This window comes from Thamnophis elegans, chromosome Z, assembly GCF_009769535.1.
Source record: "Thamnophis elegans isolate rThaEle1 chromosome Z, rThaEle1.pri, whole genome shotgun sequence".
Lineage (NCBI taxonomy): Eukaryota > Metazoa > Chordata > Lepidosauria > Squamata > Colubridae > Thamnophis > Thamnophis elegans.
In genome coordinates, this window is record NC_045558.1 from 143,955,356 (window position 1) to 144,018,139 (window position 62,784).

The window sequence follows — 62,784 nt, forward strand, 5'->3', positions numbered from 1 at the left end:
CCCTTCCAACTCTGACATTCGGTTCATTGTGGTCGTAAATCGAGGACTAACTGTACCTATGTGGGGTCACAGCCGTCGCTCAAAGTTATGACCTACTTGAAAAAGGGGACTTACCGACTACCTCTGAATTTCTGATGGTCAGCCCCCCCGTACACGGAGTCCTCGACTTACGTCCACAATTGAGCTAAGTGAGACATTTCTTAAGTAGGTTTCCCCCCCCCTTTACGACTTTTCTTGCCTTGGCTGCAGTCGCTAAGTTAGTCACACAGTCTTTAAGCGAATCCTCACTGCTTGTCGGAAGGTCGCCAAAGGGGGAATCGTTGATGCGGCGACCGTCATAAGTACGAGTCAGTTGCCAAGCCTCTGAATTTGGATCACGTGACCACAGGTGATGTTGCAACGGTCATTAAGTGTGAGCCACGGTCCTAAATCACTTTTTTCCCCACTGCCGTCGTGACTTTGAACAGTCACTAAACGGACCGTTGTAAGTTGAGGACTGAACCAGTGGTGTTTTTTTTTTTTAAGGCTGCCTGGGGAATTCTGGGAGTCGAAGTCCACACCTCTTCAAGTCGCCAAAGTTGAAACAACGCAGAATTAGCTAATCCACCCCTTTAGAAATTTGGAAATGAGGAATTAGCTAGTCCGACCGAAGTCTGCCAAAGTCTTTCGGGATAAACTTACTCTCCCTTGAAATTCGGCCAAAGACCCAATCGGCAATTAGCTTTGCAAAGTCTTCTTTTTTGCATTTGTCGTTCTTATACATTTATTGTTCCACTTACAGGGTTATAATATATACCATTTCGGTTGCTTTCTTTACCATCCCTCGCCTGTTTTGACTCCACCTTCTTTTCTCTTTCTTTTCTCCCTCCCTCCCTTCTCTACTTCCTCCCTTCCACCTCTCCTTCTTTCTTCCCTCCCCTCTCTCCTCCTCCTCTCTTCCTCTTCCCTTCCTGCCCTCTCTCCTTCCATCTTCTTCTCCTCACCTCTATCTTCCCTCCTCTCTTCCTCGCCTCTCCTCCGCCTCTCTTCCTTTCTTTTTCTATTGTTCTAGATCCTTTCTTTTCTCCTTCCCTCCCTTCTCTAATTTCTTCCTCCTCTCCTTCCCCTTCCTTCTTCCCTCACCTCTCCCCTCCTCCTCTTCCTCTTCCCCTTCCTGCCCTCTCTCCTTCTCTCCTCCCTTCCATCTTCCTCTCCTCACCTCTTCCTTCCCTCCCTCTCCTCCCCCCCTCTCTTTCTTTCTTTTTCTATTGTTGTCTTCCAGCTCTTAATTTTTTATTTTCTTGGGGTGGTATTTCCACAGACCCAAAAATAGTTAAATATCATTTCTTGTTCCCTTTACTTCTCAAATCTATCAATCTATCTATCTCTATCATCTCCATCTCTATCACTCTATTTCTATCATCTCTATCTCTCTCTATCTCTATCTCTCTATTTCTATCTCTATCTCTCTATTTCTATCATCTCTATCTCTCTATTTCTATCATTTCTATCTCTCTATTTCTATCACCTCTATCTCTCTCTATCTCTCTATTTCTATCTCTATCTATTTCTATCTCTATCTCTCTCTATTTCTATCATCTCTATCTCTCTCTATCTCTATTTCTATCATCTCTATCTCTCTATTTCTATCATCTCTATCTCTTTCTATCTCTCTCTATCTCTCTATTTCTATCATCTCTATCTCTCTCTATCTCTCTATTTCTATCATCTCTCTATCTCTCTCTCTATCTCTATTTCTATCATCTCTCTCTATTTCTATCATCTCTCTCTATATATATATTTCTATCATCTCTATCTCTCTCTATCTCTCTATTTCTATCATACTGCCAATTACCTCCACTAGACCGATACGATCGCATAGATTAGGCCTCCTCCGAATTCCATCAACCAGCCAGTGTAGACTGGCAACTACCCGGAGGAGAGCCTTCTCGGAGGCTGCTCCGACCCTCTGGAACGAACTCCCCGTGGAGATCCGGACCCTCACCACCCTCCAGACCTTCTGCACCGCCCTTAAAATCTGGCTATCCCGGCAGGCCTGGGGTTAAAGACTCTAACCCCTACTCGAATTGTATGACTGTTGAGTTCTTAAATGATGTTGTGTCTTTATGTTGTAAATTGTTTGTCCTTCCCCCACCCCCTTTGAACTGTGAGCCGCCCTGAGTCCCCCCAGGGAAAAGGGCGGCATACAAATAAAGTGAAAACTGAAACTGAAACTGAAAATCTCTCTCTCTATCTCTCTCTCTATATATATTTCTATCATCTCTATCTCTCTCTATCTCTCTATTTCTATCATCTCTATATCTATCTATCTATCTATCTATCTATCTATCTATCTATCTATCTATCTATCTATCTATCTATCTATCTATCTACCTACCTACCTACCTACCTACCTACCTACCTACCTACCTACCTACCTGTATTACATTTTTTTGCTGATAAATAAATGAAGGGAGACTAGTATAGAGCTATTTCATGCTATTTAGCTCTCAGCAGCTAGCCATACCCTTCCTGGGATTCAAACCTGGGCTGCTTTAACATATTAGGCAGTTATATTAACCTCTAAGCCACAAGCTCTCCTCCCTTATTAGCTGAGCCAGGGGAATGATTAGATGTTTTGTCAAGGCAATGCCCCATAAATGGGAGGGAGCATACTGCCTATTATATATTTTTGGCTTTTGAAAGCATTTCCCCCCCTGTCTATTCGCCCGAACCGGCAGGGAAAAAATGCTTTCAAAAGTGTTTGTGTGTGGGGGGGGGGAGGACCCTCCCACCACCGAGCCATGCCCACGCTTTTGAGCTCACCTGGCAATACAGGTAATACAGCCCCCTTTTGATGACGGTGAACTCTCCGCGGCTGCTGTCGTAGCGCAGGGGGTTGGTGGCATTCAGCTTGGCTTCCGCCCACCCGCGGATGGTCCCGTTGGCATCTGGAGGGCGAGAGAGACGGGCGAGGGAGGGAGGGGGGGAATGAACATGTGGGCCCCAGCCCCTCGGCAGTGGGGAGGCCTCGGCTCTCCCCTCCCACCCCACAAGGCAGAGATGATGGGGAAAACTGGCCAAGATGCCCTTCCGATGGACAATCTCGCCCACTTTGAGGGCGCAGGTTGGCGCAAGGAGGTGGGGGAGAAGCGGCTGGGGCGGGGGCCCGGGCTCAGCCCACGTTTCCCACCGGCCTTCCCAACACCCACCCACCCCAGCCCTCCCGAACCCTAGAAGTGTTACCTGCCTGCATCCCAGCTCGTCCTACGGTGGCTTGCACTGAAAGAGAGAGCGGGAAAAAGAGAGAGAGAAAGAGAGAGAGAAAGGAAGGAAGAAAGGAAGGGAGGGAGGAAGAAAAGAAGAGGAAGGAAGGAAGAAGGAAGGAGAGGAGGGAGAGAGAGAGACAGAAAGGAAGGCAGGGAGGAAGAAACAAAGGGAAGAATAGGGGAGATGAGGAGGGAAAGAAAGAAAGGGATGGAGGAAGGATGGAGAGAGAAAGAGAGAGAGGAAGGAAGGAAGGCGGGAGGAAATAAGAGGGAGGATGGAAAGCAGGGAGGGAGAGCGAACGGAAGGGAGGGAGGGGGAGGGAGGGAAGGAGGGAATAAGGAAAGAGACAGGAAGGGAGGGAGGGAGGAAGAAAAGGTGAGGAAGGAAGAAGGTAGGAAAGGAAGGAGGGAGAGAGGGGGAAAAGGAGGGAGGGAGGAAGGGAAGAATATGGGAGATGAGAAGGAGGGAAAGAAAGAGATGGATGGGGATGGAGAGAGAGAAAGAAAGAAGGGAGGGAGGGAGGAAATAAGAGGGAGGGAGGGAAAAAAGGAGGAAGGGAGGGATGGGAAGGAAGAAAGGGAGGGTGGGAATAAGAAATGAGATAGGGAGGAAGAGGGAGAGGAAGGAAGGAGAGATGAGGAGGGAAAGAAATAAGGGGATGGAGGGAGGAAAGATGAGGAAAAGAGAGAAAGAAAGAAAGAACGAAAGAAGGATGAAAGAGAAAGAAAGAAAGAAGAAAGAAAGAAGGGAGGTAGGGAGGAAATAAGATGGAGGGAGGGAAGAAAGGAGGAAGGGAAGGAGGTGAAGGAAGGAAGGGAGGGAATAAGGAAAGAGATAGGAAGGGAGGAAGAAGGAGAAGAAGGAAGGACGGAAGGAAGGAAGGGGAGATGATGAGGAGGGAAAGAAATCAGGGGATGGAGGGAGGAAGGATGGAGAAAGAGAGAGAGAAGAAAGAAAGAAAGAAAGAAAGAAAGAAAGAAAGAAAGAAAGAAAGAAAGAAAGAAAGAAAGAAAGAAAAAGAATCAGTTTGACGGAAGGACGGGACTTTGTGCTGTCTGGAGAGAGAGGCTCCAAATAAAATCCAGGCCTGGGAGCCCCCCCCTCCATCCCCCTCCCCATCTCTCCTCTTGGGGGGGGGGCGGGGGGGCTGAAGAGACCCTCCCTCACCTTCATAGTGGGCAGCGCAGATGTTTCCCGCCCGGCACGGCCGTAATCTCTTCCCTTTCTCAGCTGAAAAAGAGGGGGGGGGGGTAACCCCAGAGAATAAGGTCCCAGCAGCCGACAATCTTCCCGCCCATCCCAGTACAGCCAGTCCTCGACTTACAACGCTGCATTTAGTGACCATTTAAAGTTACAACGGCACTGGGGGGGGGAAAAGTGACTTAGGACATTTTTCACACTTACGACCGTCGACGCACCCCCGGTGTCACGTGAGCCAAATTCAAACACTCGGCCACTTGACTCGTATTTACGACGGTCGCAGCGTCCCAAGGTTACGCGATCCCCTTTTGCGACCTTCGGACCGGCAAGATCCGCTTAACAACAGGGGCGGGAAAGGCCATAAAACGGGACAAAACTCCCTGAACCCATGTCTCGCTTAGCAACGGAAATAATGGGCTCAATTGTGGTCGTATGTCGAGGACTCCCCGTAGAAGACCAAGAGAAAGCAACTGCTCTCCCCTCCATAAGTCCATAAGTCCTCGAATTATGACCACAATAGGGACAGGTTTCATCTCGAGGCAAGTTGTTAAGCGAATCGTGCTCGCTTTTGCAACTTTTGCCCCAGTTGTTAAGCAAATCACCGCAGCTCTTAAGTGAATCGTACGGTCGCTAAGCGAATCCATTGACTCTGCTCGCCGGAAGCCCTGCTGGGAAGGTCACAATGGGCAATCACGCGACTGCAACGGTCATAAGTGCGAGGACTGGCCGTAACTCCCTTTTTTTCTGTGCCGCTGTAACTTTAAGCCGGCGCTAAATGAATAACGGGCGTAAGTTGAGGACCATCCGTATTATTACGTCCCCCTCTTAGAAGGCACCACTCACCTTGCCTTCGATGCCGCAGCGCCCCCTCCTGGGCAAAATGGTGCAGGAACTTGCCTTGGTGGCTCCAGCTGGAGGAGAGCACCACCTAGAGGGGAAGAGAGGTACTGCAGGTGATACAAAGTTTTGCCAAAAATGGTTCGCTTTTTAGCTTATTCCAATCGGCAGCTTTGCAGCCACTACAAAGCCCATCGTCCCCAAAGGCGTGACACACCCCGCGAACGCCTCGAAGCAGCGAGCCAAGCCGTGGGCTCCAGGAAAAAGATAACCGGCTTCGTCAGCCGGTAGAAGCCAAGAAGGAATCAGCCAATCCTTCCACCGGTCCGCTTAATTCTCCTTCAATTTGTCCTTAATTTCCCACAACGGGGACCCACAACCACAACGGAAATACGGCTGCGCGTTTCTGGCTTCGATCTCTTCAAATCATTTACCAAAATCTTTTTAAAAAAGGAAAATTTAGTCTACTCTAAGAGTCCTTCTGAACGAGATTTTCCAGATTTTACTAATGGAGCCTCCCTGTTCAGAGGCAGTCTACCCACCGGATACCAATCGCTTGTGAGGGCGAGCAGGGGAGGGGCAAGGAGGAAAATCTCCTTATTCATCATCTTCTTTTAATGACCCTGTAATCCCTTGTGGGGTGGAGTCTGGGCAACTGAATGGTGTTTTAGTGGCCGGACGCCTGTCCCTGTCGCCAGGGCGGAGTTTTCTTCAGCAGATATATTCTCATGGTGCCCAGAGAGAGAAATATTTGCCTCTACCCAGGATCGAACTCATCTCACAACTCACTCTAGGAGAACCTCCAAATTATTCATTTATTAATTTGTTCTTATTGATTGGTGGAAAGAGAATGGTAGTCTAGATCGGCAGAATATTTTATCTCCCCATGCTGGTTTCATCCTGGCTTGTTCAGGAACAGGCAAGCTTATTTCCCCGAGGGTGGGCTATATAATTTTTTCCCCCTGGTTTTGGGGTGGTTGGGCGATGATTAGATTACTTTACATTAACAAAGTTGGAAGGGGCCTTGTAGGTCATCTAGTCCACCCCCCCTACACCATTTCTGGTTTAAAGGCAACCCACAGCCTTAAAGCTGTGTGGTTGTATAGACTCAGGAGCGACAAAGAGAGAAGCATTTACCATCAAAAGCAGTTTTCCCTCTCTGCGGTATACTGGCAGTCCTCGATTTACGACCAAAATTGAGAGCGACTTTTCCGTTGCCAAGCGAGAAAGCGGTGGAGCGAGTTGTCCCCCCTTTTTGCGACCTGACGCTAAACGAGACATTGGTTAAGGGAGTTCTGTCCCGTTTCGCAACTGTTCTTGCTGCCGTCGTGAAGTGAGTCACTGCAGTTGTTAAGTGAGTCCCACAGTTGTTAAGCGAATCCGGATTCCCCATTGGGGAAGGTCAAATCGTCGTAAATTTTGCCCTCAATTGAGCCCAAAATATCTGCCGTTAAGTAAAATATTTGCTCAGTCAATTTTGCTCCCTTTTACGACTACCACCACTGTGGTTATTAAGTGAGTCTTGTGGCCATTAAACGAATCTGGCTTCCCGGTTGACTTTGTTGGTCAGAAGGTTGCAAATGGGGATCGCGTGACTCCGGGGCTATTTTAACCGTCATAAATATGAGACACTGCAACCGTCATAACTACGAGCCGACCACCAAGCGCCTGAATTTTGATCCTGTGTTCGTGGGGGAGATGCCACAACGGTCGTAAGTGTGGAAAACTGCCCGAAGTCCCTTTTTTTCCAGGGCCGTTGTCACTTAAAATGGTCGCTAAACAAAACGGTCGTAAGTCGAGGACCACCTCTATAGAGGGTTCCCATTTTCGTGCAAGGCAACAAAAGAAATGTTCGCTTACCGGCTCCATTTCCTCCGACAGCAGTTTCTGAGGACCAGAAAGAAAAGCCCAAATCAAACCACCGGACTACGCAAACCATCCTCCCCAGCCACCGTCTCTCTTTGCGAAGAAGGGAGAGGCCAATTGGAATGTGATACTCGACTTTTCCGTGTAAGATTTTGGCTAAAAGAACTAGGAACGAATCAAAAATGCCAGGATTTTTAAAAAAAAATAATAATTCTAAAAATCTCTATTCTATTCTATTTTCTATTCTAGTCTTAATGCTATTTAATTCTATTTTCTATTCTATTCTATTCTCTATTCTCTATTCTATTCCATCCTATTCTCTCTTCTCTTCTCTTCCATCCTATTCCATCCTATTCTCTATTCTTTATTCTATTCTATTCTCTATTCTATTCCATCCTATTCTCTATTCTCTATTCTATTTTATTCTATTCTATTCTCTATTCTATTCCATCCTATTCTCTCTTCTCTTCTCTTCTATTCCATCCTATTCCATCCTATTCTCTATTCTCTATTCTCTATTCTATTCTATATTCTATTTCATCCTATTCTCTATTCTCCATTCTATTCCATTCCATTCCATTCTCTATTCTATTCTCTATTCTCTATTCTATTCTATTCTCTATTCTATTCCATCCTATTCTCTATTCTCTTCTATTCTATTCCATCCTATTCCATCCTATTCCAACCTATTCCATCCTATTCCATCCTATTCTCTATTCTCTATTCTATTCTCTATTCTATTCCATCCTATTCTCTATTCTCCATTCTATTCCATTCCATTCTCTATTCTATTCTCTATTCTCTATTCTATTCTATTCTATTCCATCCTATTCCAACCTATTCCATCCTATTCCATCCTATTCTCTATTCTCTATTCTATTCTCTATTCTATTCCATCCTATTCTCTATTCTCCATTCTATTCCATTCCATTCCATTCTCTATTCTATTCTCTATTCTATTCTATTCTATTCCATCCTATTCCAACCTATTCCATCCTATTCCATCCTATTCTCTATTCTCTATTCTATTCTCTATTCTATTCCATCCTATTCTCTATTCTCCATTCTATTCCATTCCATTCCATTCTCTATTCTATTCTCTATTCTCTATTCTATTCTATTCTATTCTATTCTCTATTCTATTCCATCCTATTCTCTATTCTCTTCTATTCTATTCCATCCTATTCCATCCTATTCCATCCTATTCTCTATTCTATTCTATTCTCTATTTTATTTCATCCTATTCTCTATTCTATTCTATTCTATTCTCTATTCTATTCCATCCTATTCTCTATTCTCTATTCTATTCTATTCTATTCTATTCTCCATTCTATTCTCCATCCTATTCCGTCCTCTCCTATCCATGGGAAAAATCCATTTCAAATTTACAAGAGGGGGTTGAAGGCTCTAGGCCGGAGCTGGGGGTTGCTATGGCAACATAGCAAAACAGATGTCCCAGTTCCCCAGCTGTTTGGGCCTTGCAAAGGAAAAAAAGAAAAAAGAATTTTTTTGTTTTGTTTTTTTTTTTAAAAAAGGCCAAGTCGCTGTTTGTTTTGCGCTCGGCTGGTGGCGAGGCTTTTTTTTTAAATTTAAAAATAATAATAATGATATGTGCAGCTTGGACGGATGCCAAACTCATCTCAGTTTAGTCCCAGCAGCGGAACAGGCCTCTCCAACCCCCCCCCAACAAAAAATCACGAGTTTATTTTATTTATTTTTATCCGCTGGCCTCTTCCTATGCAAGTGGGGTTGGGGAGGGTCGTGGTCTCCAGATGTGGGGGCCCTCTGGAGGGCTGCCACATCTGGGGACACCTGTTTGGGGAGGGGGGGGTGGCGCATGGGTTGGGCCGGGGCCTGAAACCGGATCCGGGATTTGTTTAATAACCTCTTTCTCTGCTCCGGCACGACGAGTCCAAATCCAAAACAAACAAAAAAAAATATGTTTTTCTGGGATCCAAAATATTTATTTATATATATATATATTTTCTCCCCCCCCCCCCGCAAACCGGTTGTAAGCAAGAGAAAAATAACAGAGGTTATGTGAGCAGAAAGAGTTTGAAGAGGAAAAGTTCTCGCAAACAAGAACTTTGGGCTACGCATTTTGATCAGGGGGTGGGGGTGGGGAGAATGGAGGGTGCAACTCCCCCAAGCCCTCTGCACATGCTCCGTGGTTCTCTCTTTCAGTCTGTTTATTTATTCGTTTTGTTTTTAATTGATTGAATGCTTTGTATCCTGCCTTTTGTTTTTGCAAACCAGCCAAGGAGGGAGGGGACACATATGAAATAGGTCTCCCTCCTCCTATTAACCCACTACTACAAGCCTGTGGAGGGAGGTGTGCTGAGAGGGGGGGGGGAGAGAGAGAGAGCAAGAGATGAGAGAGAGAGAGATGAGGGAGAGGGGGAGAGAGAGAAACAGACAGAGAGAAAGATAAAAGAGATGAGAGAGAGACACACACACAGAGAGAGGGGGGAGAGACAGAGAGAGGAGAGAGACAGACAGAGAAAGAGCAAGAGATGAGAGAGAGAAACAGAGAAAAAGACAGAGAGAGAGAGATGAGAGAGAGATGAGAGAGAGATGAGGAAGAAAGAGAGAGAGAAGGAAGAGAGAGAGAAAGAGAGAGATGAGGAAGAGAAAGAGAGATATAAGAGAGAGACAGATGAGGAAGACAGAGAAAGAGAGAGGTGAGGAAGAGAGAGAGAGACATGCACAGAAAGAGGAGAGAGATGAGAGAGAGATGAGGAAGAGAGAAAGAAAGAGAGAGAGAGAAAGAGAGGAGGAAGAGAGAGAGAAAGAGAGAGAGATGAGGAAGAGAGAGAGAAAGAGAGATGAGGAAGAGAGAAAGAAAGAGAGATGAGGAAGAGAGAGAGAAAGAGAGGGAAAGATGAGGAAGAGAGAGATACAGAGAGATGAGGAAGAGAGAGATGAGGAAGAGAGAGAAAGAGAGAGAGATGAGGAAGAGAGAGAAAGAAAGAGAGATGAGGAAGAGAGAGAGATGAAAGAAAGATGAGGAAGAGAGAGATACCGAGAGAGATGAGGAAGAGAGAGAGATGAAGAGAGAGAGAGGGAGATGAGGAAAAGAAAGAGAGAGAGATGAGGAACAGAGAGATGAGGAAGAGAGAGAAAGAGAGAGAGATGAGGAAGAGAGAGATACAGAGAGAGATGAGGAAGAGAAAGAGGGAGAGATGAGGAAGAGAGAGAAAGAGAGAGAGGAGGAAGAGAGAGAGAGATGAGGAAGAGAGAGAGAGAGAGAGATGGGGAAGAGAGAGAGAGAGAAAGAGAGAAGAGGAAGAGAGAGAGAAAGAGAGAAGAGGAAGAGACAGAGAGAGAGAGAGAGTGGGCAACTGGCCTCCCAAAGTCACCCAGCTGGCTTTCATAGCTAAGGCGGCACTCGAACTCACCGTCTCCTGGTGGTTGGTTGGCTCAAAGTCACCCACTTGCTTTTCATACCTAATTGGACTAGAACTCACAACCGCCTGGGCATTGGCCCAAAGTCACCCATCCGGCTTTCGTGCCTAAGTAAGGCAGGACTAGAACTCACCGTCCCCCAGTTTCTCGCCTGGTGCCTTAAACCACTAGACCAAATTGGGCCCCCGAACTGCCCAATTGCCCAAAACTCGTTTCTTTTTCTCATGCCATCCCAGACTTCGGGGAAAACTTCAACCAGCCGGTTCTGGAATCGAATGCCGCTGTGGCGGAGACTCCTCCAGGCCCTCTAAAGCCCCACCAAACAGCTGCTGGGCTTCCCCCCCACCCCTCGGCTGCAGGACCCCAGCCAGCCTAGGCAGCTGGCCAGCCTCCCAAGGCCAGGCCAGGCCAGGCCAGCTGTTGGGTGTGGGGTCCAAGGGGGGGGGGTGTGTGGGAAGCCCAAAGGGGGAGCCGTGCCCCTCACCTCCGACCCACACGCCCAAAACCTCCCACTCGGAGGTCTCGCGGGGGCACCAGGGAGGCATTGCAACCCCCCCTCCCAAAAGGGCTCTTGACTTGTGGCTGGCCCCACCCTCCCCTTTTAAAGCACGCAACCCCCCCCCAACTCTCCTGGCAACAGGCGTTCTCACCCCCCCCCTCCCCACCCTGAAAAGTCGAGCGGGCATCTCATCCAGTGGTTGTGCCCCACACGGGGAAAGGAAGGAAGGGGAGGGAAACCAGGCATGGCCGAGGGGGGGGCCTTGAGGTCGAGTTAGGGCAAGGGAGCGTCTTCCAACCTCCACCACCACCCCCCCACGCTCACCGCAGCGGTGGGCCAAGCCCTTTTCCCACGGAGGGGGGCGGCCCAGAAGGAAGGGGGAAATTTTTATTTTGATAGTTTTGAAAGTTCTTTAAGGAACTTCGCCCACCAGCTTCGCCGGGGTTCCCACGCCACGGGGCAGGTGGGGGCTGTCCCTGTGGCCCAGAGGGGGGGGGGCTAAGGGGCAGACCCTATTTTGCTACCCGCCAAGGAGGGGCGATCTCCCTGGATGCCAAGCTGTTGACACCCCCTCCTCGCTCTCTGTGCACCTGTGGGAGTGCCACTTCCCCCTACCTCCTAACCACTTAGAGGAATAGGGTGTGTGTGTAGAAAGACACCGTCCTTAACACCCACCCCTTATCTGCAGTGGGGAGCGATGAGGAGTGTGGGGGGGTCCCGTGTCCTGCCCCCCACTCACCTATCCACTCAGAGTTAAGTAAGCAAGGTCCCTTCGCCTGGAGACCCTCCCCCAGTGCAGGAGAGGGGAATGAGAGTGTGGGGGGGTTCCTGTCTCCTTCCCCCCAGCCCCAACCACTGGGGGGGGGGGCAAGAAGAGATACCCTCCCCAGGGCCAAGCCCCTTTCGCCTTCACACACACACACACACACACACACACACACACACACACACACACCGAACAGGTGAATGAGATGAGAGTGGGGGTCTCGTGGCCTGTCCCACACTCCAGGGGAAGGGGGCAAAGAGACCCCCCTCCTCTTTGCCCCCCAGCAGATGAGAGGGCTGGGGGTGCCAACTGTGCCACCCCGCACTCACCAGGCGAAGAGGGAAAGAAGAGACCCCTCCCCAGTTTCTGAGACCCCTCACCGTCCTAGAAGAGGTGAGCGAGGTGGGGGGGGCTGTCCCGCCCACCCATCAGGGAAAGGGGGCAAGGATCCCCCCCCCTCTGCTAGGCCTCCCTCCTCCCAGTAGATGAGCAGAGGGGGGATCCCATCTCTTGCCCTGGGACAAGAAGAGACCCCTCCCCAGCTGCCGAGACCCCTTGGGGCAGGTGAAGGGGTTAAGAGGGGGGGTCTCGCTGCCTGGGCCACCCACCCAATGGGTAAAGGGGGCAAGGAGCCCCCCTCTTTGGCCTCCAAGCCCCCTCCTCCCAGATGAGCAGGGGGGGGGTCTCACATCCTGCCCTGGGACAGCAAGAGACCCCTCCCCAACAGCGGGGCAGGTGAAAGGGATAAGAGGGGGGGTCTCGCTGCAAGGACCACCCCCCCTTTGGCCTCCAAGCCCCCTCCTCCCAGATGAACAGGGGAGGGGTCTCACATCCTGCCCTGGGACAACAAGAGACCCCTCCCCAACAGCGGGGCAGGTGAAAGGGATAAGAGGGGGGGTCTCACTGCAAGGACCACCCCTCTTTGGCCTCCAAGCCCCCTCCTCCCAGATGAGCAGGGGAGGGGTCTCACATCCTGCCCTGGGACAACAAGAGACCCCTCCCCAACAGCGGGGCAGGTGAAAGGGATAAGAGGGGGGGTCTCACTGCAAGGACCACCCCTCTTTGGCCTCCAAGCCCCCTCCTCCCAGATGAGCAGGGGAGGGGTCTCACATCCTGCCCTGGGACACCAAGAGACCCCTCCCCAACAGCGGGGCAGGTGAAAGGGATAAGAGGGGGGGTCTCACTGCAAGGACCACCCCTCTTTGGCCTCCAAGCCCCCTCCTCCCAGATGAGCAGGGGAGGGGTCTCACATCCTGCCCTGGGACACCAAGAGACCCCTCCCCAACAGCGGGGCAGGTGAAAGGGATAAGAGGGGAGGTCTCACTGCAAGGACCACCCCTCTTTGGCCTCCAAGCCCCCTCCTCCCAGATGAGCAGGGGAGGGGTCTCACATCCTGCCCTGGGACACCAAGAGACCCCTCCCCAACAGCGGGGCAGGTGAAAGGGATAAGAGGGGGGGTCTCGCTGCAAGGACCACCCCCCCTTTGGCCTCCAAGCCCCCTCCTCCCAGATGAGCAGGGGAGGGGTCTCACATCCTGCCCTGGGACAGCAAGAGACCCCTCCCCAACAGCGGGGCAGGTGAAGGGCATAAGAGGGGAGGTCTCACTGCAAGGACCACCCCTCTTTGGCCTCCAAGCCCCCTCCTCCCAGATGAGCAGGGGAGGGGTCTCACATCCTGCCCTGGGACACCAAGAGACCCCTCCCCAACAGCGGGGCAGGTGAAGGGGATAAGAGGGGGGGTCTCGCTGCCTGGGCCACCCACCCAACAGGTAAAGGGGGCAAGGACCCCCCCTCTTTGGCCCCCAAGCCCCCAGCAGATGAGCAGGGGAGGGGTCTCACATCCTGCCCTGGGACACCAAGAGACCCCTCCCCAACTGCGGGGCAGGTGAAGGGCATAAGAGGGGGGGTCTCGCTTTCTTGCCCCCCTCCCCACCAAGCCAGGGGGGTCAAGGGGTCCCCTCCCAAGCCGCCCCCCCCTCACCTGCGGCGGGGCATCGGCGGGGCTCTGCGGGCGGGCGTGGCGGGGCCAGGCGGCCAGCAGGAGGCTGAGCGAGGCCAGGAGCAGCGCGGAGAACGAGGCCAGCGCCAGCAGCGCCAGCAGCGCCAACCGGCCGGGCGGCTCCCGTGCCCGGCGGCGCTTGCCCATGGCCGGCCCCGAGCGACCGAGGCCAGGCGCTCCGCAGCCAGCCGGAGGTGGCCGGAGGAGGAGGCGGCGGAGGCGGGGGCGGAGGAGGAAGCGGGGCCGCCCAAGGGAAGCCGAGCTCGGCCGGCCGCCAGCAGAAGCAGCAGCGCCCGGTGCCGCGAAGAGGCTCAGCCCGGGAACTGCGGGGCAGGGAACGCCCGCCGGAGGGGGACGGCCCGAGAGCCTCCCCGGATAGGAGCAGTCTAACTTAGGCCAAAGTTTGGGGGTCTTGTGGTTTCCAGCTCCAGAACCCATCATCCCCAGCCCGCATCAGCTTGGGGAAACGATGAGAGTCAGTGAGAAGCAGAGCCTCCCCGGATAGGAGCAGTCTAACTTAGGCCAAAGTTTGGGGGTCTTGTGGTTTCCTGCTTCTGGAGCTCCAGAACCCATCATCCCCAGGCCGCATCAGCTTGGGGAAGCTATGAGAGTCAGTGAGAAGCAGAGCCGCCCCGGACAGTCGCAGTCTACCTTGGCCAAAGGTTTAGGCGTCTCGGAGAGATGGAACTCCAACTCCCATCATCCCCAGCCCGCATCAGCTTGGGGAAACGATGAGAGTCAGTGAGAAGCAGAGCCTCCCTGGACAGTCGCAGTCTACCTTGGCCAAAGGTTTAAGGGTCTTTCCCTGCTTCCCGGCTGGGTGGAGCTCCAGAACCCATCATCCCCAGCCCGCGTCAACTTGGGGAAACGATGAGAGAGTCAGTGAGAAGCAGAGCCTCCCCGGACAGTCGCAGTCTACCTTGGCCAAAGGTTTAAGGGTCTTTTCCTGCTTCCCGGCGGGGTGGAGCTCCAGAACCCATCATCCCCAGCCCGCGTCAGCTTGGGGAAGCTATGAGAGTCAGTGAGAAGCAGAGCCTCCCCGGACAGTCGCAGTCTACCTTGGCCAAAGGTTTTGGGGTCTTTTCCTGCTTCCCGGCGGGGTGGAGCTCCAGAACCCATCACCCCCAGCCCGCATCAGCTTGGGGAAACGATGAGAGAGTCAGTGGGAAGCAGAGCCTCCCTGGATAAGCGCAGTCTACCTTCTCCCTGCCCCCCCCCACCGGGAGAATTGCGATTTGCTCACATTTGACCCGCCGGCTTTCTGGAAGAGGTGGTACTCCAAGCCCCATCATCCCCACCCCCCCAGGTTGATTCTGAGTGGGGGGGGGGAAACAACGCTGGGCTGAGATCCGGGGATTCCCGGCAGTCCAACTCCCCCACCCCCCCGAGAGAGCAGCTATACCCCACTTTTCCCACACTGGCGTCTCGGAGAGATGGGACTCCAACTCCCATCATTCCAGCCGGCACGATTGGGTAATAAGCTGAAGGCTTCAAGGCTCCGGGGTCCTGGGCAGAGATTCCCGGGGTCGAGGGGGCGGGGGGAGGCTAGGGGAGTGGGGGGGGGTCTCCAAAGGGGCTGTTCCCCCTTTTGCTTGGCTGATTTCCGGACGGGTGGGACTCCAAGCCCCATCGTTCCCGGCCAGCATGCAGGCTGCACTCCAGGAAAGCTGCGCTGGGCGGAGATCTGTGCATTGGGGAGGAGCTGGGGAGGTGGAGGTGGAGCTAAGTTGGGAAGGAGGGTCCTCGCCCCCTCCCCACTTTCAATTACGCCCCTCCCCACTTGCAATCACGCCCCCTTCCCATTTAGCAATTATCCCCCTCGCCCCCTCCCCACTTTCAATTACGCCCCTTCCCCACTTGCAATTACCCCCCTCGCCCCCTCCCCACTTTCAATTACGCCCCTCTCCCCCTCCTCACTGGCAATCACGCCCTTTCCCCATTTGCAATTATCCCCCTCGCCCCCTCCCCACTTGCAATTACGCCCCTTCCCCACTTGCAATTACCCCCCTCGCCCCCTCCCCACTTTCAATTACGCCCCTCTCCCCCTCCTCACTGGCAATCACGCCCTTTCCCCATTTGCAATTATCCCCCTCGCCCCCTCCCCACTTGCAATTACGCCCCTCCCCACTTGCAAATCACGCCCCCTCCCCATTTGCAATTACCCCCCTCGCCCCCTCCCCACTTTCAATTACGCCCCTCTCCCCCTCCTCACTGGCAATCACACCCTTTCCCCATTTGCAATTATCCCCCTCACCCCCTCCCCACTTGCAATTACGCCCCCTCCCCACTTGCAATCACGCCCCCTTCCCATTTAGCAATTATCCCCCTCGCCCCCTCCCCACTTTCAATTACGCCCCTTCCCCACTTGCAATTACCCCCCTCGCCCCCTCCCCACTTTCAATTACGCCCCTCTCCCCCTCCTCACTGGTAATCACGCCCTTTCCCCATTTGCAATTATCCCCCTCGCCCCCTCCCCACTTGCAATTACGCCCCTCCCCACTTGCAAATCACGCCCCCTCCCCATTTGCAATTACCCCCCTCGCCCCCTCCCCACTTTCAATTACGCCCCTCTCCCCCTCCTCACTGGCAATCACGCCCTTTCCCCATTTGCAATTATCCCCCTCACCCCCTCCCCACTTGCAATTACGCCCCCTCCCCACTTGCAATTACGCCCCCTCCCCACTTGCAATTACGCCCCCTCCCCACTTGCAATCACGCCCCCTTCCCATTTAGCAATTATCCCCCTCGCCCCCTCCCCACTTGCAATTACGCCCCCTCCCCACTTGCAATTACGCCCCCTCCCCACTTGCAATCACGCCCCCTTCCCATTTAGCAATTATCCCCCTCGCCCCCTCCCCACTTTCAATTACGCCCCTTCCCCACTTGCAATTACCCCCCTCGCCCCCTCCCCACTTTCAATTACGCCCCTCTCCCCCTCCTCACTGGCAATCACGCCCTTTCCCCATTTGCAATTATCCCCCTCGCCCCCTCCCCACTTGCAATTACGCCCCTCCCCACTTGCAAATCACGCCCCCTCCCCATTTGCAATTACCCCCCTCGCCCCCTCCCCACTTTCAATTACGCCCCTCTCCCCCTCCTCACTGGCAATCACGCCCTTTCCCCATTTGCAATTATCCCCCTCACCCCCTCCCCACTTGCAATTACGCCCCCTCCCCACTTGCAATTACGCCCCCTCCCCACTTGCAATCACGCCCCCTTCCCATTTAGCAATTATCCCCCTCGCCCCCTCCCCACTTTCAATTACGCCCCTTCCCCACTTGCAATTACCCCCCTCGCCCCCTCCCCACTTTCAATTACGCCCCTCTCCCCCTCCTCACTGGTAATCACGCCCTTTCCCCATTTGCAATTATCCCCCTCGCCCCCTCCCCACTTGCAATTACGCCCCCTCCCCACTTGCAATCACGCCCCCTCCCCATTTGCAATTATCCCCCTCGCCCCCTCCCCACTTTCAATTACGCCCCTCCCCACTTTCAATTACCCCCCTCGCCCCCTCCCCACTTTCAATTACCCCCCTCGCCCCCTCCCCACTTGCAATTACCCCCCTCCCCACTTGCAATCACGCCCCCTCTCCATTTACAATCACCACCTCTCCCTCTCCCCACTGTCATTTAAGCCCCTCCCCCTCCCCACTTGCAATCACGCCCCCTCCCCACTTGCAATTATCCCCCTCTCCCCCTCCCCACTTGCAATCACGCCCCCCATACTTAGGGGGCTAACCTCGACCCCCTTAATTGGAGGACTGAACCCCCCCTGTTGAACCCCCCGCTGCACATCCGGGGAAAGACCCAGGCCCATGGGGGGGTGTCCCCCAACCTTCTTTCCCCCCCCCTCCCTGCCTGTGCCTCCCTCCCTTTCCCCCCCCCCCCACTCCGCCTCGCCAGACTTAAAAATGTTTGTGCCTCGCTTCCCGCTGGCCCCCATCGGAGGTAGCGTGGCCGAGCGGTCTAAGGCGCTGGATTTAGGCTCCAGTCCCTCCGGGGGCGTGGGTTCGAATCCCACCGCTGCCAGATGGTTTTCTTTCCCCGAGGCTTTTTTGTCGGAAGGGGGGGGGGGACACGCGGCAGGAAGAAGCGCGTCGCTTTCCACGCGCGTCGAGACGGTTTGCGCGTTTCTTTTAATCACGCGAGTCCCGGCGTGTAAAATCGCCTTTATGTAGACCTTTTCGCCTCCCATTTTCGCAACCGGCGTTGGTGGTATAGTGGTGAGCATAGCTGCCTTCCAAGCAGTTGACCCGGGTTCGATTCCCGGCCAACGCAGTTAATTTTTTTTTTTCCCTCTCCTTCTTGCAAATTCATTTTTCTTTGGAGAAAGTCAATTACATATTTCTGTGCAAGAGGCGTTTTTTGGTCCCCCCGCCCCAATTTGTAAGAAGCTCCCCGGGCAGGACAACAAACGCCCCCTGCTGGCCTGTTGAACCCAAGCCAAAATAAATAAATAAATGTTTTCCAGGAAGCCAGATTTGCAAGGCCAGGAAAAGGGGGAATGCAAACGCCCAAGAAATGGAAACAATTCTAATGATTCCTCGGCTTCTAGAAGCCAGCTGTTTGCAGGGCGTGCAAGAAGGTGGGGGGAAAGCGTGCAAACCGCCTTGGGAAGAGGGATTTTCGGTTTCTCGTGCGGCTGGTCTACCTCGCAGGGGGGTTGTGCCACAGGATTTGCTGCAGGATGGGAAAGGGAGGACTCCACTGGAAAGACTTGTGGACTTCAACTCCCAGAATTCCACAGCCAGGCATGCTCAGTTCCGATCTAAAGCGACAGCATTTGTTGTTCTCCTTTGCTAAATAAGTTTCCTTCTTTCTTTTTCTTCTCCCTCCCCCTCCTTCCTCCCTCTCTCCCTCCCCCCCTCTCTCAAACAGACACACGCACACAGAGAAGTTGGATCCCTCTCTCACTCACTCTCAAACAAACACAAACACAGAAGTTGGATTGGATATATTTTCCAATGGCTTGAAAGCAGCTCCTCTGCCATAACCCTCCCCCCATTCCCCTGCTGCCTTCCGATCCGAGCCTTTGATTGCAGGTGGAGCCACGTTGCCTTTTCAAACTTGTAATCAGTGAAGCTGAGCTTATATACTTTTATCCAGGTGTCTGTATCTGTGTGTGTGTGTGTGTGTGTGTGTGTGTGTTTGAAAAGACAACGTGGCTCTGCCTGCAATCAAACTACACTTGGGGAGGGAGAGCGCTTCCCTCCAGCCTTTGCCCAAAGCCCCGCGCACCAGGAGGATGAAGTTTGAATTCCTCCCCCTCCCTCCGACCCACACGTACCTTTTCCAGCTGTTTCAGAGAGGATTTCAACTCTGCTCTTGCCTGCCATCATGAAAAGAAACAAAAAAATGTAAAAGGAAAAAGGCTGAGGTCGCTCAGCTAACAGAGCGTTTTTTTTACTGGCCGGATGCTCTATCCTGTTGCCAATGCGGAGTTTTGTTCAGCAGATAAATTCTCATTGTGCCCAGACAGAGAAATATCTACCTACCTCACGTTAATCATTTTAAGGACCGTTCAAAATTCCGGCACTGTTAACCGTGACCGAAGACCCTTTTTCACACTTAGTGACCGTTGCCGCATCCACGTGATCAAGTCACGTGATCAAAATTAGGGTACTTGGCAACGGGTTCATAATTAGGATGGTCACAGCATCAGGCAATCCCCCCCCTTCTGCGAGCAAAGTCAGGGAGGGAGCCAAGATTCGCTTAACAACCTCATCGCAAACTGAACCAAACGGTGCGGGTTCGTTTAACAACCACGGTGGCAAGAGAGGTCTTAAAATGAGGCAAAATTGGAAAAAAAATGCGCTTCAACAAAGGTCTCGCTTAGTAACAAAAGCGTTGGGCTCAATTCTGGTCGTAAGTCGAGGCCTACCTGTACTTTGGGGGGTGGGGTCAACGGCGCCTGCCTCTGGAGGTTTGATCTTCTCAGCCCTTGCCAAAGTTGCTTCTCTGTGTAGTAGACAAACCATTTGCACACAGGCCCACAATCTTCTGTAGTGTTTTTCAACAACTTGAAGATGGGTGGACTTCAACTCCCAGAATCCCCCATGCTGGGGGAAAGGGGCGGGGTTAGGGAGGGACTTCCTTTTTCTTTGCCTATTGGGACACAGTGATCTTAAAAGTACAGGAAGTCCTTAACAGGATTCGCTCAGCGACGGTTCAAAGTTATAACAACACTGAAAAATGTGACTTGCGATGGGTCCTCATGCTTATGACCGTCACAGCTTTTCCTGTGGTTGCAATTTGGGTGTTTAGCAACATGTCCCGGGGATCACATGGTCACTATTAGCAACCCCAGCTGGCTTCCGATGAGCAAAGTCAATGGATAAGGTGGCAGGTCAGGGTTACATGATGCCTCACTTAATGACCGTGGCAAAAAAGGTTGTAAAATCAGGTCATGTGATACATCACTTAATTACCATCCTGCTTAATAATAAATTTCCCAGTATTGGGGTTTGAGGCAGCCTGATTTGCACCCGTGACAGATGTTTTAATGAGCCTGGCGGGCTTCCAGCCTCAATTTTACGCCTCTGGGAATGACCCCAGGAAGTGAAACTGACCACAAAGCATGCCAAAATGATGAACATTGAGCCGAAAGGGAAATGAAAATAAGAGGTGTTCTTCACTCATGACAACTCTTAAAACGGGGTGGGGAACAATGGGCCTTTTATGACTTGTGGACTCCCAGAATTCCAGAGCCAACATGGGGAACGGTGGCCCATTTATGACCCATGGACTTCGACTCCCAGAATTCCAGAGCCAACATGGGGAATGGTGGCCCTTTTATGACCCGTGGCCTTCAACTCCCAGAATTCCTGAGCCAACATGGGGAATGGTGGCCCCTTTATGACCCGTGGACTTCAATTCCCAGAATTCCCGAGCCAACATGGGGAATAATGGCCCCTTTATGACTCGTGGCCTTCAACTCCCAGAATTCCTGAGCCAACATGGGGAATGGGCCTGTTATGACTCCTGGCCTTCAACTCCCAGAATTCCAGAGCCAACATGGGGAATGGTGGCCCCTTTATGACTCGTGGCCTTCAACTCCCAGAATTCCTGAGCCAATATGGGGAATGGGCCTTTTATGACTCCTGGCCTTCAACTCCCAGAATTCCCGAGCCAACATGGGGAACGGTGGCCCCTTTATGACCCGTGGACTTCAACTCCCAGAATTCCCAAGCCAACATGGGGAATAGTGGCCCCTTTATAACTTGTGGACTTCAGCTCCCAGAATTCCAGAGTCAACATGAGGAATGTTGGTGGCCCCTTATAGACTTCAATTCCCAGAATTCCTGAGCCAACATGGGGAATGGGCCTGTTATGACTCCTGGCCTTCAACTCCCAGAATTCCTGAGCCAATATGGGGAATGGGCCTGTTATGACTTGTGGCCTTCAACTCCCAGAATTCCAGAGCCAACATGGGGAATGGGCCTTTTATGACTCCTGGCCTTCAACTCCCAGAATTCCCGAGCCAACATGGGGAACGGTGGCCCCTTTATGACCCGTGGACTTCAACTCCCAGAATTCCCAAGCCAACATGGGGAATAGTGGCCCCTTTATAACTTGTGGACTTCAGCTCCCAGAATTCCAGAGTCAACATGAGGAATGTTGGTGGCCCCTTATAGACTTCAATTCCCAGAATTCCTGAGCCAATATCGGGAATGGGCCTTTTATAACTTGTGGACTTACCAATATGGGGAACAATGGCTTATTTATGACTTGTGGACTTCAACTCCCAGAATTCCTGAGCCAATATGGGGAATGGGCCTTTTATAACTTGTGGACTTCAACTCCCAGAATTCCTGAGCCAATATGGGGAATGGGCCTTTTATGACTTGTGGACTTCAAGTCCCAGAATTCCTGAGCCAGCTAGCTTTTGTGATCCCTAGTAGAGATAATTCCGGCCTCCACTCCGTCCTTTTTGATTGAGCATCTCTTCCAAATACTTTATTCTCAGCTGGCGCCAAAAAGCCCGAACTTTCGGGCACTCCCACCACATGTGGCAGAAGGTCCCTCGGGCAGCATTACGTTTCCCAACATCGTGGCGATACGTTTTTTGTTCATTTTAGCTCATCTTGTGGGTGGGATGTGCCACTTATAGGACACCACAAGGACACACACCCACACCCGGTTGGAATTTCGGCTCTGGATTGTTCTCAAGTCTCCTTTTTGTGAAGTTCGGTCGTAACTTTGGTCGTGAGAAGTGTTTGTATTCCGAAAGGGAAGCCCACCACCCCCATTTGCACAATTTCAAACTCCCCAAAACGCACACTCACAAAGTCAACTGTAAAAAAGTTTATTTTTATTTTTTTTTTGTCCAGAAAGTTAGCAATTTTGCAGAGGGGAGGGGGGGGGAGAAAACACCCACAAAAGCAAGAATCTCAAAACGCTCAACGCAAGAATGTCGCTTCAACGAGCCCCCGTTTCGCTTCCTCCCTCCCTCCGTTGCTGGGGAGGGGGCTGGGGGGGCTGACTATTGTCCTACGGGCCACATCAAAGCCTCTCAGCCCCCCTTCACTCTGACATCCGCGCCCCCCCCCAGATCATACACACGCACCCCGCCTCCATTAGCGGGAAACAAGCAGAACGAACGGGGGGGGGGGGTGTAATCTGGATTTATTTTTTTTAAAACATGCTATGCAGGACTCAAAGGAAAACTTTGCCAAAACCAGGTTTACGCTCCCCCCCACACACACACATAAAAGATTTGAGTTAAAAACACTGCGAGAGTTTCGGGGTGCCCCCCCTCCCACAACGCGTGGAAATGAAGACACAACTCGGCGAAGTCAAGAAACCTTCTAAAAAATTTTTTTCAACATAAATAAAATTTCAACCGGATTACAACAGAAAACCTACAACGGAGGTCCTGGGGAAAATGGGGGGGGGGGGTGTGTGTCAGCAGGAATCAGGGTAACAACCCCCCTCCCAACTTCGGGTTATTAGGAAATTAGTTTTACAAGGTTGGCTGTTTTTTTTGTTTTTTTCCTAAGAAACAGGCAGAAAAGAACAGTCGGAAGGAAGAATCGCGACCACCACCGCCGAGAGGGCCGCTGAATTAAGACAGTCCCCCCCATGCCCCCCCTATAAAAATCTTGTTTTCCTTTGGCAACTGGGCAAGTCAGCCGCCCCACCCCCCACATCCCCTAGGACTCTCGCGTGTCTGCCCCACCTGCCCCCCAAAATGTCCAGAACTTCTCAACAAATCGTCAACCCGCCGTTGCGCCACGACTCCGCTCCGTCCGGACGGGAGTCCCTTCAGTTCTCTTCGTCGCTGTCGTCTGGACTGATGGCCGGGCTGGTAAGGCTGTAGGTGGGCGATGTGGGGCTGTAGCCCGGAGAGGTCGGGGAGTAGGTGGAGCCTTTGGGGGAGGTGGGGGAGTAGGTGGGCGAGGTCGGGCTGTACTTGGGGGAGGTGGGCGAGTAGGTGGGCGAGGTCGGGCTGTACTTGGGCGACGTCGGGGTGTAGACGGGCGACGTCGGTGAGTAAGTGGGGCTGGTCGGGCTGTACTTTGGCGTGGTCGGGCTGTAGGTGGGCGAAGTCGGGCTGTACTTGGGGCTGGTCGGGCTGTACTTGGGGCTGGTCGGGGTGTATTCCGGAGAGCTGGGGCTGTAGGACGGGCTGGTCGGGGTGTACTTGGGGCTCGTCGGGCTGTAGCTGGGCGAGCTGGGGCTGTAGCTAGGCGACGAGGGGGTGTAGGTGGGCGACTGTGGGGTGTAGCGGGGGCTGGAGGGGGAGTAGCTGGGCGAGGTGGGACTGTAGGACGGGCTGGTTGGGGAGTAACTGGGAGACGTCGGGCTGTAGTTTGGAGACGTCGGGGTGTAATTAGGAGAGGTTGGGCTGTAGCTGGGAGAAGTCGGGCTGTAGCTGGGCGAAGTTGGGGTGTAGTTTGGAGAAGTCGGGCTGTAATTCGGGCTGGTGGGGCTGTAGCTAGGAGAGGTTGGGCTGTAGCTGGGAGACGTCGGGCTGTAGCTGGGCGATGTTGGACTGTAGCTGGGGCTGGTTGGAGAATAACTAGGTGACGTCGGGCTGTAACTAGGACTGGTTGGGCTGTAGCTGGGCGACGTCGGGCTGTAACTGGGCGACGTCGGGCTGTAACTGGGGCTGGTTGGAGAATAACTAGGTGACGTTGGGCTGTAGCTGGGGCTGGTGGGGCTGTAGCTGGGCGACGTTGGGCTGTAGCTGGGCGACGTTGGCGAGTAACTCGGGGAGGTGGGGCTGTAGCTGGGGCTGGTGGGGCTGTAATTGGGACTGGTCGGCGAGTACGAAGGAGAGGTGGGGCTGTAGGAAGGAGAGGTGGGGCTGTAGCTGGGGCTTTGCGGGGTGTACACCCCGGGCGAGCGTGGCTCGTAGGCGGGAGAGGTTGGGGAGTAGCTGGGAGACATGGCGCCCCCTGGAAAAGCAGAAGGAAAGCGACGTTAAGCCAGGACTCCACCCTTTGAGGACGGCATTGGGAAGGAGAGCGGGATTGGGGTAGCCACGTACCTGGAGACGGAATGTAAGGGCTGGAAGGTCCCGGAGAGCCGGGGGAGCCGGGAGTGGGCGACCAGGCGGGGGAATACCCGGGGCTGTAACCGCTGGCATCGGAAGCCGCGCTGGGGGAGAAACTGGCGGCCCCAGGGGTCATTCCGCTCCCTGCAAAGAGGAGGAAGAGATACAGATGAGAAACCAGCTTCCCCCCCCTACAATTTCTCTACTCCTTCTTTCCTACATCCTTCTTCTTCCTTCCTTCCTCTCCCTTTTCCTCCTTCTCTCCCTCTCTTCCTTTCCCTCCCTTCTCCTTCCCATCTTTCTCCTTCCTTCCTTCCTTCCCTCCATCCCTCTTCCCCCCTTCATCTTTCCTGCTTTCCCCCCTCCCTCTCCCCTTTTCCTTCCTTCCTTCTTCCCATCTTTCCTTCCTTCCATTCTTTTTTCTCCCTCCCTTCCCTTTTTCTCCCTCTTCTTCCCTTCCTTTTCTTTCTCCCTTCCCCGCCCCGCAGGGCTGTGAGCAGAGGGCACTTTGGCCCCTGGGGGGCAATTAACAGGAAATCAATTTAACGAGACCCGCCCGCATTCTTCTCCTCCTCCCCTTGCTCTGCGCATCCTACAATGCTGATGTTGGCAGGCGGGAAGCCCCCTAGGACCGACCCACCCCGGGGGTGGGGGGCGAAGGGTGGGCTGCATATTTGAAGTGCTGTCAAACTTCAACACCCACAGTGGAATTCTCCGATTAGGAAGCCAAGAATTTTTTTAAAAGGGGGAAACGGCTTGGCGTGTGCCAAGTTCACCGAATCGTTTTGATTCCAAATAGACCTACAGAAATTGGAGATTTTTTTTTTTGCCTGACGCCCCCGAGATCCTGCGACGCATATTTCCGTGATAATAATAATCCAAAAAGGGGGTTGGGATCAGTTCTCCCTGCCTGGGGATCCATCGATGGGGGCCTTCATCGCTTGATGGATGGAAATCAGCCCATCCGTACAAACCCCCATCGACGGGAACCCCTGATTAATAGTGATATGTACTTGGAGGTCAGGGTGCAGGCAGATACATATATGGCTGAATGTAGCATATCTTTATGAGGGTTCTCATTTTTAATGTGTGCCAATGTGCCCACAGTAAAAAAATGACAATAAAGCTAAGCTTATCTTAGTTACCCTAAATCTTATATGTTACCTTGAATCTTAAATTTTATCTTAAATCTTACCTTAGATTTTATCTCTTCTTAAATCTTACTTTATCTTAATTCTTACATTATATTAAATTTTATCTTAAATCTTAATTTTATCTTAAATCTCTTAAATCTTACTTTATCTTAATTCTTAATTAAATTTTATCTTAAATCTTAATTTTATCTTAAATCTTCTCTTAAATCTTACTTTATCTTAATTCTTACATTATATTAAATTTTACCTTAAATCTTAATTTTATCTTAAATCTTCTCTTAAATCTTAATTTTATCTTAAATCTTCTCTTAAATCTTACTTTATCTTAATTCTTACATTATATTAAATTTTACCTTAAATCTTAATTTTATCTTAAATCTTCGCTTAAATCTTACTTTATCTTAATATTTACATTATATTAAATTTTATCTTAAATCTTAATTTTAGCTTAAATCTCTTAAATCTTACTTTATCTTAATTTTTACATTATATTAAATTTTACCTTAAATCTTAATTTTATCTTAAATCTCCTCTTAAATCTTACCTTAATTCTTACATTATCTTAAACTTTATCTTAGTTCTTAACTTATCTCTTATCTTAACTCTTAACTTTATCTTAAATCTTATCTCATCCCATCTCGTCCTAAGCCAGGAAGGGGCACCTTCTCTGCAGGAGGCCCGATGGTACTTACCCACACTGGGGGACCAGGCACCGTAGGCTGGTGTGGCACCTTGGTTCCATGGGGTTGTGGCCGGGGACACCCCACCCATGGGGCTGGGTGCAGAGCCGAAGAACATGCCGGTAGCTGTAAGGGGAGAAAGAGGAGGGTCAGCAGGGAAGATGTTGGGGCAGCGAATAGGTGCAAAAGTCCCAGATGTTTTGTCTTCCAGATGTGGGGTGTGACCTGACTCTTAATTATAACCCCTCTGGGGCTGGAGGATAACCGGGGCCTTCCCCAACCGGGGCCCTTCAAATCTGAGGCCGATAAACAGATTGCAGGGAGTCCGCGACTTACAACGGTTCATTTAGTAACCGTTCAAAGTTACTACGGCATGAGCAAAGTGACTTATGGCCGTTTCCCATCGCAGAGTCCCCATTCACAAAGGTCAGATGCTTTGCAACTAACTCATAGTTACGACGGTCGCAGTGTCCCGGGGTCACACGATCCCCTTTGCGGGGGGACGGGACGGGGACCCGATTCACTTAACAACCGTGTGACTAAATTTAACAACCGCAGATTCACTTAACAGCCATGGCAAGGAAGGTCGCAAAAGGAGGTGAAACAGACTTAACAAAGGTCTCATTTAACGGCAGAAATGTTGGGCTCAATTGTGGCCGTAACGTTCGAGGACTACCTCTGTACAGGTTGAACGTGATTTGCAACCATTCGCTGCTTGGCCAAGTTCCACAGCTGCCGGAAAAAAAGTGATTTATGACCTGTCCTCGCACTTACGACGGTGGCAGCACCCCCCCACGGTCACATGGTCCAAACCAGGGCTGCTGGCAACCGGCATCTATTCAAGTCATGGCCATTTGCAACCATCCCAGGCCGGGCTTCCAACAAGCCACGTCCACGAGGGAAGCCAGATTTCGCTTCAGCGACCGTGGGATTCACTTAACAACAGTGAATTGTTTGCTTAACTCACTTAACAACCGCCTTGCTTAGCAACGCTAATTCTGGTTGTAGATTGAGAACTACCTGTAGAGGGAGGGGATTCTGGGAGCTCAAATCTCTCCCAATCCAAATGATAGGATTCCCAGCTCTTGCAACCGGGGGCTCCTCTCCCAGCCCCTCCCCTTTCCCAGACCCCCCCCCCTCCCCAAGAGAGGCAACCCAGACTTACGGCCCCCAACGCCCAGCCCGGTGATGTTGGTGGGGATCTCCATGCCAAATTTGCATTTCTCAGCATCCAAAAGCAGGTCGAAGCAACCGGTGCCGGCGGGGGCCAGCTGGCCCAGCATGATGTTCTCCGAGACCCCTTTCATGGGGTCGCTCTCGCCGTGGGCGGCCGCCTCCATCAAGACGTCGACCTGGGGGAAGGCGAGAAGAGCCCCCCGTTGGTGGGGATTTGAGCCACGGCGCCACGGCAGAGCCAAACTCCCTCCCTCGGTCCCGCTCGCAAACGTCCGGAGAGCAAGTGTAGCAGGTGGGAGGAAGGGGTCAAGCGAGGAATTAGCCTGGACTCCCTCCGTAGGAGCCAAGACAAGAGGGCCAACTCTCAACCCGGTTGAATCCCCCTTACAGCAGGGGTGTCAGACGCCGTTTCATTGTGGGGCGCATCAGGGCTGTGTTTGAGCTCCGGTGTGGGGGAGGGGGGGACTGGGGACGCAGGGTGTGTGTGGCCAAGGTAGGTGTGGCCAGCTCGACGTCACTCCTGTTGGGGGCACCTGTGGTGGCCAAATGCTAAGGCAGAACTTCCCACCGACCCTCCCTCCTTCCCTCTCATTATAATCTCCTTCCTTCCTTCCCTACCTTTTCCTTCCCTCTTCATTCTTTCTTTTTCCTTCCCTTTTTTCCTTCCTTCCTTCCCTACCTTCCTTTTTCTTCCCTCTTCATTCTTTTTTTCCTTCCCCTTTCTTTTTCCTTCCTTCCTTCCATCCCTTTCCCTTTCCTCTTCATTCTTTCTTTTTCCTTCCCCTCTTTCTTTTCCCTTCCTTCCTTCCCTTTTCTTTTTCTTTTTCCTTCCCCTTTCTTTCTTTTTCCTTCCTTCTCCCTTCATTCTTTCTTTTTCCTTCCCCTCTTTCTTTTCCCTTCCTTCCTTCCCTTTTCTTTCTTTCTTTTTCCTTCCCCTTTCTTTCTTTTTCCTTCCTTCTCTCTTCATTCTTTCTTTTTCCTTCCCCTTTTTTTCCTTCCTTCCCTCCCTTTCCTCTTCATTCTTTCTTTTTCCTTCCCCTTTCTTTCTTTTTCCTTCCTTCCCTCTTCATTCTTTCTTTTTCCTTCCCCTTTTTCTTTTTCCTTCCTTCCTTTCCTCCCTTCCTTTTCCTTCCCTCTTCATTCTTTCTTTTTCCTTCCCCTTTCTTTTTCCTTCCTTCCCTACTTTTTCCTTCCGTCTTCATTCTTTCTTTTTCCTTCTCCTCTTTTTCTTTTTCCTTCCTACCTTCCATCCCTTTCCCTTTCCTCTTCATTCTTTCTTTTTCCTTCCTTCCCTTCCTTCCCTCTTCATTCTCATTTCTTCTTCCTTCCTTGCTCTCTTCCCATCTTTCCTTATTCTTTGCTCTTTTCCCCTTCCGGTCCCTTCTTGCATGCTCAAATGGAAAAGGGGAAAGGTTTCTCCTTTGGTTTTTCGGCCCATCCCGAGCTCCATTTTTGGTGGCAGAGGGCTGCCGGAGGCCGTCGCAGCTGAAAACGGAACCCGGGAGGACCACGCGCTCCGTTTCTGCTGGCGGGGGCACTGCGGGCCAGTCCTTTGCCATTTCCGGGGCCTAAGCATCCCTACCTGAGCGCCTTATCTGGTCTTTCCCGGCAGAAGCTGCACCTCTGGGACGATTCTGGTATCATAGGCATAAAGCAATAGACGGTTGGACCTCTACGCATCAGGTGGGCCTGGTGGTTGGTGCCCGGCACAAACTCACCGTCTCTTCGAAGGAGCACTTCATGAGGGGCCCCGTGTCCTGGCGGTTGACGCCGTGCCGCGTGATGGCCATCAAGTGCCCGCGACAGGTCATGGTGTCGCAGAGCAGGGCCAAGTGGCGGTAGTTGACGTAGGAGCCGTCGAAGGAGATGACGTGGTACAGCTCCCGTTCCAGAGCCTTCCTCACCGCCTCAATTCCCAGCACCTGGTTAACGAGGGAAGGCGGGTTTTCAGGGTCGCCTGGCGCTCTCCAGGACACACACACACACACACCCCTCTTATCCCAACCCCAAGGAAACGCCCCGCCGCTCGGGGCTCACCGTGAAAATCTCCACGATGTCGTTGGAGGTGGTGCGCACGGGGTCGACGTCTTTCTCGCTCAGCACGCGCATGAGGCTCACGCCATCGGTTTCCAGGATCCATTCCTGGAGGGCTTTGAACTCGCCGTCTTCGGTGATAATGATTTTCTTCTTGTTGTCGGTCTGGGGCAGGTGCATGTACACCTGAGGGAGGAGGAGGAGGAGAAGGCTGATGAATTAACAAAGCCAGCAACCCTGGTGGGATGGGGCAGGGGGGAGATAGGGACTTTGTTCAAGAGGGGAGGGCGCCGCTGTTAGGACCGGGCCTCCCGCCCTCACCTTGCTGATTTGCTCAATGCCTTGAAGGGTCATGTCTGTCAGCATGTTGGATTCGATGCAGCGCAGGAAAACGTCGTCGTCCATCTTGTCCACCACCTCTTCCTCCTAAGCCACCGGAGAAGAAACGTCTCTTTAATGTACCACACATCCAGTATAATAAGGCAGGGGGAGTCTCCAACTTTGGCAACTTGTGGACATCAACTCCCAGAATTCTGCGACTCCCAAGTCCACAAGTCTGTGTAGTTGCCAAGGTTGGAGGCCCCTGGTGTAAGGGCTGCGACAACCCCTGTGTAAACAGGCCGAAGACTAGCAGAGTTCCTCCATCAACACCAATTAGAACATGGGTAGCTTCAACTGGGTAACTGACAGCATCCCAAGCGCGCTAGGGAATTCCTGGGACTCAGACAAATTAGCCATCGACAGACACACAGGGATAAACCACATTTACACACATCCAGTATAATAAGGCAGGGGGGGTCTCCCAACTTTGAGCATCCCAAACATGCTAGGGAATTCCTGGGACTCAGACAAATTAGCCATTGACAGACACACAGGGATAAACCACGTTTACACACCCTTCGAAAGAGACAATCAAGTCTACAGCAAGTAATGTAAGGACTGTAACAGTCACACCGTAGGAAAATCAGGCAGAAGATTAGCAAAGCACATCCATGAACACCAGCTGGAAGACCCAATGAAGACACTCTCACAACGCCTGGGCAGACTTCTGCTGAATAGTTTCTATTGTGCCCATCGTAGGCCAAAAAGCCCTGGGGAATTCCTGGAAGCCTGGTACTCAATCAGCCATCGACAGACACACAGAGATAAACCACACTTACACACCGTTCGAAAGAGACAATAGAGTCTACAGCACGCAATGTAAGGACTGTAACAGCCACACTGTAGGACAATCAAGGGGGAAGATTAGCAAAGCACATCCATTGTGGAAGACACAATGAAGACACTCTCACAACACATGGGCAGACTTCACCATAATTTCTACTGCGAGCATCCTACACCAACCAAAATCCCAAAACCCTAGGGAATTCCTGGAACTCAGGCAAGTTAGCCATCGACGGACACACAGGGATAAACCACGTTTACACACCATTCAAGAGACAATTAAGTCTACAGCATGCTATGTAAGGACTGTGGAGCAAAACCGTAGGAAAATCAGGCAGAAGATTAGCAAAGCACATTCATGAGCACCAGTTGGAAGACGCAACAAAGACGCAACAAAGACACAATGCATGGGCAACCTGGCACCAGACTATTTAGGGCTGTTGGCACTGCCATGTACTCAACCCTCATTGGCTGGTGGAACCAAGGCTGCCTTTGACCCAAGACCATCAGACCCAAGCGGGCCCGGAAGTCATGAACGCCCACCCACCCGAAATGTGCTACTCTGAGATACCCGAGAAGGAATCTTCTGCTTCCTTCAGCTGAAGAAGACCCCCCACAATCGTACCCGCTTCCCGTCAACTCCAATTCCCCGAGGTTTAATGGTAAGAGGACTGCCTTCCCCACCTCCTGCATCTTGTTCTCATCGCTGTTCATGATTCGAATGCGCAGCACCAGCTTCTCGGCGTTGTCATCGTTGAAGATGCAGTTGAGGTCATCTCCAAAGCCTGCGGAAGAACAAAGAAGGGGTTGTCCATAGGCTGCCGGTGGACAAGGGGAGGCAAAGGATAGCGGGAACTCGGGCCATCAACCCCTCCTCACCGGCGTTGATCTTCTCGGCGATCTGCTCCATGGTGAGCTTCCGGTCCGTCATGTGTTTGCGGTCCAGCTCCACCCGCAGCAGCCAAGGGGAGATGCGGGTGACGTCGAAGTCGGGCATCTCGTAGTAGACGTTCACCCACTCCTGGTCCTCGGCCACCACGGTGTTCTGAGGGTTGGGGTCGTAGTAGATGGCCGTGTTGGCCGTGACCTTGCGAAGGGTGGTGTGCTCCAAGCGGCAAAGGATGTCCTGGGATGGAGACACGGAAAGACGGTGAGGCTGGAGAGTCAAACCTCGGAAGGGACTTTCTTGGGGAGGTCTACAACTGGAGTGTGGCCACCCATTTGCAGTTGGCTCTCAAGAGATCATCATCATTTCCTTCTAGCGACCCCATAATCGCTTGCAGAGTGGAGTCTGGGGAACAGAATGGAGCTAGCAGAGTGTTTTACTGGCCGGATGCCTTTCCCTGTTGCCAATACAGAGTTATATTCAGCAGATATGTTCTCATTGTACCGAGAGAGAGAGGTATCTGCCTCTACCTAGGATCGAACTCACAGCCTCCTGATTGGGAGGCAAGAGCTCCACCTCCATGGAGGGAGAAAATGTTGAGGGCTTAACCCACCACCATCTTCAGGCTAAAATTCAGCCCCGCCCTGAGTTGGGAGAGAGGCCTCCAGCACGGGGGCACAGGGACAGTCTGAGATTCCCTCATACTCCACAGAGCCAAGGCCAACGTCACCCCCAGGCTCTCTTCCCTCTCCTCACCTTGGCCCTTTCAGCGTCCCGAGCAGACTGTCCCAGGAGGAAGACCGTCAGAGAAGGGGTCTTGGGCTTCTTGGAGATGTTGATCAGTTCCTTCAGCCGAGGCACCCCCAGGGTCACGTTCTTGGCGGAGACTCCAGCATAATGGAAGGTGTTGAGGGTCATCTGGGTGGCAGGTTCTCCCAGGGACTGGGCGGCCAAGGCCCCCACCATCTCGCCAGGGTGAGCCTGTGGAAAAAAGGACAGCTGGACTTCAGGCGAGTTTGACGGCTCGGCTGTTTTGGAAAGTCAAAAAGAGGGCTGTGAATATATCTCCAGACCCCTCACATCCTGGACATAAATTGTTTCATCTTCTACCCTCAAAATGACGCTATAGAGCACTGCACACACCAGAACAACTAGACACAAGGACAGTTTTCCCCCCGAATTCCATCCCTCTGGTTGAGCTCAGCTCTGGTGGTGTATGCTAAGCTGGAAGTTAGTTACCCTTAACTAGCCAGGAGGAAGAGGAAGTCAAGCTATTCTCCAAAGCTCCTCAAGGCAGGACAAGAAGCAACGGGTGGAAACTAATGGGATTAAGGAGAAACCTCCTAACAGTGAGGACAGTGGAAGAGTTTGCCACCAGAAGTTGTAGGTGCTTCATCACTGGAGTTTTTTAAGAAGAGACTGGACAGCCACTTGTCTGAAATAGCAGAGGGTCTCCTGTCTGAGCAGGGGGTTGGACTAGAAGACCTCCAGGGTCCCTTCCAGCTCTATCCTGATCGATTTAAAACCAACATCAGGCCATCTTGGGGAAAACCGAGCTCCTAAAAACAGAGGAGGAATGGCTTCCCAGCCCCTTGTGGATTCAGCTACAGGAAAGGGAGCAAAAGCCAAGAGAAAATTTAGGAATCTCGGCCTCGTACCAAGGAGATTCTGGCCATCTTCTGACCCCTGTCGAAAAGCCGGGGGCAACATTTTCCACCCTCAAAAAGAATTGTTTATTTCCCATCCTGAAAAAAAAAAAACTGCAGCAAGGAATTCTGGGCCGTGTTTAGGGTCCCAGTGGGGCCATTCCTTGGCTAGGCTGAAACACCCTCCCCACCCAAGGAGAGACTCTGCCCCCCCCTTTCCCCTCCCACCTCCGCTGTTTCCACAGCTGCTCAAATTGGAAAGGAGAACGGTGCAAAAAAGAGGGAAGTTTATAGGAGTTTCAAAGCAGAACTTAAAAGTAGATCCCAGGGAGTGAAATAGCTCGGTTCACTTTTTTTTTTTTGGGACAGGTGAGTTTCCTGTGTGTGTGTGTGTGTGTGTGTGTGTGTGTGTGTGTGTGTGTGTTGTGTGTGTGTTGTGTGTCTGTCTGTCTGTCTGTCTCTCTCTGTGTGTCAGTAACTCACAATGGCCTGGTTGAACTTGGATTCAATTTCTCCCAGCAGCCAGTCGAAGGCTTCCCCGCTCAGCCGGAATTCCTCGATCATGCGACGGCTGCAGAGGGTGGAGCGCAGGTGGATGTTGAAGAGCAGGGTGGCGTTTTCCTGCGCCTGCTTGCTCAGGGGGTCGTCCCCGTTCACAATCACCAGTTTCTTGCTGAGGTCCTTCACGCCTGGGAGGGAAGGAAGAAGAAAAAAAAAGTCACCGGTTTAAAAAAAAAAAGAAGAATTATTATTTTAGAAAATGTATACGGTCGACTTACAACTGTTTAAGCCAGTGTTTCTCAACCTTGGCGAATGCTGGCTGGGGAATTCTGGGAGTTGAAGTCCAGACATCTTCAAGTTGCCAAGGTTGAGAAACACTGGTTTAAACTGTTATAACAACACTGGGAAAAAGTGAGCTAGGACCGTTTTTTCAACACTTAATGACCGTTACAGCATCCCCCCCCCGGGGAGGGGGGGATTGTCACATGATCGAAATCCGGGCGCTTGGCCACTGACTCGTATTTATGACGGTTGCAGCGTCCCTGGGAACCTTCTGACCACCGGCGGGGGAAAGAACCCCATTCGCTTAGGAATGGTATTACGATTCTCTGGCAGGAAAGGTCGAAAACCCACTTAACAAAGGTTTCGCTTCCCAACAGAAATTACGGCCTCAATTGAGGTCGTAAGATGAGAACCAGCTGCAGAGCTGCCACCTCGCTCACGGTGACTCCAGACCATAAAAACACAATGTCAAGAAATTTTTTTTTAAAAAAAGAATTTAAAAATAATAAAGTGATAATAAACTTTTTTTTTTTTAAGGCAGCGTTGGTTCCACTCTCCACCCCAACTCACCTTCCACCACCTTGATGGGGTGCAGGTCGGAGGGGAGCCGTGTGTTGATGTGGAAAATCTTCTGGGCGTTCCAGATCATGCGCAGAAGGTTACAAGGGAGGACAACCTGTGACAGGAGGGAAATGCATGTTAACGTTGCTTTGCAAGGCCTTGGGAAGGCCACGCTTGGAAAAGTGCATTGAATTTTGGTCGCCACGATGTAGAAAAGATGCGGAGACTCTGGAAAGAGTGCAGAGAAGAGCAACCAAGAGGATTAGGGGACTGGAGACTAAAACATAGGAAGAACGGTTGCAGGAACTGGGTATATCTAGTTTAATGAAAAGAAGGACCAGGGGAGACATGATAGCAGTCTTCCAATATCTCAGGGGCTGCCACAAAGAAGAGGGAGTCAAGCTATCCTCCAAGGCACCCGAAGGCCAGAGAAGGAAGAATGGATGGAAGCTGACCAAGGAGAGGTTCAACCTGGAAATAAGGAGGAATTTTTCTGACTGTGAGAACAATCAACCCATGGAAGAGAAGTTGCCTCCGGAAGCTCCATTACTGGAGGTTTTCAAGAAGAGACTAGCCAGCCAACTGGTCTGAACTGATACAGTCTCCGGTTTGAGCAGGGGGCTGGACTAGAAAACCTCCAAGGTCCCTTCCAATTCTCTTCTTCTGATAACCTCTGTTCCTAGCGTCCTGTGGACCAAGATAACGTCCACAGGTTCCTCCTCCTTTTTTTAAAAAGTTTTTTTTAATTAAACACACATTAAAACATTGGCCACAGTGTAACCGTCCCGGCAATGCCTTTGTCATACCTACTAGAACAGTGTTTCTCAACCTTGGCAACTTGAAGATGTCTGGGGAATTCTGGGAGTTGAAGTCCGGACATCTTCAAGTTGCCAAGGTTGAGAAACACTGTTAACTAGAATATATAAAGTGAAATATTATAACCACCATTGGTCTATTCGGGATTTACAAATATAAGGATCTCGCTTTGTTCTTGTCTTACACATTTTCACTGTTATGATTTCATACTTAATTCTAATCTCCCTTCTATAAATCTTAAGTCATTGCTTATTCTGGTTGTTCCAACCATCGATAAAATTTATCCCAGATCTTATAATATTCTGATTCGTCCTTGTTCTTCAATCGCCACGTCAATTTATCCATTTTGGCACAAATCAGAATTTTCCTAATTACTTCCTCTTCTTGTGGAATTTCCCTGTTTTTCCAGGTTTGGGCAAAGGCCATTCTTGCTGCCGTGATAATGTGTATTATTAAGTAGGTTATCCCCCTGTTGTGTTTATGATTCCCTAAAAGAAATAGTTCTGGTTTGAATTGTATTTCCTTTTCGATTGTCTCTATCAGCCACCTTTGAATTTTCCCCCAATAGTCTTTTGCTGTTTTCTTTGACATGGCCACCGCATAGGGCGGTATGTGCCTGATTCATAATCACATCTCCAACTATTGGGCGCTAAACGGGGTCCTCCTTCTGTGACGCTTCCAAACGGAAGGCCAAAATTGCACAGAGGATGGACTCGTCCCTCGGTTGTGTGAATGGGGAGGCCAGCAAGGGAATCTCATGGCCGTCAATCAAGGGCAGCGTGAAGAGACGGAGGAGCCATGGTTCCTGGTGGGGGGGGATGTACATGCCACCGGAGGGAAGCTGAGGCAGGCGGGTGAGGCTCACCTTGCTGTCCCCTGTGGGGAAGATGACCCTCAACACCTCCCGGTCCTCCTTCATCTTCTCAAACTCCCTCTCCAGCTCGTTCTGGATGTGGGCGTTGCTGAGGATGTCCTTCACCATCTCCTCTTGGAGGGTGCGGCGCAGAGCCCGCTCGTTGGCGTAGTCGAACTTGAACCTGGAAAAGAGGGATATATATCGGGTGGCTCCTTCAACTCTTCTAAAGCAGGGTCTCCAAACTGAGCAGCTTGTGGGACTTCAACTCCCAGGATCCCCAGAGCCAGCCGTTTGCTAAAATCAAGGTATAATTACATCGGCCACATTCCCACCATCTATTAAAAGAATTGCCCAATCAGAAAAGGGGGCAAGAGAAGTCTAGCCACGTTTCTTCAGGATGGCTGGGGGGAATCCTGGGAGCTGAATCCCACGTTTATCTTAAAATTCGCCAAGGACACCCCCAGGCCCATCCTCTTTGGCAAGCCCCAGGGGTCTGGAGGAAGCCAAAACGAGAGCCAGTTTCCCCATCCGGACCCGCACCCCCTCCCCCAAGAAGAACGCAGGGCCCCCTCTCGTCCACTTCACCCCAGCAGGAACACCGCCAAAGAGATGCTCCCCCCACCCATAGCTAATCTTTTGTGTCCGGCCCTCCTCGGCTGGTTTGGTCCTGTGGTGAAGCCGACTGGGTGACTTTGGGCCAATCGCCAGGAGGTGGCGAGTGCTAGTCCTGCCTCAGGCACCAAAGCCCACCGGGTGACTTCAAGGCTAACGATCTGGAGGCTGTGAATTTTAGTCCTGCCTTAGGCATGGAAGCAGGCTGGATGTTGTCTTTGGGCCAATCGCCAGGAGACGGTGAGTTCTAGCCCCGTCTTAGGCGTGAAAACCGGTTGGGGAAAGGGGGGGGGGGAGGGACTTCATGCCAATCTCCCTCTCTCAGCCCACCCTTCCTTACAGGGTTGTTGTTGGGGGGGGGGGAATTAAGAGGAGAAAGGATAGTTGGATCTGTTCGCCCCCTTGAATTATTGACAGAAATGAATCTTGAGCAGCTTTCAAATCCCACCAGCCTCCAGGTTGAGACTCAGCCTTCCCAGGTGGGTGAAATGAGGACCCAGATTGTTTGGGGGGGGGCAAGAGGCTGACTCTGTAAACCGCTAAGGGAGGGCTGGAAAAGCTCTATGAAGCGGTATATAAGTCTAAGGCAGTGTTTCTCAACCTTGGCAACGTGAAGATGTCCGGACTTCAACTCCCAGAATTCCCCAGCCAGCATTCGCTGGCTGGGGAATTCTGGGAGTTGAAGTCCGGACATCTTCACGTTGCCAAGGTTGAGAAACACTGGTCTAAGGGCTATTTCCTCCAAAAGGAAAATTAATACCCCTTGCAAGGAAACTCGGAAGACCCCCGCAGATAAAGAGACCGAAGTCCTGGCCCCTCAGCAGCTCCAGAGGACTCACTTCTTCTCAAAAGCTTTGTTGGAAGGCTTAAGGGTAGCCAGGTTCTGGAACTCCACGCTCTCCCCGGCCAGCCCGTCCTCGCCGTAACGCAGCTGCACCACCTGGTTGATGGAATTGCGGACGGTGGCGTCGTACTTCACCATGACCGACTCCATGGACTTGATCAGCCGACGCTGGATGTAACCTGGCGGCAAGCAGGAGGAGGAGATCAGAACAACAGAAGGAGAGAGAGGGAAGGGAGGTCTGGAGGTCTCCTAGTCCATCCCCCAACCCCACCCACCCCCTCTCGGGCAGGAAACCCTGTATTGTCCGAGTCTCTTTTTTAAAAGCCGCCACTTCTGGTGGCAAGCTGTTCCACTGGCTAATTGTCCTCCCTGTCGGGAAAGTTCTCCTGAATTCCAGGTTGCTTCTGTGCTTGGTGAGTTTCCATCCATTGTTTCTTGTCCTGCCTTCGGGGGCTTTGGAAAACGAACTGAACCCCCTCTTTTTGGGGGGAAGCCCCTCAAATATTGAAGAGTCCAAGGAAGCTCCGAATTTGAGACTTACTGCATTTTTCGGAGTGTAAGACGCACTTTTCCCTCCCCGAAAAGAGGCTGAAAATTTGGGCACATCTTAATACTCCAAATATATCTTTTTTTCAGCCTTAATGAGGCCCTAACGAGTGGAGCAATTTTCCCTGCTTCTCTCTCTGACCATCAGCTGTGCTTTAGAAGCTGGTTTTCATCCACAACTAGGGGATGAAAAGCGCAGACTCAAAACCAGCAAACTTAAATCATATTTTTCGGAGTATAAGACGCACCAAGATTTTGAAGAGGCAAATTAAAAAAAAATAAGTTTTTGCATTCTGCAGATCTCCCGAAAACGGGTCCCTTTTGCATCCCCCCACCCCAAAAAAGCCTTTAGGAGGCTTATAGAGTGCTCCTCGAGGGTGGGGCAAAAACGAGCAAAAAGCAGCCCATTTTTTGCTCTTTTCTGCCCTCCCCAGCCCCCAGGAGCACTCTGGAAGCCTCCTAAAGGCTATGCAAGGCCTTTTTTGCAAAGGGGGCGGGGTTTCAGGAGGCCAAAAATGCTGCATTCAGTGTATAAGACGCACCCAGATTTTCACCCTCTTTTTTGAGGGGAAAAGGCGCGTCTTATACTCCGAAAAATATGGTATGTACGGAAGCTGACCAGACTAAGGACGCTAGCCAGATGAATTACCCGGTAGGCAGAATTCCCCTCCCCCTATTTTCCTCCCCCCAAACTAAGGTGCGTCTTATACTCCGGTGCGTCTTATACTCCGAAAAATACAGTAAGCGTAGAGGGATTGTCTCCTTGCCACACTTTGTGACCTGCCCCAGATGGCCGGAGAACGTCTCTTGAGCTTTTTCTCCCTGAAAGCAAGTCAACCCTCATCTGAAACTCACCCGTTTCGGCTGTTTTGACGGCTGTGTCGATCAGCCCTTCTCGGCCTCCCATGGCGTGGAAGAAGAACTCGGTGGGGGTCAGGCCGGCCAAGTACGAATTCTCCACGAAGCCCCTGCTCTCTGGCCCGTAGTCGTCTTTGATGAAGTGGGGCAGGGTGCGATGCTTGAAGCCGAAGGGGATGCGCTTCCCTTCCACGTTCTGCTGCCCCACCACGGCGATGACCTGAGGGGCAGGAAGAGAAAGGACCAGTTAGGACTCCCCAAGCCTTGAGTTTGTTTTTATATCCTGTCATCATCATCATCATCATCCTTTATCTATCTATCTAAAAATGTGTGTGTGCGTGCGTGTGTGTGTGTGTGCGTGCGTGTTCCAGCATAACTCTGGAACACCTCAAACAATTTCAACCAAACTTGGTACACAGATGACTTTCTCTCTGGAAACAAATACTGTGGGGGTAAAACACCCCTAACGCCCCTCGGGGTGTTTCATTGGTTCTGTTAAGATACAGCCTGTTGTGCCTTAAAACGGCTTCTACTGTACTGCTGTAAAATGGCTTCTAGTGTACAGCGCAGTGGAGTTACCATGGTAATGGCTTCACAGTACTCTACAAGGGGGCTCCCTCTGGTAAGGGGGGAAATCCAACATTAGAAATTATGTTTGATCCGAACATTCCCCCCCCCCCCCAATAAATAAATACACGGGGAACACCGAGTTTTCAGCTAGTTATTTATAAATAAGGGTGAACATATCCAGTGTTCCTTCTTCCTATTTTCCCCACAACAACAACCCTGTGAGGTGGATGGTTGTTGTTGTGGGGACCATTGGATATGATGTTCATCCTTATTTATGGATTGAACTGACAGGGACTGGCCCAAAGTCCCCCAGCCAGCTTTCATATCTAAGGTAGGACTAGAACTCCCAGCCAGCTTTCATGGCTAAAGGGGAACTAGAATTCCCAGTGTCCAAGCGATTGGCCCAAAGTCCCCCAGCCAGCTTTCATGCCTAAGGCAGGCCTAGAACTCCCAGTCTCCTGGACTCTCAGATGAGAACTCCGATGTCCTACCGACTAAGTGAGATCCGGAGTGGTGGGAGGAGGGTCCTACCTGGGAGATGTTGATCTTGGAGCCTTTGGCCCCCGAGACCACCATGGACTTGAAGTTGTTGTACTCCGAGAGGGACTTCTGGGCGGAAGAGCCGGTCTTGTCTCGGGCATCGTTCAGGATGCGGTTGACCTGGTTCTCAAAGGTCTGGCGCAGGGTGTTGCCAGGGGTGGGCTCCAGCTCGTTGTTGTGGGCTTTCTCGATGACCTGGAGAATGGAAGAGACGGCAAGGGCTCAAGGCAGGCCCCCTAGGACTGGCTTCCCATGACTGACCGCTCCCTCCCTCTCTTCCTTCTCCTTTCCATCTATCTCCTCCCTCCCTCCCACCTTCCCTCTCTTCCCATTTCTATTCCTTTTTTCCTCCCGCCCCCTTCCATCTATCTCCTTCCTTCCTCCCACCCAATTTTCCCTCTCTCCCTCCTCCCTTCCACCTTCTCTCTCTCTCCTTCCCTTCCCATTTCTATTCCTTTCCTTCCTCCCTTCCCCTCCTTCTGCTTTCTATCTCTCCTTCCTTCCTCCCATCTTCCCTCTCTCCATTTATCTCCTCCCTCCCTCCCACCTTCCCTCTCTCCCTCCTCCATTCCACCTCCTCTCTCTCCTTCCCTTCCCATTTCTATTCCTTTCCTTCCTCCCTTCCCCTCCTTCTGCTTTCTATCTATCTCCTTCCTCCCACCTTTCTTCCCTCTCCTTCCTTCCCTTCCCATTTCTATTCCTTTCCTAATTCCTTTCCTTCCTTCTCCTTTCCACCTATCTCCTCCCTCCCTCCCACCTTCCCTCTCTCCCTCCTTCCTTCCCCCTTATCATCTCTATTCTTTCCTCCCTCCCTCTACACCCATCAGAGGGAGATTTTTCCTCATCAAATTTCCACCCTTTCCCTTACCAGCTCCCTGCATATTTTGCTGCTCTCTACGGAAGATTTCCACACTATTTTGATTTTAATTTGTTAGGAAAATTTATCCCACTTTTAAACCAACTTGGAAACGTTTTTTCAAGGCAAGATTAAGTTTGTGGAAACAGGGCCAGCTCCCTCCAGACTCAAGCACCAAGTACCAAGAGAAGAGAATATTTGTAAGCTCAGGACTGAACTGAGGGGTCCCTTGGTGGTCTCTGAGCTGGGCTGTTTTCTTGCAGATGTTTTATGGCCCAACTAGGTAGCATCATCAGTGCTAGAAGGGAATGGGGTTAACCAGCACTGTTCCCTAGTTGGGTCATGAAATGTCTACAAGAAAGCAAGCCAGCTCAGAGAGTGTCAAGGACTCAACAGTCCTCCTCCTCCTCCTTCCTCCACTCTGCAAACCTCACTCCCTTCTAAGTCCTGATGAAGTTACCTAGTTGGGTCACGAAATGCTTGCAAGAAAACAACCAAGCTCAGAGAGTACCCAGGACCCCACAAGCCTTTCCCTTTGTGGGTGACCCAGCCCCAGCTCCTGGCATCCAACCCACGGCCTTATCAGCAATCCTAGCTTTGGGGGTCTTTGCGGCTTGCCCCCTACCTCTATCACATCCTGCTTGGCTTTCTTGATAGTGTTCTGGATGTCCTGGTAGGTCTTGGCATCAGCGATGGAGTCCCCAATACCAATGGTGTGTCCTGGGAAGGAAGAAGAGTGATTTGAAGGCCGGGACAAATGACAATCACCACAACCAGGCATTCGCCTCCCCCAAGGGCTGTTCGCAAAAGCCACAGAGGCCCTTGCTTTCCTTGCTCACACTCTCCTGGCCTTTCAAAAACCGGGCTCAGCCATCTTGCTTGGGGCCTCACAGAGAAGCACGCAGCTGTGGGGGGCTGGTTAGTGCCCCCAAAGACCTCCCCACACACACACACTTTTAATTAAATCTCAGTGTTAAAATTGTAACTATTCTTGCCTCTATTTTAAATTTAGTTTTCATGTTGATGCACGCTTAGATTAGATTAGATAAGATAGATATAGATGGATACATAAATAATAAGATAGATGATAAGAGATAGATAGATGGATACATAAGTAAATAATAAGATACATAGATAGGTAGATAACTAGATATAGATAGATAGACAGACAGACAGACGGATGTAGGTAGGTAGGTAGGTAGGTAAATAGATAGACAGACAAACAGACAGACAGACGGATGTAGGTAGGTAGGTAGGTAAGTAGGTAGATAGATAGATGATAGATAGATAGATAGATAGATAGATAGATAGATAGATAGATAGATAGATAGATAGAATAGGCAGGCAGATAGATAGTTAGGTAGGTAGATATTGAATTAGGTAAATAGACAGAGATTTGATGGATGGATGGATGGATGGATATGATAATATATATTGATATAGATAACAGATAGATACAGATAGATAGATGATATATTGATATAGATATATAGATAATAGATGATGTAGACAGATGATATATAGGTAATATAGATGATAGACAGACAGATAGATGATAAATAATAGGTAGGTAGGTAATAGATAGATGATAGCTAGATAGCTTAGAGAGACGATGGGTGGGTAGATGGGTGGATGGGTGGATGGATGGATGGATAGATAGATAGAAAGAATAGGCAGGCAGGCAGGTAGATAGATAGGTAGATATTGAATTAGGTAAATAAACAGAGATTTGATGGATGGATGGATGGATGATAATATATTGATATAGATAGATAAGATAGATGATACAGATAGATGATATATTGATATATATATAGATAAATGATATAGACAGATGATATATAGGTAATATAGATAGATAGATAGATAGATAGATAGATAGATAGATAGATAGATAGATAGAGAGAGATAGATAGATAGATAGATAGATAGATAGATAGATAGATATAGATAGAACAAACAGGTAGGCAGACAAATAGTAGGCAGGTAGTAGATAGGTAGATATTGAATTAGACGATAGATGGAATAGATAGAAATTGAAAGAGATTGAAATATATAGACAGACATACAAACAGAGAGACAGGTAGGTAGAAAGAGACAGACAGCAGATGGATAAAGACAGATAGACCGGTAGGTAGATGGACAGATAGCAAATAGATATTGAATTAGAGGATAGAAAGATAGATAAAATGATTTTGGGTTTTCAGCAAAATATCCCACGTGATATGAAGACACCTGCTGATCCCTCCCTGTGGCTTTGCTGACCCCCCCCCCAAAAAAAAACCAGCCCTCTTTTCTGCGGAACCGAACACCAGGACCCTCCGCCTACTTTTCCCGAAGGCTTCCCCAGCGTTTGGGGGGAGGGGGCAAAATCCCTGCAGCCCCCCCCCCCCCCGCCAGCCTCACCTTCAATCAGCAGCCAGTTGTTGATGACGGTCTGGATGTTGCTGTAGAACAAGCGGGTGACGTCATGGCCCATCTCCAGGTAAGAGATGTGGACCAGGGAGCCGGCTGAGGTGCCCAGCGACTTCTTGCACAGGATGCCCATGATCAGCTCTCCGTTCTCCACAATCACCTGCACGTTGGAAGGAGGAAGGCGGAGCCAGTCTAGTCTCGCCCTCGATCCGGAGGGTCCCAGGATGAAACTCCCACCGCCCACCAAGCTAAGCCTGAGTGGAAGGGTGAGTCCCCAGGGGGCCGACCCCGAAGACTACCCCCCCTTCCAGCCCTCCTCCCTCATCGCTGGCGGGCCAAACACTTCTATAACAGGTTGGGTGCTCTGTAGATCTTACAGATTAACAGAGTTGGAAGGGACCTTGGAGGTCATCTAGTCCAACCCCCCTCCCACCCAAGCAGGAGACCCTACACCACTTCTGACAGAGGACAGTCCAGTCTCTTCTTGAAAGCCTCCAGTGATGAAGCTCCCACAACTTCTGGAGGCAACTTCTGTTCCATGGGTGGATTGTTCTCAGAGTCAGGAAAATTCTCCTTATTTCCAGGTTGAATCTCTCCATCCATTCTTCCTTCTCTGGCCTTTGGGTGCTTTGGGAAATATCTTGACCCCCCCCCCCCCCCGACTCTCTGGATAAGGGCCCAGGCTTCGAGTCTTTTTTCCAGATTTGTTTCACCCCTGGGGAAGCAAATCTCCAGAGAGACGTACGTACGTACACACACACACACACACTCCCTTCCCAGCAGGAAGCAACCGAGGGGTTACCTTGGTGTCTCCCGGAGAGATGTGCTTGTAGGGGCCGCTGTCTTCGTCGTCCGGATGGGTGCTGTGGGTCCGGACACAGTTGATATGTCCCGGGATGATGAGGGAGAAGATTTGCTTCCCGGTCCAGAGCGGGCGAGGCTTCAGGATGGCCGGCTGGGGAACTTTGCCATCCCAGGTGGAGAGGAACATCAGCAGGTTCATCACTTCCCCCTGGAGGGGGGGGAGGGGGAGGAAGGAAAGAGGAGACAGCGGTCACAATCCACATCCTCCCGTCCTCTACGCTAACTCTACGGCAGAGGGGGGCAAACGGGTGCGGAGCCTTCTTGTCTGAAAGGACTGTGTTGTAGACCGGAGATAGATGATGTGGTGTCCCTCCCCCTCAGTTGAGAGGGGGGGCTGTTCAATTGGGACCTAGATGGCCTCTTGGACCCCTCATTCCAACCAGCGGTTCCTCTCCGTCCCAAATGTGGACTTTGCCGTCGTCAAAAGACCGCCTTGTGTCTTTTAAACGCAGGCGGGCGGCTGACTCCCGTCCTGTTGGGCTTGTTCTCCTATGTCGTGCCGCGGCGTTTGTGAAGCAGCTGTTTCGTTTCCCCATCATCTTATCGCCTATCTCCAGTTTACAACACAGTCCTTTCAACCGTTCCAAGGAGGCTCCACCCCCATCTGCACCACTCAGGGGAACCCCTGAGGACACAGACAAACCTCCGAGTGGCCTCAAGGACTCTTCTCTAAAAGAATTGAAAATGACCAGCTGCCTGCAAGAGATATAAATCCTCCCATCCTTCGCCATACAAATAAAGTAAATTCAAATTCAATTCATTCAGTGAGAGCCGGGGAAGCTTCTCGCAGGAGAAGCGAAACGTCTTTAAAGAAAACCCCCCAGAAAGTCCAGTTCAAAAAAAGCACCTTTGAGACAACCATGACCAAGATGACTGAAAATAGCAATAGCAATAGCAGATAGACTTATATACCGCTTCATAGGGCTTTCAGCCCTCTCTAAGCGGTTTACAGAGTCAGCATATCGCCCCCAACAACAATCTGGGTCCTCATTTCACCCACCTCGGAAGGATGGAAGGCTGAGTCAACCCTGAGCCGGTGAGATTTGAACAGCCGAACTGCAGATAACAGTCAGCTGAAGTGGCCTGCAGCACTGCGCCACCTCGGCTCTCTCTATAGAGAGAGCCGATATAGAAAATCTCTATAGTCAACTACAGGTAGTCCTTGACTTACAACAGTTCATTCAGCGGCCGCTCAAAGTTATGACAGCACTGAAAAAAGTGACTTATGACTGTTTTTCACTTACGACCATTGCAGCATCCCCGTGGTCACCTGATCCAAATTGAGACGCTTGCCAATGGACTCCCATTTATGAGGGTAGCAGCATCCCAGGGTGACGTGATCCCCCACACACTTTTGCGACCATCTGACCAGCCAAATCCATGGGCAACTCAGATTCATGTAACGAGCGTGTGACTAAATTTAACTGCACTGATTCACTTAACAACTGCGGCGAGAAAGGCCGTAAAAATGGGGCCAAATTAACAAACGTCTGGCTGAGGCCCACGGAGATTTGGGGCTCAGTTGTGGTTGTAAGTTAAGGACTAGCTGCGATCAAGCAGAAGAAAGGTTTCAGGTTTCGTTTTATTTATATGCCGCCCTATTCCCAGCGGGACTCAGTTTATTTAAAATAACCAAGCATTTAAAGCCCTTCATGGTATTGGACCTGGGTACTTGAGACCGCCTGCTGCCAATTACCTCCCAAAGACCCATCAGATCACACAGGGTTGGCCTCCTCCGGGTTCCGTCTACCAGCCAATGCCACCTGGCTACCACCCGGGGGAGGGCCTTCTCTGTGGCAGCTCCGGCCCTCTGGAACGAACTCCCCACAGGGATTCGGACCCTCACCTCTCTCCAGGCCTTCCGAAAAGCCGTTAAAACCTGGCTATGTCGGCAGGCCTGGGGTTGATGAGTTCCCCTCCCCTCTCGATTGTGTGTCTGTTGGTTATTTTAAATGCTTGTATTTGTAGTTCTTGTGTTTCCCTTCCCCTCTTGGGTTTGTGAGCCGCCCTGAGTCCCGCTGGGAATAGGGTGGCATATAAATAAAACGAAACCTGAAACCTGAAGGCGACCTGGGGTGGTTCCAGAGCCCTTTTTGCTCAAGAAATGGAGGGGGACCCTCACCCTCTCCAGGAAGACGTCCCTCTTGGTGAACTTGCGGACGGCCGTCAGGGTGTCCTGCACGATGCCCATGACGGGCCTGTTGGACTGGGGCGTGACGATCATACGGGGCACCATGGCCAGTTCTTGGATCTCCGCCCGGGTCTCCAACGACTGGGGAAGGTGGAGGTTCATTTCGTCACCGTCGAAGTCGGCGTTGTACGGGGTGGTCACACTGACGGATCGAAAGACACGACATCTGTGTCAGGACACAGCGAGGGGAGGGGCTGCCGCAGTTTTTGCAAGCGGAGGCCACGGAAGGAGAGCTAAGCTGGGCCCAACCCGGCTTTGGAGGACCTGTAGGTGTTCGCGCCGGCGTGCCGCACAGGGGGCCGGCCTCGACAGGATTTTGTGGCTGGCCTGTGTGTGCAGAGGGTTAATCGCGTGGTTCCAGGCGCCAACGACATTAGACGTGCCAGTCTAAGACCACCTTTACCTTAGAGGGGTCCATCTCTAGTCCCCTTGTTGATATGCGGAAGGCTAGGTAGTCTAAAAGGTTTTATGGAACTCACACTTAAGAGAGTTTAATATACAGGTGTGCGTTCAGCGGTTTTTTGAGCACCTGCCGCACCAGTTTTACGTGCTCCTCCATTGTCTGTGTGTATGAGAATAGCATCTAAATAGACAAGTACTCCCTCGGATCTTCAGTGTTTGAACCGACCAAAATGAACAAAATTGCTTTCTGCAATAGTTTGCTCCTCCTTTATGTCTTATGGGAGGGGCCAATCGTCTCCAAGCCTTATTCCCCAGTCGCTCCTTTTGTCTTAACTGTTCTTGCCTTCTGGCAGCTCTGTGCATGCGCACACTGGGAACAGGCTCCCCTTGTTCCTCTGCCTTGCTGATGTCCAACTCTGGAGGCTCCAGAGGCAGCTCATAACTCCCAGGTGGCCCTGGCTTCCTCTCTGCCTCCGACGCAGAGCCCTCGTCCGAGCCTCCCCCAGACTCCAGGACTGGCCCATGTCCCTCCCCAACCTCCTCGCTCTCCGACTCTGCTGCCAGCTCCACAGGCAGACCACAACAATATCTCTCTCTCTCAACCCAACACACCTAACAAGGGGTCTTGTGGGGAAAATAGGAGGAGAAAGGTGTGTCAAGATATATTTGCCAGCTTGAGTCATGGTAAGAACAATCAAGGGTGGGGGGGGGGGAGATACAAATAGCTAAATAAATGCAAACAATTTATTCCCTCCCCCTCGGGCAGGAGGAAGAAAACCAACCTGAGATTGAGCCGGAAGGTGGACCAGGGTAGGATACGGACTCGGTGGCCCATCATGGACATTTTGTGTAGCGTGGGTTGCCGGTTGAAAATGACGATGTCTCCGTCACACATGTGTCTCTCCACCTGGAAGCGGGGAAGGAAGCCATCAGAGATGGAGAGGAGGAAATCCAGGTGAGCCCAGGGGGGCAAAAAAAAACCCTATCAACCTCAATTCTGGGCTTGGTTACAACACAAACTAACAATTTGCCAAGATTTGCAGAATGATCGGTTTTTCTGTCCCTTAAAAAAGGTGTGTTACAGATAGTCCTTGGCTTACGGCCGCTTAGCACTGAAAGAAGTGACTTACGACCGCTGCCCACGTTTAGGACCGCCATAGCATCCCCAACAGTCACGCGATCAAAACTTGGCTGCTTGGCAACCGTGTCTTTATGACGATCGCAACATCCCAGCACATGACTCCCATTTGTGACCTTCCCGGCCAGTTTCCAACCAGCAGGGCAAAGCTGGATTCGCTTAACGACCGTGTGAGTCGCTGCCATGATTCGTTTAACCCCCTGGGCTTTAGAAAAGCTCATAAAATTGCTCGCCTTACTTAGCAACAGAAATTCCGATCCCAATTGCGGTCATCAGTCGAGAACTATCTACAGGCCATCCTCGACTTGCGACAATTGAGGCCAAGGCTCCTGTTGTTAAGTGAGACATTTGTTAAGGGAGTTTTGCCCCGTTTTGCGACCTCGCCACGGTGGCTAAGTGAATCACTGCAGTTGAGAAGTCAGTCACCCGGTTGTGAATCTCGCTTCTCCCGTGGCGGTCGCAAAAGGGGACCGCCTCCAAAAGGGGACACGACAACGGTCGTAAGTGTGAATCAGTTGCCAAAGCGCCTGAATTTCGAGCGCGTGATTGCAAGGCTGCTGCAATGGTCGTAAATGTGAAAAATGGGCACAAGCCCCCTTTCTTTCAGTGCCGCTGTAACTTTGAACCGTCACTAAATGAACTGTTGTTATTCAAGCGTTATCTGCGTAGCATTTCCTGCCGTTTACACGATGCCCAACCGGAGTTGGCAGGAAAGATAATCCACCCGGCTGCCCACTGGGGGGGGGGGGGGTTTAGGGCTACTCTCCTGCCCCACTGGGACCAGTTCCCCCTCCACACACGCCCCTCTTTTTCAACCAGACTGACCTTGTACCCAATTTGCAGGTGAAGGTCGCTGGACTTCGGGTGGAAGCGGAGGTCAATCCTGTCTCCGTTGTGCCGGATGATGTACTTGGCACCAGGATACTGGCTGTTCCCTCGGCTCACCAGCTCCTGCAGCCTGGGGGGGGGAGGGGGGGGGAGATGAGGGGGGAGCCGAGAGTCAGAGAGACAGCCACAGCGGCAAGTGCCGAGTGTCGCAGGGAGGGGGCTGCCAGCCCGGCCTCAAGGCTCTCACCTGTCGATGTTGAAAGGCGCCACGATTTCGGCGAAGGTCATGTTGGCGGCGATGGAGCGTGGCACGCCCACCTGGTCGATGGAGAGGTTGGGATCGGGCGTGATGACCGTCCGGGCGGAGAAATCCACCCGCTTGCCCATCAGGTTCCCTCGCACACGGCCTTCTTTCCCTTTCAGGCGCTGCTTCAAGGACTTGAGGGGCCGCCCGGATTTCTGCATCGCCTGCAAAAGAGCCAGAGCGGGCATCAGGCCTCTGAGACGTTACACCAAAAAAGGAACCCGGGCTTTGGGGAAGGGGGATCAACAAGGCAGCGTGTGGGATTTTAGACCCTCCCCCCTCTCTGTCTTCACAGATCCTTCCTAGAAGGGGGGGGAGGGTTTCCTAAAATCCCACATCCTCTCATCCTGCAATGGAGGAACTCGGCTGCCCATCGTCCCCCCGTGGAAATAAAGCTCGGTCCCCACTTTTGACACTCTTCCAAAAGTATCCAGGGACATGGTTTCGACAAAGGGGCTAGGAGACCCCCCCCCCCAGGGTGATATGGTGGGATAGTTGTCAGGGGGGGGGAGTGAGGGTTTGACGAGGTTTGATTGGGCTTTATGGTTGCAAGCTCCCCAGAGTCACCATGGATGAAGCTAGGTGGCCCTATCATTTATTCCTCAATAAATAATGATTTAAAGGAAACACCTTCCCAACGTTGAGATTCATTAGAGAGCCAACTCAATAAGCGGCTTGAGATCCCAAGGCTTCCTATCTAGACCAGGACTTGTGGACTTCAACTCCCAGAATTCCCCAGCTAGCTCTTTGTTTCACTTTGCTGAAAGTCAAGATATATTACGCTTCCTGCGTACCCACTGTCTATTAAGAAAGTTACCCTACATGGCTGGCTGGGGAATTCTGGCAGTTGGAAGTCCACCAGTCTTAAAAGTGGCCAAGTTTGGAGCTGAGGTGGCGCAGTGGTTAGGGTGCAGTACTGCAGGCCACTTCAGCTGACTGTTATCTGCAGTTCGGCGGTTCTAATCTCACCGGCTCAAGGTTGACTCAGCCTTCCATCCTTCCGAGGTGGGTGAAGTGAGGACCCGGATTGTTGGGGGTAATATGCTGACTCTGTAAACCATTTAGAGAGGGCTGAAAGCCCTATGAAGTGGTATATAAGTCTAACTGCTATTGCTATTGGAGACCCCTGGTCTAGACTGTTGTCCAGGTAAACTGGGATTATGTGTGTTCCCCCCCCTTGGACGCTGGAGGAAGGAAAGGCAAGTCCAAGATGCAGTCTTTTGCCCTAAAAGCAGTATTTCTCAACCTTAAAGACGGGTGGACTTCAACTCCCAGAATTACCCCCGGACAGCTGGCTTTTCCCACTTTGCTGAAGTCAAGATATGTTACATCGACCGCATTCTCACAGTCTATTAAGAAAGTTACCCAATGGGGGAAAAAATGTGATAAACGTAGCCAAGTTCCATTTCCTTCTTGTCCCATCCAGGCTGAATGCTGGCTGGGGAATTCTGGGAACTGGGCTCCACCTATCTTTGAGTGGCTGAGATAGAGAAATATTCGCTTAGGCATTTCCCCTATCGGATGCCTTCCAGATGTGCTAGGACAAGGGTATCAAACTCAAGGCCCATGGGCCGGATCCAGCCCGCGATGTGGTTAGATCCGGCCCATGGGGCTGCCCTGGAAACAGCGAAGGACTGGCCCCCGGGAACCTCGGCCCCAGGGCAGGCCAGCCAGGCGCTGATCTACAACTTGGTGGGGCTGGAACGTAGTTGGCCTTAGGTCCGTGGGGCTGCCCCCCATCCCACCCCTGGGCGTGAGATGGAGACAATGGATCCCCTAGCCCCACCTGGGCCACCACAGGCACACACACACACGTTGTGAGAGACATCAAGCTGGCCATGCCCACACCTACCCAGTCAGCGGCGCCCACTTGGGCCCCCAAGATCAACCACGACCCTGAAGCGGCCCTCAATGAAATCAAATTTGACCCTCCTGTGCTGGGACTACAATTCCAAGGGCTGGATGGGAATCCTGGGAGCTGAAGTCCACCCATCTTCCAGTGTTCGTGATTGAGAAGCACTGTTTTATAAAGTATGGTGGCCAGGTTTTTTTTGGGGGGGGGGGGGAATGTCCTTAGGGCCCTTCCTACCCTTTGTTCAGGCACTTACCCGAGGCAGCCCGGGCAGTTCATTGTCCACCATGGTGGCCACGTGGAACTGGAGCAGCTTGACGTCTTCCGCGATGACGTGAGCGGCTGCCCCGTTCTGCTCGTTGCGCCGCAACTGGTTGTTGATTTTCACAATGTCGGCCAGCTTGTGAGTCAAGTCATCCTAGGGGGAAGGAGGGAGGGGGGGGCGGGGTCAGTGAGACTAATAACAAGCCGTGGCCCTTCCCCGAGTGAGCCCCCCCCCTGGAAGCTCGGATGGAGGCTAAGACAGTGTCCGACTGTGAATCCAGTGCGGGGTCTGGGTTCAAATCGAGCCTTCCCACCCCCACCCCCGAGCCGCCTGCAGCCACCTGATTCCTGGCGGAGCCTTGCATGACGACGGCCGGCCTGACGGAGAGGGGAGGGACGGGGAGCACAGTGCAGATCATCCACTCCGGCCGGGCGTATTTGGGGTCCATGCCCAAGATGAAGCATTCCTCGTCCGAGATCCGCTTGAAGATCTCGTGGACCCGTTCGGGGCTGAGCAGGATTTTCTTCTCTTGCGAGTCCTCGTTCACGTGCTTCCACTCGGCGTACAGCTCCAGGCCCGAGCGGCGGATCCGCGGCTGGTATCGTCCACAACCCCCGTGGCCCTTGAGGGAGAGAAGACAGCGTCACTGGGGGGCTGGGGGGGGGAGGGAAACCCTGGTGCAAAAGAACCTCTCTGGGACCCTTATTTATTTATTTTTATCCCACCCTTGTTTACGAAGCAACTCAAGAGGATGGATGGACTGAATACTCCTCTTCCACCTCCAATTTTCCCCCGTTTGGTCCAATGGTGAAGGCATCAGGTTAGAAACTGGGAGAGGGTGAGTTCTAGTGCTGCCTTAGCCATGAAAGCCGGCTGGGTGACTTTGGGCCAAGGACCAGGAGAATGGGAGTTGTGGTCCTGCCTTAGGCATGAAAAGAGATCTGGGTGACTTTGGGCCAATCAACAGGTGATGGTGAATTCTAATCCAGCCTTAGCTATGAAAGCCAGCTGGGTGACTTTGGGCCGGTCCCTCTTTCTCAGCCCAACCCACCTCACAAGGTTGTTGTTGTTGTGGAGAAAATAGGAGGAAGGAAGGAGCGAGCATTCGTCTGTGCGATGCTTTGAGTTACAAAAACAATACAGGCAAAATAAAAATAAAAATCTAAAACCAAAAGGCAGTTGGAGAACTGAAATAGATGCCAACAGCCATGCTCTATTCTCCTGAAAGGTATATTTCCGCTCTAGACAATATTTCTCTTTCTCTCCTTCTTCTGGGAGAGCATTTCTGTTTTCACCTGAATAGTCTTTAAAGAATTATCCAAAAGAACGTTAGCAAACCAACATGTGACCAAACTGAAATTCACTTACTTATTACCTAATTTTGTGTGTGTGTGTGTGTGAGAGTTGCCACAACTTTTCCTTTTGAGTTTAACAGGAAACCTCAATCAAGCCGCGTAGACTTTTAGGCAAAATCCAGACCCAATTAATTTATAAAAAGCTCGTTTAGACTCAGAGCCTTCCAGGGGAACCACTTGGTTCCTCCTAAGTGGGCCTCAATTACTTTAATTCGGAAGAAAACTTAAGGCGCAATTGGCAAAATTGCCCTTTGGGTGACCTGCAAGGAAATTCCGATGGGGAAAACTAAAAAGCAGCCGTTAAATGGGAGTTTTGTTCTTGCTTCCGAGTTGACAAGCGTGGAGCATCCGTTTTCCAAAATGGAAACGGCAAGCGGGGCACGCACGGTTTGATGAAATTCCCCTCGGAAGATTAGCGGGTTAAATTATCACAGGGGTTAACATCTGCGTATTAATTTCCCGGTGGAAATTCAGACCCTGGGAAGGGAAACAGCTGGGTTTTTTCCAGGCAACAGGTAGATAGAATCCGAGACAGTTATTTCTGATTGAGACCTGACTGACAAAATATGGATATTTTTCCTATTTTATTGCCAAGGGAAAAGGTTCCCAAGTCTAATAACTAGCTTCTGTACGGGCTTCAGCAAGGGCAATTGCAAAAAGCTGAAAATCAAAGCAAATCAATTTAACTTTCGATCAAACAATGCAAAAACAATATGGAAGCTGGTTGGGGGAACCATTTGGCCCAATCCCCAGGAGATTGGGAGTTCTAGTCCCACTTTACGCATGAAAGCTGGCTGGGGGACCTGGAGCCAGTTCTTCTGTCTCAGCCCAACCCACCTCACAGGGTGGTTGTGGGGGGGAAAGAATAAAAGCGGAGTATAAATAAATAACCAGGCGGTGATTTTCACGATAGGGAAAATAGAATGTTCACAAGAGGGATAGACACACAGCCAGTGTTAACAGAAGTTCTTGCTTGCTAAACCTTGATTTTTCTACCCAGGCACACAAGGTATTGTACCACAAGAAGAACACAAACAAATTATGACGAACCACGTCCAGCTCCCTCGCACTAAAAGTCCAGGGAAGAGCAACGAAGAGGATCAAAGGCCTGGAGACTAAAACATATGAAGAATGGCTGCAGGATTTGGATTTGGCTACTCTGGAGAAAGGATGGAATAGTGGGGGACATGATAGCAGTCTTCCAGCATTGGGGGGGGGGGGGGCTGCCCCAAAGAAGAAGGGGGTCAAGCTATTCTGCAAAGCACCCAAAGGCAGGAGAAGCAGCAATGGGTGGAAACCAATCAAAGAGAGGAGCAACCTGGAATTAAAGGAGAAACTTAAGTGAGGACAATTAAACAGTGGAACCAACTCGCCACCAGAAGTTGTGGGTGTTCCATCACTGGAGGTTTTTAAAGAAGAGATTGGACGACTTGCATGAAGTGGGATAGGGTCTCCTGCTTGAGCAGGGGGTTGGACTGGATGACCTCCAAGGCTCTTTCCAACTCTATTAAGTCTGTTAATCAACTAGTGGAACGGCTTTCCTCCAGAAGTTGTGAATTGTCAATATAGCAATAGCAGTTAGACTTATATACCGCTTCATAGGGCTTTCAGCCCTCTCTAAGCGGTTTACAGAGTCAGCATATCGCCCCCAACAACAATCTGGGTCCTCATTTTACCCACCTCGGAAGGATGGAAGGCTGAGTCAACCCTGAGCCGGTGAGATTTGAACAGCTGAACTGCAGATAACAGTTAGCTGAAGTACTGCACTCTTAACCACTGCGCCACCTCGGCTCTTCATATTGTTGTGTACATGATGTGCAATGACAATAAAGGCTATTATTATTATTGTCCAACACTGGAAGTTTTTAAGAAGAGATTGGACAGCCATTTGTCTGGAATGAGATATGGTCTCATTTCAGGGGGTTGGACTAGAAGACCTCCAAGGTCCCTCGCAGCTCTCTTCTGATTTGACTGAAAAAGTGACCAAGCTCAGTGGGGAAATTCCTGAGGGTTTTTTTTTTTTTGGGGGGGGGGGGGGCTCAACCGGCTTCCCTTCCCCCTCCACGTTGGGGCGGCTTCTCACCTTTTCCTTGGTGAGGTCCTCGTCCCCTTCGGGCTGCTCCACCCCAAATTTGTTATCCATCTCTTCTCCTCCCTCGCAGATGTTCTTCCCTTTGCAGAGATCGTAGACGTGGGTTAGCCGCTTCTTCGGCTGGCCTTTCGACTTGGTCAGGATGTCCTTGATCTTCGGATTGTTCTGCAGGAAAAGAAGGGAAAACACACAAGGAATGACACCCCCTGCCCCACAAGACGGGGGAGGCACGGAGCCCCCCCCCCTGGAGTTCGGCCATCTCTCCCTTTGTTTCTAAAGTTTATTGGCTGTGCGTCTTATAAGAAGGTAATAACTCTGATAACTTAGCTTGTGTCATTTTTAATTTTGTCTGTATCCCCCCTTCCCTGGTTGAGTTGTGAGCCGCCCTGAGTCCCCTTTCGGGGGAAAAGGGCAGCATATAAATAAAATCAACATTCAACATTAGCTTACAATTTTAAAAAGATGAAAAAAAAGATACAAAATTTAAGAGAGATAAATAAATCACAGGTAGTTCTCGACTTCCGTTCGTTTAGCGACCGTTCAAAGTTACGACAGCGCTGACAAAAGTGACCGAGGGCAGTTTTTCCACACTTGCAACCGTGGCAACTGACTCATATTTATGACGGTCGCAGCGTCCCGGGGATTGCATGATCCCCTTTTGCGGCCTTCCGACAAGCGGAGTCCACGGGGGAAGCCAGGTTCACTTAACGACTGCAGGGATTCGCTTAACAAAGGCGGCAAGCGGGTTCGTAAAATGGGGCTTAAAACTCACTTAACCAACGTCTCGCTTAGCCACGGGGGTCTCGTTACTCACCGAATCGACCAGCAGTTTGGAGCAGAAGAAACAAACGCACCGGAGGACTTTCATGGTTTTTCCTAAAAAGCCGACGTGGAAAACCGGCTTGGCCAGTTCGATGTGGCCAAAATGGCCGGGACATTCGGTCATGTTGCCTGCCGGAGAGAAACAGGAGGCGGCAGTGATTATCATCATCATCATCATCATCATCATCATCATCATCATCTTTTAAGGACCCCATAATCCTTTGCAGGGTGGAGTCTGGGCAACTGAATGGAGCTGAGTATTTACTGGCCAGATGCCCTTCCTGTTGCCAGAGCGGAGTTTCGTTCGGCAGATAAATTCTCATTATGCCCAGAGAGAGAAATATCTGCCTCTACCTGGGATTGAACACACAGCCTCCTGATCGTGAGGCGAGAGCTCCACCTCTAGGCCACCGCACCACTCTCAAATGGGAGGCAGCGATGTCCCCCGACCCTATCGGCCCACGGCACAGATGGGGGCAACGCCAGGGTCCTCACCTGCGCATGTCTGGCACCGCCCGGTCCTTTCAATGACCCCTTGGCGAGGATCCATCAACCCTCCGAGTTTGGGGCGCCCGCCTTCTGTGGTCTCTGGGTACTTGATGCCCGTTTCGGTCACCGACATCCGTTTCTAGAAATTGCAAGCAAAAAGCGGGTGAGTGCCGAGTGCGACGGGTCTTTGGTTAAAACGTGTGAATGTGCCACAAAACAGTGGCAATCCCAAAGAGCCAGAGTGGAAATTAATACTTTGGAGAGGGGGGAGAGAAAAGAGTTTGGCCTAATAATTAAGGAAGCAGGCTAAAAACTGGGGGACTGGGAGTTCTAGTCTTGCCTCGGGAATCAAAAACCAGTTGGCTGGGTGACTTTGGACCAATCACCACCAGGTGATGAGAGTTCTAGCCCTGCCTTAGGCATGAAACCCAGCAGGATGATTTTGGATCAATCACCAGGTGATAAAAGAGAGTTCTAGTCCCACCTTAGGCATGGAACCCAGCTTAGTGACTTTGAAGCAGATATTCTCTCTCCTCCCAGCCCATCTCAGAATTTTTGTAGGGTAAATGGGAGGAAAGTGTGTTGGATATATTTGCTGTCTTATTTATAGAAATAAGGGTTGCTTATAAATTAAATTAAAAAACTAAATAAAATTGCTGATTAGTCATCTCTTTTAAAACAGATTTACTGCCAAAAGGGATGACCATTTTTTTCCCACCACCCCAATAAGATGGTTTTTCAAATTGTCACAACCACATGTTTAACACACCTCTGGTTTAACAAGATATTTTGCTAATGGGGAGGGGGGAAACAGGATTTTGCTGTTTGACATTCTGGGCTCCCCCCCCCTCCCATTCCCACACAGGAGGGGCTTTTGAAAAAAACAGGAGGAGAGCTTGAAAATCTGGCTTGGCAGAATTTTGGACAAAAGTGGAATAAAAAAAAGTTGGTTGTGGCTGCAGAATACTTTTAGATCAGATGACTGGGTTTTTATTTACTTATAAATGAGTTACTTATAATAATTATAATTAAATTCATATGCTGCCCATCTCAATGTTGCAGACTCTGGGTGCTTACAATGTAACAAAAAGGTAAATAAAATAATACAAAATGATACAAAATGAAGGGGATTCAATAAGAAATCAAGTTTGTAGCTACTGAGTAAATATGGGCCAGTTCATCTCAGCCCAGCCGACCTCACAGGGTTGTTGTGGGGAAAAAGATTAGGAATAATCCCTGCTTTGAGTGATTTATAAAGGCGGGATAAAAATTCAGTAAAACAATCTGAAATTCCAGCAATTAAATTATTTGAGGATTCCCATGGCTGCCAATTTGTCTGCCCAGTCACTCTGGATAGCGAGACAAGCTGCATATAAATTTGATAAACAAAACCTACTTAAAAGTTTCCTGTAAAGTATTAATAAGTGCAATTATAAAAATCAGATTAGACATTTCATCAACCAAAAACTCTGCCAATCAGCTTGCTCAGAGTCACTCCGGATAGCGAGACTAGCAGCATATAAAATTAATAATTTTTGCTGTTTTGGAATAACCCACAATTGGAAGACACCCAATTAAATTCGGGCGGCAGAAGCTTTTAAAAGGCAGAACTAGACAAGGATCATGCTGGGCCCTGATCTTGATCAAGCCCCTCTCTCTTAAAAATCAGGATTAAAAGAAATGAAGGGGCAGGGGGAGAGAGAAAAAGATGAAGAGAGACCCCCAATCCAGAGTGAAACCACTTCCAAAAGGAAGGCCGCTGACACCTGATGCATTTTCTTTCTTTTTTTGGAAAAGAGCCATTTGCACTTGGAAAAACTGCAAACTTCCCAAGAGGGGGGGCATTTGGGAGAGTGGGGTGATCACAGCCCCCCACTTCTAAGTAACTCAAGATCACCCCCCAAAAAAATGCATTTTTGTTTTCGCCAAAGCATTTGCAAAAAAACAACAACATGCAAAGACCTCCCAAGGAAAGAGGGCTGCTCGGGAGAGTTGTCAGAGAGTCATCAAAAACCCCTAAATAATCCAAGACAACCCCCCCCCTCAAATTCCGATGAAAGTGCAAAGTTTGGAAATCGCCAATTTATTTCCTTTGCAAAAACTTGCAAAGCCCCCCCCTCCCGAAGAGGGGGGCACTTGAGAAAATGGTGGGGGTCAGAGGACACCCTTAAGTAACTGAAGACCCTTCCCCACATTTCCTTTCTTGCAAAGCAGCACTGACACTTGCAAAAACTTGCAAACTGTCTCCAAGAAAGATGGGGAGTAATTAAATGGTGGGGGTGGGAGAGGCCCCTTAAGATAACCGAAGACCCTTTTCCATCTTTCTCTCGCAAAAACTTGCAAACTGTCCCCAAGAAAGAAGGTGGCTGCTTGGGACAATCTGGGGGGGGCACTTAAATGGGGGTGGAAAAAACCCCTTAAGTCCCCATTTTTTTTCTTTTCTTGCAAAACCTGCAAACTGTCCCCAAGAAAGATGGGGAGCAATTAAATGGTGGGGGTGGGAGAGGCCCCTTAAGATAACCGAAGACCCTTTTCCATCTTTCTCTCGCAAAAACTTGCAAACTGTCCCCAAGAAAGAAGGTGGCTGCTTGGGACAATCTGGGGGGGGCACTTAAATGGGGGTGGAAAAAACCCCTTAAGTCCCCATTTTTTTTCTTTTCTTGCAAAACCTGCAAACTGTCCCCAAGAAAGATGGGGAGCAATTAAATGGTGGGGGTGGGAGAGGCCCCTTAAGATAACCGAAGACCCTTTTCCATCTTTCTCTCGCAAAAACTTGCAAACTGCCCCCAAGAAAGAAGGGGGCTGCTTGGGACAATCTAGGGGGGGGCACTTAAATGGTGGGGGTGGAAAAAACCACTTAAGTCCCCATTTTTTTCTTTTCTTGCAAAACTTGCAAACTGTCCCCAAGAAAGAAGGGGGCTACTTGGGACAATCTGGTGGGGGGGGGCACTTAAATGGTGGGAAAAAACTACTTAAGTCCCCATTTTTTTCTTTTCTTGCAAAACTTGCAAACTGTCCCCAAGAAAGAAGGGGGCTGCTTGGGACAGTGGGGGGGGGCACTTAAATGGTGGGGGTGGAAAAAAAACCCTTAAATCCCCATTTTTTTTCTTTTCTTGCAAAACTTGCAAACTGTCCCCAAGAAAGAAGGGGGCTGCTTGGGACAATCTGGGGGGGGGCACTTAAATGGTGGGGGTGGGAAAAACCCCTTAAGTCCCCATTTTTTTTCTTGCAAAACTTGCAAACTGTCCCCAAGAAAGAAGGGGGCTGCTTGGGACAATCTAGGGGGGGGGGCACTTAAATGGTGGGGGTGGAAAAAAAAACCCTTAAGTCCCCATTTTTTTTCTTTTCTTGCAAAACCTGCAAACTGTCCCCAAGAAAGATTGGGGGGGGGCACTTAAGAAAACGGAGGGGCTCGGAGAACCCCCTTAACTGAAGACCCTTTTCCATCTTTTTCTTGCAAAAACTTGCAAACTCCCCAAGAAAGAAGGGGGGGGGGCTGCTTGGGAAAATCTGGGGACGGGGGGAGGGGTCATAGAAACCACCCTAAGTATCCCAAGACCCACTTTCCAAATTCCGATGGAAAAGCAAACTTTTTTGGGGTGGGTGGGGGGGGAGAGGAGGAACCCCCCCCCCCGCCAACCTCCCACCCCACCCCCAAACGTTGGGCCACCCACCATCTCATCCGGGCTGAGGATCCCGAACTGCACGCGCTTGATGGTGCGCAGCGGGCACGCGCTGTCCCCGGAGGGCGCGCCCCCGTGCATCTTGGCGGCCCCCTCTTTTTCTTTCTTTTCTTTTTTTTTCCTCCTCCTCCCGTTCCGCCGCCGCCGCCGCCGCTTTTTTCCCCCCCCCTCCCTCCCTTCCTTTTTCCCCCGGAGTCACGTGACGCTGCTCTGCCTCCGCCTTAGTCCGTCACCAGCCCGGAAGAAGCCACAGCAGCAGCCGCCGGCCCTTCCCCCAACTCTCCGGTTGTTGTTGTTTTTTTTTAACGCCGCCGGCCCGAACTCTCGTCTCCCGGGGGAAGCGTGCGGCGTCTCGTAACGCCGGCGGGGAAAGAGGATAGGCTCGCCCGACAGGAGAGCTCCCCCCCCCGACACGCGACCACGTCCGGCCGCTTCTTCCCTCCCTCCTGTCCTCTCCCTCCGCGCTCTCCGGCGCGACTGAGCGAAGCTGCTCCGTCGCCGCCTTTATATAGCCTCGCTCCCCGGGCACGGGGCTACAGGAGTACGACGGCAAGGGCGATGACGCAGAAAGGGGCGGGGCTGCGGCTGCGTCGCCTCCGGACGGGAGGGGGCGTGGCTAGGGCCCCGAGGGAAAACAAGAAAAAGAGGCGGCGGCGGAGAGGGAGGAAGGATCAAACCAAATCATGGGGGGGGGGCGGTGAGGAAGTGTGCAGTAAGTAAATGATATAAATATTATTTAGGCTTCGTTGAAATTTTTTTTGGGGGGGGGGGGCGATCCAGTTTTCGGTTTGCGCTCACTTTCAGCTCCGTCGTGCTTTTTAATTGTTATTTTTTTGCAAACGCGGTAATTAGGTTACGGAAAAGCGCGGATAAAATGTTATTGGCATGCTTGCTAGAATTAGTTGTGTTTTTTTCAAACAAACTCTTCGTTAGCAATGCAATGGAAGCAGGGTTTTTCTTGCAAAGCAGGTTATTTCAGGAAGGAATACTTATTCTACAAGCCAAGCCTCCTCATTAGGACCGGCTCTCAAATTAGATTAATATACAATTTCCTTCATTATTCTGGTTCCCCCCCCCTCTTTTGCTTATGGTACAGTCCTTACGGAAGCAGGCTCCTTTCCCGAAGATTTTCGACGCACCTCATTGACTATTCATGAGCTGCGAAAGGCGGGGAAAACAAAGCCGCTCCTTAAGGGGAGGGGAGGGGTGTGTGGCCACAAGCCGAACTTTTCCGAAAATGGCCGAAGGGGCCCCGAGGGTGGAGAGTCGGCTCGCTCAACAGAGCCAGCTTTTGTCGAGCGCGAAGCCGAGCCGGATGGAACGCTCCGGCCGGCGGCCTGCAAGGCCTCGCGCTCGCGTGATTCCCCCGGGCCGGGAGCGGGCGCGCGCTCGGCCGGCCGCTCCGCTTTAGGAAAGCCCGCTGCTTCGGGGCCTACTTCCACAACTGACTCGGGCCTTGGCGGAAACGCTCCCGAGAACCTCCCGAGGCTACAATTCAGCGGAATTACGAGGAGAAAGCAGCCAGGAACGGGTGAATTAACCTCACAGAGGGAAATGGATGGGAGTTGTGAGGGAACGATTTATTGGGGAAGGGGCGACTTGGGGGTCAGGGCGTTGCTGCTGTGGAGTGGGGTGGGCTTCTGAGAGGAAAACTCCGTCCTGGGGTGAAGATTAAGGGGGTGCAAAGCCTGGGGTGGGATTTGGGGGGGGGCGTAAATAATGGGGGGGCCCTCAAATGTGGGGCTGAGGGGGGGGGAGAGAAACGACTTATGGGGCTCCTGAGGGGATGAGGTGTGAGAGAAAACAAATTTGGTGGGAATAGAGAAATTTTTTTGGGGGGGTGATAAAGTGTTGGGGGGCAGGAAGGGAGGCTGGGGGGGCTCAATTTGTGGGGAGGGGGAGATTGAAGGGGGCAGAGAGGGGCTTTCTGGCCTGGGGTGCCTTGCCCCCCCCTCCTAGGCCCCCCCCCAAAAAAAACGGGGTGCACCCAATTCTGTAGTTGCTTTTTAGGCCTTTTTAAACCCCCCCAACACAATAAATAAAATCTGGTTGAGGAGAAAAAGGGGAAAAAAATACATATTTTATTATTTTTGCAGTTTGTTCCCCTGAGGAAAAAATAAAACCCAACACTTCCCCCCCCCTCCTTTTTCCCTTTCTTGGCATATAAATAAAATCAACATATAAATAAAATCAACATCCTTATTTTCACAATAAATAAATCTGGTTGAGGAGAAAAGGGAAAAAAAAAATACATATTTTATTTCTGCAGTTTGTTCCCCCTGAGGAAAAAATAAAACCCAACACTTCCCCCCCCCCTTTTTTTTCCCCTTTCTTGGCATATAAATAAAATCAACATATAAATAAAATCAACATCTTTATTTTCATTTGCCTTTACAAGATTATATAATCCTAATAACGATGCGGGGGGGGGGAGGACAGGTCGAAATTCGTAATAATATTTTAAGATTAAAATTAAAGCTCAAGAATATTAATATACAATTCGAAATAAATTCTGTGAATGGATGGGAAGATTTAGAGGTAGGAAGGAGAGAAAACTTAAGATCATAAATATTAACACTGAAAATAAGGTGAATAATTATAATACTTGAAGAAGAAACCTAGCTAAAAGCTTTTTGGGGGGTATATTATATTATATTATACTATATTATAGTATACTATATTATACTATATTATAGTATACTATATTATACTATATTATAGTATACTATATTATACTATAGTAAATAGTATAATATAATAATATATATATTATAATATATATATATAATATTATATATATATATATATATATATATATATATATATATATATATATATATATAATATTATACTATTTACTATAGTATAATATAGTATACTATAATATTTACTATATCATAATTGTGATTTAGCTTGTATGTCGATGGTTAACACCACTTTTTGGGTCTTTTTAATTTGTAAATGGTATATAATGCACTGTTTTTCCAAAAAGTGCCTATGAATAAAATGTATTAAAAATAAGAATACAATAAAAATAATAATAATATTTTGTATTTTACAGCGCTGAAAAAAGTGGGAAATCTCCTCTTTCCTCCTCGATCACTTCTTCTTTCTTTCTTTCCCTATTATCTTATTTTTACGTGTATTTTAAGAGGATTGGAACCTCTTCTTTCCTCCTCGATCAC

At 50.7% G+C, this 62,784-nt stretch overlaps 2 protein-coding genes and 2 non-coding genes across 4 annotated transcripts in view; 2 read left to right on the plus strand and 2 right to left on the minus strand.

The window, feature by feature from the left end:
• TNFSF12 (TNF superfamily member 12) overlaps window positions 1–14,051 on the minus strand; it is a 15,975-nt gene extending 1,924 nt beyond the window's left edge. Inside the window, exons 1-6 of the mRNA XM_032236912.1 lie at window positions 13,803–14,051; window positions 7,147–7,173; window positions 5,293–5,377; window positions 4,417–4,479; window positions 3,226–3,261; window positions 2,806–2,930 (exon numbers count right to left, since the gene is read on the minus strand). Of these exons, the coding sequence (XP_032092803.1) occupies window positions 2,806–2,930; window positions 3,226–3,261; window positions 4,417–4,479; window positions 5,293–5,377; window positions 7,147–7,173; window positions 13,803–13,967 (501 nt within the window). The 5' untranslated portion in view covers window positions 13,968–14,051. The remainder of the gene's footprint in view (window positions 1–2,805; window positions 2,931–3,225; window positions 3,262–4,416; window positions 4,480–5,292; window positions 5,378–7,146; window positions 7,174–13,802) is intronic.
• A 3,715-nt stretch (window positions 14,052–17,766) lies between these two features.
• On the plus strand, window positions 17,767–17,848 carry TRNAL-UAG. Its single transcript has one exon. It is a non-coding gene; the product is annotated as a tRNA-Leu (tRNA).
• Window positions 17,849–18,025: 177 nt separating this feature from the next.
• TRNAG-UCC lies at window positions 18,026–18,097 on the plus strand. Its single transcript has one exon. It is a non-coding gene; the product is annotated as a tRNA-Gly (tRNA).
• Window positions 18,098–22,614: 4,517 nt separating this feature from the next.
• POLR2A (RNA polymerase II subunit A) lies at window positions 22,615–59,744 on the minus strand. Its single transcript, XM_032237867.1, has 29 exons — window positions 59,591–59,744; window positions 55,923–56,055; window positions 55,420–55,556; window positions 54,597–54,770; window positions 51,499–51,780; window positions 51,150–51,311; window positions 48,985–49,205; window positions 48,735–48,867; window positions 47,554–47,678; window positions 46,301–46,511; window positions 44,117–44,326; window positions 43,306–43,474; window positions 41,525–41,619; window positions 40,035–40,238; window positions 38,931–39,153; window positions 37,525–37,708; window positions 36,083–36,254; window positions 34,411–34,516; window positions 33,541–33,746; window positions 32,168–32,392; window positions 31,405–31,651; window positions 31,210–31,310; window positions 29,683–29,787; window positions 29,365–29,547; window positions 29,046–29,249; window positions 27,317–27,503; window positions 26,164–26,277; window positions 24,312–24,461; window positions 22,615–24,219 (listed from the first exon to the last, which is right to left on the minus strand). Exons 1-29 carry the CDS (start codon window positions 59,678–59,680, stop codon window positions 23,084–23,086), a joined length of 5,889 nt encoding a protein of 1,962 aa, XP_032093758.1. The 5' UTR covers window positions 59,681–59,744; the 3' UTR covers window positions 22,615–23,083.
• Window positions 59,745–62,784: the final 3,040 nt, after the last annotated feature.

Coding starts and splice junctions, on each gene's coding strand:
- POLR2A (XM_032237867.1), bottom strand. CDS start 59,680: ATGCACGGGGGCGCGCCCTCCGGGGACAGCGCGTGCCCGCTGCGCACC. Junction 54,771..55,419: donor CCAAACTGCTGGTCGATTCG/GTGAGTAACGAG, acceptor CTTTTCCTGCAG/AACAATCCGAAGATCAAGGA. Junction 44,327..46,300: donor GGGACGTCTTCCTGGAGAGG/GTGAGGGTCCCC, acceptor CCCCCCCTCCAG/GGGGAAGTGATGAACCTGCT.